The 72,089-nt window shown below is 33.4% G+C and overlaps 1 pseudogene; it reads left to right on the top strand.

Annotated features, from left to right (window-relative positions):
- The first annotated feature begins 30,167 nt into the window (after positions 1 to 30,167).
- LOC127544224 (centromere protein O-like) lies at positions 30,168 to 68,346 on the top strand (annotated as a pseudogene).
- The last annotated feature ends 3,743 nt before the right edge of the window (positions 68,347 to 72,089 follow it).

Here is a 72,089-nt window from a genome sequence, read left to right as displayed (position 1 = left end):
TTGTTACCAAGACTACAGAAGGCCTCTAAGAAAGCTAACAGGGCCCCAGGAAAAGAGACAAGACTTTGAAAGAAACAATAAAGGATTTGGACTTTAACTCCTGGCTGCATTTGATTACACTGAATTGAAAGGAAGGCTGCCTCCAGAAGCCCCCCAAGAAACCTGCTCCCAGAGAATATTATATTTTAGAGAAGAATATTACATTTTGGCACCTGAACGTGGGACCAAGAACTATGAACTATGACAAGAACTGTGACCCAGAAATCAGGGTGAGTACAACAAGGAAACTTTGTTAAAGGACTAAAAAAGTATTTCAGCTAAAATGGGACAGATGTTTAGAAAACAGCCTTCTTTTCCTCTTCAAGAAATATATGTTGAAAGCTTGGTCAGACTGATAAAAAAAATCAAGGTTTAATTGTGATCTGGGAGCAGATCACTGAACTTTTAAAACTGTACAATACATATCTCCTTGGTTCTCTAAGGAAAAGAAATTGAATCCAGATGAGTGGAAATTAGTAGGAGAGCAATTATGTGAATACTACAATTCCAATCCAAACTAAATTTCCAATAATATACTTTATACAAACAATTTAATACAGCTGGCTTTTAGAAACTATATAAGTGATAGAGTAAGGAAAAAGACAAAAGAGCAGGAGGGGGAGGTGCCAACTAAACTAGGTGAAAAGGATGAAGAATCATTTAAGAATGGAGTTAAGTACAATTTTAAGTTTGGTACTTCACAGCAGGAGCATTTCCCATCCCCTGACCTACTTCCCTCAATTAACCCTTCATGGGTGAAAGAAGAACGAGGAGGGGAGAAGGCAGTGACACAATCAGTATCTCCTATGAAGCAGCCTATGACAAGATTACAAAAGGTATTGGTTAAGGCTAAGAGAGAAGGATAGGATATATATGATTTAAAAATAAATGCATATCCTGTGATTGAAGAGCTTGACTCTTCAGGTCAAAAAAGGAGAAGATACACTCCTTTTGATTTGGAAAAAATTAAGGATTTGAAAAAAGATTGCACTCTTTATGGGGCTACATAGTCTTCTTATGTTAAAATGTTACTCGATAGTTTGGCTAATGAATCCTAACCCTAATGATTGGAAATCCATAGCAAGAACATATTTAGAGCCTGAACAAAACTTGTTGTGGCTTTTGGAGTATCATGAATTATGTAGAATTTGAGTCCAATGTAATAGGCAAACTGGAGTTAATATACAAGTCACCTTTGACCAACTAGCAGGTGAAGGTCAGTATGCAGAGAATTCAGCACAGATTCCCATAACAGTGTATGAGCAAATTGCTACTGTTGCAATAAAAGCTTGGCATTCCCTCCCAGGAAAAGATGAAGGTAAAGCCTTCACAAAAATAGAACAAGATCTCAATGAACCCTTTGCAGATTTTGTGGAACATTTGCAAACAGCTGTCACAAGAATTATTGGAGAAAATGCAGCTACAAGAATTATGATAATATAACCGGCTATGGAAAATGCCAAAGAGGTTTGCAAAAGAATTATATGGGGACTACACAAAGATGCTCCTTTAGAGGAGATCATAAGGTGCTGTGCCACAGTGGGCAAAAATGCTTATTATACCCAGACTATGATGAACATGGGAAGACAGAGTCCCTCTTGGCAAGGAACTTCTAGAGAAACTTGTCAATGTTTTCAGTGTAGAAAAATAGGACATCTGAGAGCCCATTGTAGATATCGAAATAGAGTGAGAAGATAGGGTAAGAAAAGACCTAAAACCCTATGTCCAAAATGCCACAAGAGCTTCCACTGGGCCTCAGAATGTAGATTGACCTAGAGAAATGAGAGGCAGGGTCCAGATCCAAGATATCATACAAAAGACAGGTGGGGCATGATGATAGCTGAGTTTAAATCCAGAGAGTCTTAGTAGGTCTGGTAGGTCAGTAGATCAATCAGCTGAAAAGCACTCACATGGCAGAAAGGGATTACATGATCTATCCGACAGAAAAGCAATCAGATAGCAGAAATGGATTACAATTGTGGAGAATATAGGGTTTTTAACCCAACAGAAGGGCAGTGTCCAGTGAGAGCAGCTCCAATATAAAGAGCAGCTCCAATGTAATTGCCAGATGATGAGGAGAGACCTAGAAAGTGGTAAATAGAAGGAAATTATATAGATTAACTGCTTGGGAGAAAGGTTTACTTGTATTCCTACAGATAGAGAAGGAAACAGATGGAGAAGGAAACAGATGGATGGCAATGAGCACCTGGAGAGAAACAGAAAAATAGAAAAACCTTGTAATAAAGGAGAAGACCTAAGAACAAAATCTGCAAAAATCATTGGATTCCCAAACACAAGAGAGACTATTGCAGGACTTGAAAACCAGCAGGAATCGTTGGATTCCTTGAGATAAAAAATTGTTGATGAGACTATTGCAGGACTTCAAAACTTGCTGGAATTATTGGATTCCTGGCACATGAACTAGTGGACAATAGATTCCTTTTGGACTATTTCTAGGACTTATGGACGTGTACAATTACTCATGTTGATTCATGTTATTTGTTACATCACTACTAGCCTGTGTTACTATGTGCTTATGTAATTTATGTAATTATGTATAATACCTCCCATACTGATGGATTTATGTATACCTATTTTAAGAGTGAGCCCCTTCAGAAACACACTAATATGATTTTTCCCATTTCTTTTGGTGTTTTCATCTCCCTTCCTGAGCAATCAGGAGGGTGTGATCACCTCCTTTTTTGGGGTTCTCACCTCCTTGAGAAATCAGGGAAGTCATGACCACCTATGTTCTAAATCAAAAGAAAGCAGGAGATGTTAGGATTCTTACAAGGTGCTAAGTAAGTGGAATTGAGGAGATAGTGATTAAATTTAGTTTAGCATTGATTTAATCCTACAACAAATAATGATTTCCTAGTGATATAACGATTGATGTATACTCAGTATACAGCATATAAGCAAGAAGCTCTCAGGGCCAGGCACAGAAGCCCACTGGAAGCTCTCGGAGCTTCAGCCAGGATTCAGTCAAAGAGATTCATAAACCAGAGAAAGCAACTTAAGCTCTCGGAACCAAGACTACAGAAGGCCTCTAAGAAAGCTAACCGGGCCCCACAAAAAGAGACAAAACTTTGAAGGAAACAATAAAGGATTTGGACTTTAACTCCTGGCTGCATTTGGGGTGATTACACTGAACTGAAAGGAAGGCTGCCTCCAGAAGCCCCCGAAGAAAGCTGCTCCCAGAGAACATTATATTTTAGAGAAGAATATTACGTATACTATATAATATATATAGTAGTATATAATAGTGAAAATTTCATTAATATTTCAAGCAATTAGTCAACTGTGCCTCATAATTGGCCAAAAGCAGTAATAAACACAGGAATCCTTATTTGGTTCTTCTTCCCATTTCTTTTGGTGTTTTCATCTCCCTTCCTGAGCAATCAGGAGGGTGTGATCACCTCCTTTTTGGGGGTTCTCACCTCCTTGAGAAATCAGGGATGTCATGACCACCTATGTTCTAAATCAAAAGAAAGCAGGAGATGTTAGGATTCTTACAAGGTGCTAAGTAAGTGGAATTGAGGAGATAGTGATTAAATTTAGTTTAGCATTGATTTAATCCTACAACAAATAATGATTTCCTAGTGATATAACGATTGATGTATACTCAGTATACAGCATATAATCAAGAAGCTCTCAGGGCCAGGCACAGAAGCCCACTGGAAGCTCTCGGAGCTTCAGCCAGGATTCAGTCAAGGAGATTCATAAACCAGAGAAAGCAACTTAAGCTCTCGGAACCAAGACTACAGAAGGCCTCTAAGAAAGCTAACCGGGCCCCACAAAAAGAGACAAAACTTTGAAGGAAACAATAAAGGATTTGGACTTTAACTCCTGGCTGCATTTGGGGTGATTACACTGAACTGAAAGGAAGGCTGCCTCCAGAAGCCCCCGAAGAAAGCTGCTCCCAGAGAACATTATATTTTAGAGAAGAATATTACGTATACTATATAATATATATAGTAGTATATAATAGTGAAAATTTCATTAATATTTCAAGCAATTAGTCAACTGTGCCTCATAATTGGCCAAAAGCAGTAATAAACGCAGGAATCCTTATTTGGTTCTTCTTCCCATTTCTTTTGGTGTTTTCATCTCCCTTCCTGAGCAATCAGGAGGGTGTGATCACCTCCTTTTTGGGGGTTCTCACCTCCTTGAGAAATCAGGGATGTCATGACCACCTATGTTCTAAATCAAAAGAAAGCAGGAGATGTTAGGATTCTTACAAGGTGCTAAGTAAGTGGAATTGAGGAGATAGTGATTAAATTTAGTTTAGCATTGATTTAATCCTACAACAAATAATGATTTCCTAGTGATATAACGATTGATGTATACTCAGTATACAGCATATAAGCAAGAAGCTCTCAGGGCCAGGCACAGAAGCCCACTGGAAGCTCTCGGAGCTTCAGCCAGGATTCAGTCAAGGAGATTCATAAACCAGAGAAAGCAACTTAAGCTCTCGGAACCAAGACTACAGAAGGCCTCTAAGAAAGCTAACCGGGCCCCACAAAAAGAGACAAAACTTTGAAGGAAACAATAAAGGATTTGGACTTTAACTCCTGGCTGCATTTGGGGTGATTAGACTGAACTGAAAGGAAGGCTGCCTCCAGAAGCCCCCGAAGAAAGCTGCTCCCAGAGAACATTATATTTTAGAGAAGAATATTACGTATACTATATAGTATATATAGTAGTATATAATAGTGAAAATTTCATTAATATTTCAAGCAATTAGTCAACTGTGCCTCATAATTGGCCAAAAGCAGTAATAAACACAGGAATCCTTATTTGGTTCTTCTTCCCATTTCTTTTGGTGTTTTCATCTCCCTTCCTGAGCAATCAGGAGGTGCTCACACCTCCTTTTTGGGGGTTCTCACCTCCTTGAGAAATCAGGGATGTCATGACCACCTATGTTCTAAATCAAAAGAAAGCAGGAGATGTTAGGATTCTTACAAGGTGCTAAGTAAGTGGAATTGAGGAGATAGTGATTAAATTTAGTTTAGCATTGATTTAATCCTACAACAAATAATGATTTCCTAGTGATATAACGATTGATGTATACTCAGTATACAGCATATAAGCAAGAAGCTCTCAGGGCCAGGCACAGAAGCCCACTGGAAGCTCTCGGAGCTTCAGCCAGGATTCAGTCAAGGAGATTCATAAACCAGAGAAAGCAACTTAAGCTCTCAGAACCAAGACTATAGAAGGCCTCTAAGAAAGCTAACCGGGCCCCACAAAAAGAGACAAGACTTTGAAGGAAACAATAAAGGATTTGGACTTTAACTCCTGGCTGCATTTGGGGTGATTACACTGAACTGAAAGGAAGGCTGCCTCCAGAAGCCCCCGAAGAAAGCTGCTCCCAGAGAACATTATATTTTAGAGAAGAATATTATATATACTATATAGTATATATAGTAGTATATAATAGTGAAAATTTCATTAATATTTCAAGCAATTAGTCAACTGTGCCTCATAATTGGCCAAAAGCAGTAATAAACATAGGAATCCTTATTTGGTTCTTCTATTGTTTTGCATCTTCTTTTCTCTTAGTACCCCCTTCTTTCTTAGTAAAAATGAAACTATGTTCTTAATGAGTCAGACAGCTATACTAATTATCCATTCTGTATTTGAAGACACTCAATTTTTATGCTCAGTGAGATATTACTACAGTGAGACTTATTAACCCAGTAAGCAATGGTAATATTTCATGGGAGAGGATATAATACTGTGGAAAGAAAAATGGATTTAGAGTTAGAAGTCATGGATCTAAGTCAACCATCTGTTACTTTCTTCTTTGGATTATCTTGGCAAGTCATTCAATCTCTCTAGATCTCAGTTTGTTTCTTCATCTGAAAAATGAGAGGATTAGAATAGATTGCCAGTGTGGTGCCTTCCAAATATAAATCTAAGATCTTCAATGTTTACTATGTTAAACTCTGCTAGGTGTTATGTATGTAAAGATACTAACTAAAGATCCACTATATTCAAGTTACTACCACTAGTAAACAACATGAACAGAAATAAATTGATATAAAATACAAAGTCGTCTGGGGACATCAGAAACGATCTTTTGTAGGGAAGAGAATTTAGGCTGAGGTTTCTAGGAAACTTTTCTGAGGAAGAGGTTTCTAGCAAATATAGATGAAGTAGACAATTACAGTTACAGGAAATGTGCTCTCCTTTCTCATCTATGCCTCCTACCGTATTTGACTTCCTTCAGTTAATTCTCATCTCAATAGATGAGAAAAAAATATGTGAAATCCTTCTGGAAAAATTGTGACAGATTGTGAAAGTTTTTAAATGTCAAAGAGAAATGTTTGAAAAAGGTTTACATTTTATCCTCGAAACTATAGATAGCAAGTAAAGGATCTTTAGCAGAACAAATATGCTCTCATTTGTAAATGCTTTAGGACAATTAATTTAGAAACGTTGGAGAAGATGGATGAAGAAAAGAGAGAAACACATATATATATAGAGAGAGAGGGAGAGAGAGAGAGAGAGAGAGAGAGAGAGAGAGAGAGAGAGAGAAAGCACAAGAGCGCCCAGGAGGAGTCTATTGTAAGGATTTAGGCAAGAAAAAAGATGATGAAGGTCCTACTTAGATGGTAAGCCTATGAGTATAAATGATAAAATTAAATGGAAGATGTAAGTAAGAAGTTGTATATAGGGAGATGAGAGAAAAAATTGGCAACTGATGGGATAGGTGGAATTAAGGAAGGTTATGGTTTCAGGATAACTCCAGGCTTATGAACTTGTAAGTAGAAGAGTGATGATGTTTTTAACAAAAATAGGGAGGTTAGGATGAAGGATGGATTCAATGATTAAAGATGAGTTCCAAAACATTTATGGCTATGTTAAGTTAGAGATATCTTTGAGACACCTAATCTTAAATCATTGGAGTTTTACATTTATACTTCAGACAAATGTTTGTGTCTCAGCAGGTCTTTTAAAATAGAAATATTCAGCTTCCAAGCATTACTTAGCTTTTTTCACTACTCTACATAATTTCATGAACCAAATTCTACCAAGATTAATCTACTTTTCAGGCATAACTGACTTTCTATTTGAGAAATGAACTTCAACAATCTCTGATCTGACATTCTCAATTTTATGCTTTTTTTATTAAATAGGAACACACTAGCATTTTTTAAGGAACAAGGAGCTTTTTCAAATGGTAAGATTCAGTCAAGGAACCATGAAACCATAAAATTCTGTTTCCTAAGTATTTTGATTTTTCAGTGAAAAGATTACTAAAAGTTGGGCCTATCTTTACACCTTGATTAAAAGTTATGTTTAGCCTACTTATCTGTGCTGTGTGTGTATGTATGTGTGTGTGTATACCTTTGTTTGTAATTATTTCTGTGTCTTTCTCTGGTTCCCTGTCTCCCTCTCTGTCTGTCTCTATATATCAATACATATATATACCCATTTTCAACATAAACTTATATTATTTTTAAACCCAGGTCTTCATGACTTCAAGAATGATATCTATATACATATATACAAAAAATGCATATACACTTGCATAGTCTCCTAGATTCATGAACACAGACACATATATATGCCATGTTTAGCATATGAAATATGCATGCACACATACATAGAGAGTTAGTCTTAAAGCCATGAAGAATGGCTTCAAGACTCACCTTTCATATGGTAGTTGCATGACTTTGAAGCAAGTGCCTTAAGGTCACAGTGAATGCTCTTGGCAAAATAGGCAAGTGCCTGCCTGAATCGATAAAGGAATTTTCTGCAACAGGAGTTCCCTATCCTAATAACTTTCTATCTCTATTCCAATTGTTTATACATATAAATATATGTGTAAGTGTATGTATATTCAATAAATCGATGTTGCAGTTTGTGATACATAAATTTAAATATAAGTGTCAATTCTTTTCCACATTCCTTGATCCCACATTCATCCTATTTAGCTCTGCCCCTTCCCATGGCTATTTACTCTGGCTAAAAGTGGGCCCTACTGGCTAAAAGAATTCTTTGTTAAAATCTAAGACTGCCCTAACTTGGTAAGTCCAATTTAATACAATTTAGATCACTGGAATTTTATAGGAAGAGTAAAAGTGAAAATTTTCTTTCAGTTATTTTTTAAAATTATTTTTAAACAGGAATGGCTCATCTCATGACTGAACTTTCAAAACCAACATAGATGATTAACTTAATTGGAAGGAAGCCATTTTATCCAAAGACAATGTTTAGATGAAAGGAAAAGACCCATTGGTTTGGGCAAAGTAAAGTATATTAAATGCTATATAATTTACATGATAACTTGAATCTCTTTTGTCTTCAAGGCTATTATTGATGTTAACTTCACTATGTCTTCAGGAAGAATCTATCATCTTTAATTTATATATGGGGAAATTGAAAGGTCAAACTATGTTTCCAAAAGCAATCTGAGCTAGGTCTGTATTCTAAAGAGGTTATTATAAAGAGGAAAGGGCTCATATGTGCAAAAAAAATGCTTTAGAGCAATTCTTTTTTGTTGTGACAAAGAATTTGAAATTGAGAGTGTCCAACAATTGGGGAATGGCTGAACAAATTGTGGTGAATAAATTTAATGTAATTCTATTGTTCTATAAAAATCATTAGCAAGCAGATTTCAAAAAAATATGGAAAAAATTACATGAATTGATTCTGAGTAAAATGAACCGAACTAAGATAGCACTGTACACAATAACAACATTGTACAATAATAAACCTTGATAGACACAACTCTTCAGTACAATGTAATCATCTAACTCATGATGGGAAATACTATAAAGAAAAAGGAGTCTGGGTGCTGATCAAAGCATAGTATTTTTCTTTTTGTTGTTGTTTATTCTTTCTTGTGGTTTTTCCCTTTTGTTCCAATTCTTCTTTTCAACGTGACTATAGTGGAAACATGTTTATGTTTGTACATTTGTACCTATATCAGATTGCTTGCTATTTTAGAGATGAAGAGATGCTATAAAGGGAGGGAAGAAGAAAAAATTGGAACTCAAATCTCATAAAAATGAATGTTGAAAACTGTCTTTATATTTAATTGAAAAAATAAAATTCTATTAAATTAAAAAATTAAATAGATCTGGCTTTAAGAAGCCCAGGGTAGTAGGAGAAAAAAGCAAAATGAGTCAGTGAAAACTCAATTTTATCAGTTTTCAAAAATGTCTTACTTTGTGGGACTATTCTCGTTAGCACTCAAAGGACACTTATTCTATAGGGGATTAATATTTCTTCATTAGACTAACACAAAAGCTTCCTAAATTGTCTTGATATTTCCATAATTTTCCTCTCCTCATTTATCAACAACTGTACAGCTACCAAAATTATATATATTATATATATATAATATATATATACATATACACACACATACACATATATACATATACACACACACATATATATATATATTTGCTGAAGCATTTGGGGTTAAGTGATTTTATCCAGGGTCATACAGCTAGGAAATGTTAAGTATCTGAGGTCAGATTTGAACTCAGGTCCTCCTGACTTCAGGGTTGGTGCTCTATCCATTGCCTCACTTAGCTACCCCAAAATGATATTCTTAAATCACAAACCAGATTATGTCAATCTCCAAATGAAAAATCTTCAAACCCTGATTTTATTGTTTAAAGATTTCCACAACCTGGTTTCCACCTATCTTTTCAATCCATTTCTTATAATTTTCCTTCCTGCTTCCTTCGGTCCAGTCAAAATGACTTTTCTCCATAGCAACATTCCATCTTGTATCTCAGCAAGGTTTTGTTTGTTCAGGTGGTCATCTATGTAGAGGATCTGATGTTTGTTCCTTGTTTACCACTTTCTCGCTGAATACTGAACTTCAAAGAAAAACTCAGCATTGACTTCTAGACAAAGCTTCTTTCCCGTGCCCTCATCTCCACATACATCATTGCCAATGTTTCTAGTGTTGAAAATTACTTTGTATTACTTCTTATATTTTTTCTATTTAGTTATCTAGGTATTTTTTGGTCACCCCTCTTCCCCCAGTGTAAGCCCTTGAGGACAGGACTCTGCCTTTCTGTTCCTAGTACTTATCATAAGGTTGTTTTTATTGTATATTAGTGTCTTATATGTAATAGGCATTTAATAAAACTTTTTAGTTGAATTAAATGTTATTTTTAAAATAGCACATTCAAGATAAAAGTACTTTTAACCAAGAGATCGTTATTTACTTCAACAATGATACAGTATGAGAATGTATTCTGATGGAAGTGGATTTCTTCGACAAAGAGAAGATCTAATTCAGTTCCAGTTGATCAATGATGGACAGAAGCAGCTACACCCAAAGAAAGAATACTGGGAAATGAGTGTAAACTGCTTGCATTTTTGTTTTTCTTCCCAGATTATTTTTACCTTCTGAATCCAATTCTTCCAGTGCAACAAGAAAACTGTTTGGTTCGATACACATAAATTGTATCTAGGATATACTATAACATATTTAAGACGTATAAGACTGCTTGCCATCTAGGGGAGAGGGTGGAGGGAGGAAAGGGAAAAGTCGGAATAGAAGTGAGTGCAAGGGATAATGTTGTAAAAAAAAAATTACCCATGCATATGTTCTGTCAATAAAAAGTTACAATTAAAAATAAAAAAGATAAAAGTACTTTTGTTTATTATTCAATATCTAATATATTAGATACATAATATATAGTAAAATTAAAACACTTTATTTTCAATACATTCTAAATCTGCAAATGACTCCTAAAATCTGAATTCTAACACATGTAAGTGGAAACTTTGATATTTACATTTATTTATCTTTATCTATCTATAGAATTATAAATGAATAGATATTGATCAACAAGTACATATCTATCTACCTATCTATCTGACTGAGACCTATATGTGGTTGACAACTTGCATGTTGTCTTCCTCATTATACTGTAAACTCCTTGAGAATGGGAATAGCTTTTTATCTTTCTCTTTATCTCCAGTATTTAACACAATGTCTGTCATATAGTAGATATTTCATAAATACTTGTTGACTGATTATAATATTTGTATTAAAATCAGCTTTTTCCCCCCTTTTCTCTTAAATAATTCCACTTAAATGAAGCTGTATCATAATAACTTTTATTTACTTACCTCACCTTTCTCCTAGAGGAGGTTAAATCTCTTAATCATTTCATTATACTAATCCCTCTTAATCCTCACTGGGAAAAGACTTAATAAATTTTTGTATTTGCATTTTAGTGATGAAGATATTGGATTAGACAAAAGTAAAATGAAGTTTTGGTGTGTTTTTTTTTTAAAGCTTCATTGTAGTGTCCCGGAGTGTATCATTTATCCTCCCTCCAAAAAAATGATTTGCCAGATTTAGGGAGACAGTAAAATAATAGGAAATAGAAACTAATTTCCATGGTAATCAATTTAGTGCTACAGATATGCTCTTTCTACTCTCTTTACAAAAATTATATGACTTTGAAAGCTCCTTGAAAGCAGGGGACATTTCTTGTATTTTGTTGTTGTTTTAGTGCATCTCTCTCAGTACCAGAATTTTGCAGTTTGTTGCTAGTACTCCTTATATCCATAGAGATCTCAATCTCTTACATTCTATAGTAGATGGGTTTTATGAAATATTGTGGAAGGAAGACTAGGGGATATCTCACCTTTTTGGCCAGCCTTCTAATAATGAATCTCTTCAAACTAAACTAGACTAGTCTGACAAACACATATTCCATCCCCAATCTATTCTCTTGAGCATTGACTTCATTTATATAGCTTGTTAAAAAAAAAATAAGGATGGCTTTAAGTGAAAAATCTTAAGACATATTCAATCTATGGTGAAACTTCTCCCACCTCATTGAAAAGTGAGAAGGGAAAAGTGAAAAAGGAAGGAATAAGCTAAGTGGAAGGGAATACGGAAATTGGGAGGGAAAGGGGTAAGATAGGGGGAGGAACTCTAAGGAGGCGGGGAGGGATACTATAAAGGGAGGGCTGTGAGAAGCAAGTGGTGCTCACAAGCTTAATACTGGGAAGGGGGGGAAGGGAGTAAGAAGGGAGAAAAGCATAAACCGGGGTTAACAAGATGGCAAGTAATACAGAATTGGTCATTCTAACCATAAATGTGAACGGGGTAAACTCCCCCATAAAGAGGAAGCGGTTAGCAGAATGGATTAAAAGCCAGAATCCTACAATATGTTGTTTACAGGAAACACACCTGAAGTGGGGAGATACATGCAGGTTAAAGGTAAAAGGTTGGAGCAAAATTTACTATGCTTCAGGTGAAGTCAAAAAAGCAGGGGTAGCCATCCTGATCTCAGATCAAGCTAAAGCAAAAATTGATCTAATTAAAAGAGATAAGGAAAGGCACTATATCTTGCTAAAGGGTAGCATGGATAATGAAGCACTATCTATATTAAACATATATGCACCAAGTGGTGTAGCATCAAAATTCTTAAAAGAGAAATTAAGAGAGCTGCAAGAAGAAATAGACATTTCTATTTCTATACTATATTTCCTATAGTATAGAAAACTATAATAGTGGGAGATCTTAACCTTGCACTCTCAGAATTACATAAATCAAACCACAAAATAAATAAGAAAGAAGTCAAAGAGGTAAATAAAATACTAGAAAAGTTAGATATGATAGATCTCTGGAGAAAATGTAATGGAGACAGAAAGGAATACGCTTTCTTTTCAGCAGTTCATGGAACCTATACAAAAATTGACCATATATTAGAACATAAAAACCTCAAACTCAAATGCAGTAAGGCAGAAATAGTAAATGCATCCTTTTCAGACCATGATGCAATGAAAATTACATTCAACAAAAAACCAGAGGGAAGTAGACCAAAAAATAATTGGAAACTAAATAATCTCATACTAAAGAATGATTGGGTGAAACAGCAAATCATAGACATAATTAATAACTTCACCCAAGAAAACGATAATAATGAGACATCATACCAAAATGTATGGGATGCAGCCAAAGCGGTAATAAGGGGAAATTTCATATCTCTAGAGGCCTATTTGTATAAAATAGAGAAAGAGAAGGTCATTGAATTGGGTTTGCAACTAAAAATGCTAGAAAAGGAACAAATTAAAAACCCTCAGTCAAACACTAAACTTGAAATTCTAAAAATAAAAAGAGAGATCAATAAAATTGAAAGTAAAAAAACTATTGAATTAATTAATAAAACTAAGAGTTGGTTCTATGAAAAAACCAACAAAATAGACAAACCCTTAGTAAATCTGATTAAAAAAAGGAAAGAGGAAAATCAAATTGCTAGTCTTAAAAATGAAAAGGGAGAACTCGCCACTAACGAAGAGGAAATTAGAGCAATAATTAGGAGTTACTTTGCCCAACTTTCTGCCAATAAATTTGACAACTTAAAGGAAATAGAAAAATACCTCCAAAAATATAGCTTGCCCAAACTAACAGAGGAAGAAGTAAATATTCTAAACAGTCCCATCTCAGAAAAAGAAATAGAACAAACTATCAATCAACTCCCTAAGAAAAAATCCCCAGGACCAGATGGATTTACATGTGAATTCTACCAAACATTTAAAGAACAATTAACTCCAATGCTAAATAAACTATTTGAAAAAATAGAGATTGAAGAGTCCTACCAAACTCCTTTTATGACACAGACATGGTACTGATACCTAAACCAGGCAAGCTGAAAACAGAGAAAGAAAATTATAGACCAATCTTCCTAATGAATATTGATGCTAAAATCTTAAATAAAATATTAGCAAAAAGATTACAGAAAATCGTCACCAGGATAATACACTATGACCAAGTAGGATTTATACCAGGAATGCAGGGCTGGTTCAATATTAGGAAAACTATTAGCATAATTGACTATATCAATAACCAAACAAACAAAAACCATATGATCATCTCAATAGATGCAGAAAAAGCATTTGATAAAATCCAACATCCATTCCTAATAAAAACACTGAGAGCATAGGAATAAATGGACTTTTCCTTAAAATAGTCAGGAGCATATATTTAAAACCATCAGTAAGCATCATATGCAATGGGGAAAAACTGGAACCTTTCCCAGTAAGATCTGGAGTGAAGCAAGGTTGCCCACTATCACCATTATTATTTAATATCGTATTAGAAACACTAGCCTCGGCAATAAGAGTCGAGAAAGATATTAAAGGAATTAGAGTAGGCAATGAGGAAACCAAACTATCACTCTTTGCAGATGATATGATGGTATACCTAGAGAACCCCAGAGATTCTACTAAAAAGCTATTAGAAATAATTCATAATTTTAGCAATGTAGCTGGCTACAAAATAAATCCCCATAAATCCTCAGCGTTTTTATACATCACCAACAAAACCCAAGAGCAAGAGATACAAAGAGAAATTCCATTCAGAATAACTGTTGATACCATAAAATATTTGGGAATCTGTCTACCAAAGGAAAGTCAGGAATTATATGAGCAAAATTATAAAAAAGTCTCCACACAAATAAAGTCAGACTTAAATAATTGGAAAAATATTAAGTGCTCTTGGATTGGCCGAGCGAACATAATAAAGATGACAATACTCCCTAAACTAATCTATTTATTTAGTGCTATACCAATCAGACTTCCAAGAAAATATTTTAATGATCTAGAAAAAATAACAACAAAATTCATATGGAACAATAAAAAGTTGAGAATCTCAAGGGAATTAATGAAAAAAAAATCAAATGAAGGTGGCCTAGCTGTACCTGATCTAAAATTATATTATAAAGCAGCAGTCACCAAAACCATTTGGTATTGGCTAAGAAATAGATTAGTGGATCAGTGGAAAAGGTTAGGTTCACAAGACAGAATAGTCAACTATAGCAATCTAGTGTTTGACAAACCCAAAGCTCCTAACTTCTGGGAAAAGAATTCATTATTTGATAAAAAACTGCTGGGATAATTGGAAATTAGTATGGCAGAAATTAGGCATGGACCCACACTTAACACCATAAACCAAGATAAAATCAAAATGGGTCCATGACCTAGGCATAAAGAACGAGATTATAAATAAATTAGAGGAACATAGAATAGATTATCTCTCAGATTTGTGGAGGAGAAAGAAATTTGTGACCAAAGATGAACTAGAGACCATTACTGATCACAAAATAGAAAATTTTGATTACATCAAATTAAAAAGCCTTTGTACAAACAAAACTAATGCAAACAAGATTAGAAGGGAAGCAACAAACTGGGAAAACATCTTCACAGTTAAAGGTTCTGATAAAGGCCTCATTTCCAAAATATATAGAGAACTGACTCAAATTTATAAGAAATCAAGCCATTCTCCAATTGATAAATGGTCAAAGGATATGAACAGACAATTTTCAGAGGATGAAATTGAAACTATTACCATCATATGAAAGTGTTCCAAATCATTCTTGATCAGAGAAATGCAAATTAAGACAACTCTGAGATACCACTACACACCTGTCAGATTGGCTAAGATGACAGGAAAAAATAATGATGAATATTGGAGGGGATGTGGGAAAACTGGGACACTAATGCATTGTTGGTGGAGTTGTGAACGAATCCAACCATTCTGGAGAGCAATCTGGAATTATGCCCAAAAAATTATCAAATTGTGCATACCCTTTGATCCAGCAGTGTTCCTATTGGGCTTATATCCCAAAGAAATACTAAAGAAGGGAAAGGGACCTGTATATGCCAAAATGTTTGTAGCAGCCCTATTTGTAGTGGCTAGAAACTGGAAAATGAATGGATGCCCATCAATTGGAGAATGGCTGGGTAAATTGTGGTATATGAATGTTATGGAATATTATTGTTCTGTAAGAAATGACCAGCAGGATGAATACAGAGAGGACTGGCGAGACTTACATGAACTGATGCTAAGTGAAATGAGCAGAACCAGGAGATCATTATACACTTCGACAATGATATTGTATGAGGACATATTTTGATGGAAGTGGATTTCTTTGACAAAGAGACCTAACTGAGTTTCAATTGATAAATGATGGACAAAAGCAGCTATACCCAAAGAAAGAACACTGGGAAACGAATGTGAACTATCTGCATTTTTGTTTTTCTTCCCGGGTTATTTATACCTTCTGAATCCAATTCTCCCTGTGCAACAAGAAAACTGTTCGGTTCTGCAAACATATATTGTATCTAGGATATACTGCAACATATCCAACATATAAAGGACTGCTTGCCATCTAGGGGAGGGGGTGGAGGAAGGGAGGGGGAAAAAAATCGGAACAGAAATGAGTGCAAGGGACAATGTTGTAAAAAAAATAATAATAATAAGGATAATTCCATAACTGAATGAGATACCAAATGGAGATCTTATCATGTGGACTTCTCATATCATAAGTGATTAATAAAGAATTGTTGAATTAACTTATCCCTATTGATTTCACAATTCTGGAGAGTCAGTTCTCACTTTGAGGAAAGAGGGTATACAATAGCTAGGGATTTCCCTTCTTGTATATCTCATTCCTGTCAATATTTTAAAAATTTATGAGTAAGATTAAATGATTGAAATAAAATTTCCAAGCCTAAGTCTTCATTTCTTCCATACTTAGAATGTTCCTGAAATACACACACAAATAACATACACACATATACATATGTGTGTGTGTAAAATGTATATGCATACATTTTAGTCTGGCTTTCTGCAAAATGAAACTTCATAAATCAGCCAGTAATGTTTTTGGCACAAGATAAGCAATATTTTGCTAACAATTAGAAGGTTTTTTTTTTAATGTGAGTCTTTGCCTTATGAGTCAATGAACCTTCCATTATTCAGTGTGTCCTAATAAATATGCATTGGGATCTCAAAGATATTAATCAGTCAGGGATGTTCTAGAAGAGGGTTCTATATTAGATGGGATATTGTGGAATATGATCTATAAAATTCCATTTTATAGATGGAATTTTAAAATTCCTTAAAATTATTTGTTTCTGATTCTTTTATAGTTATACATATGTATCCACATATACATGTCTATTTCATTACCTAAACACATTATTAAAATAGAAATATTACAGACTGATCAATGATATTCACAGTGTAATGAATGTCAAATAATAGCTAGACTATACCCTGACCAGATAGCCACTGTCTAAGCTCTTATCTCAGTTTTCTTTGATTTTCTTATCACACAGAACCCACAGCTTTATCAAAAGCAAAAAATCTCTGACGTAAAGCAAATGAGTAAGTACAAGTCACAAACAAACATGTCTACATATTTACATAAATTAAAGAAAGATCAAATCTGTAGGCAGTTTATTTGCATAACTTTGATGCTAAAGGATTATGATAGCACTGATTGCTTGAAAGATTTTTTATAGATTCTTAAAATTTCAAAGTTCAGAGCTTCCTAAAAAATTACTTGATCCAAATAATACCTAAGTAGCAATCCCTTCTGTAATAGCTCTGACAAATGGTAGGTAAGAATGAGGAAGAAGGGAGGAGAAGAAAGAAACCAAAAGGGAGGAGATGATATAGGAGGAGAACTTGTGGGTCTTAGTCAGTAGACCTGTTGAAGTATGTCCATGCACTAACATAATTAGTTCAAAGTTCAGACATTTCTTCAGTTGGTGTATTTCATGTTGGGCTTCTAGGAGCTCAAATTGATTCTGTAAGAGCTGCAGGGTATGAAAAGTAGAGAATAGTTATAAAAATCTCACAGGAACCTTTTATCAATTATTTATCCTAACATATACACATACATAAAGCAATATAATTGTTAATAAAACATTTATTGAAAAATTAATTAATTCCATCTAAGATTTTTCAATGTCTCCATCCTTTAGGCTTACCACACTACAGATTTTTTTAAACTATACTTCTTGGACCTTATCAGGGTATATCTCCACACTCAGCTACCATAAGAGAGGAGAATCAGGTCTTACTGAAGAGTTCTTGGCTCTACTTTGAAATAGTTGCAGAGGCATGACATTCTATCAGGGAACCATTTAATTATAAACAGGGACTGAGTCAGTTCTTAATTCAAATCTTCTTTTTCATGAGAAATCTTAAGTTGCTATCAGCAAAGCAGGAACATGATTTTGGGAGTCCTGGTAACGATGATTAAACAACAATGACTAATGATAGATCTGGCTTCTGGTCTATAGTAATTTGGCATTAGAGAATTCTCCATACATAGGCAAATAAATGACAGATAGGAATCAATTTTTAAAATGTCTTTTGATAAGATAACTAATTATAGATTATACTGCTTTTAGTGATGGTGTCTCTGCTGTTGGTTAAGGTAAAAAAAAATAGTTGGATAAATTAAGGAATTTAATTTTATTCGAACCTCAAATTGATCTTTTTCATTCCCCTCAACTCTAACTTTATCATTTGGAAAATACATAGTTTATTTTTTTAAATGATCATTTCAATCATATTCTCTTATGATTAAAAATAGAATATGTCTATAAATAGACTGATGAGCAAAATGACATATAACTATAAAGTGATAAAGATTTATACTTTGGTACTTGCAAAGGGAAAAACAAAGATCTTAAAAGTTATTTACTCAAGTCTATGCAACTTTGTGTAGTAATAGGAGAATTGTTGACCATTGATCAATATAAAGAAAAAATAAAGGAGAAAAGACTTGGTAAAGATGGGGCAAAAAATGGCCTCCAGGGGGAAAAAAAGAGGTCTAGCGAGAGGGAAACAGTAAAAGCTACAATGCTCTATCTTCAGACACTCATCTGTTCTCTCACCCTCATTCCCATACACCAAGTACCTATATAATCTACATGTGCAATGTGACTTTTTTTCCAAAATTTGAAAAACTAATTTGATATAGGTGCATTATGGTTTTCATAGTGTCTCACCTTCCTAAGTGTTCTGTTTCAGTAACTTAATGTCATATGTAATAAAGTGAGCTAAACCATAGTCTTTAGATGTGAAATCTTCTTATACATTATTTCCCTCTACTTATTCTATGATCTAGTAATCCTGACTCTTTGCTATTCCCTAAAGATGACACTGTTTTCTGGATCATCATTATTATTGACCATCCTCCATGCCTCGAAGTTTCTGCCTCCTCATCTCTATCTTTAGCCTTTCCTGGATTTTTTCAGGTCTCAGATAAAATCCCATAAGAAGCCTTTTTTTAGTTTATTTATTTTTAATACACATTGTTTTATGAATTGTTTTGGAACAGAAAAATCATATCAAAAGGGAAAAAAACATGGGAGAGGCAAAAAAAAGTGAACATAGTATGTGTTGATTTACATTCATTCTCCTTACTTCTTTTTCTGCATGCAGATGGCATTTTCTGTCCAAAGCCTATTGGGATTGCTTTGGATCGCAAATCCAAATTTTCAAGAAGACTCAAGCCATTCAGAGTTGATCATTGAACATTCTTGCTGTTTTCTATACAATGTATTCTGGTTCTGTTTGTTTTACTCACCATCAATTCATGTAACTCTTTCCAGGTCTTTCTATAATCAGCTTGTTCATCATTTTTATAGAACAATAATATTCCATTACCTTCAAGTACCACAATTTGTTCATCTATTCTCTTATTAATGGACATCTAGTCCTTTTCCAATTCTTTGCTACCACAAAAAGAGCTACTGCAAATGTTTTTTGCAAATATGGTCATTTTCCCTTCTTTATGATTTCCTTGGGATACAAATCCAGTAATGGCACTGCGAGGTCAAAGGGTATACACAGTTTCATTGCCCTTTGGGCATAGTTCCTGACTGTCCTCCAGAATGGGTGGGTCATCTCACAAATCTACCAACAATGCATTATGTCCCAGTTTTCCCACATAACCTCCAACATTTATCATTATCTTTTTCTGTCATCTTAGCCAATCTAAGAGATGTGAGGTGGTACCTCAGAGATGTTTTAATTTAAATTTCTTTAATCAATAGATTTAGAGCATTTTTTCATATAACTATATCTGGCTTTAATTTCATCATCTGAAACTGTCTGCTCATATTCTTTGACCATTTGTCAATTGGTGAATGATGTGTATTCTTATAAATTTGACAGTTTTATATATTTTAGAAATGAGACTTTTATCAGAAATACTGGCAGTAAAGATTTTTTTCCCAGTTTTGTACTTCCTTTTTAATTTTCTTTCTGTTATTCTTGTTTTTGCAAAAACTTTTTAATTTGAGGTAATCAAAGTTGTTCATTTTCATTTTCAGAATGTTCTCTAGTTCTTTAGTTATAAATTCCTCCCTTCTCCAAAGATCTGATAGGTAAATTATCCCTTGTTCTCCTCCTTTGTTTATGGTATCATCCTTTATGCATGCACAAATCATGCATCTATTTTGACCTTACTTTGATATGGAGTGTGAGATGTAGGTCTATGCTGAATTTTGTGTTTTCCCAGCACTTTTTGTCAAATAGTGAATTCTTATTGTAGAAGTTGGAGTTTGGGAGTTTATCAAATACTAGATTACCATAGGTTTTGCTTATTGTGTTGTGTGTATCTAATCTATTCCACCACTCTATTTCTTAGCCAATACCAAAAGGTTTGATTACTGCTGGTTTATAATAGAGTTTTAGGTTTGGTGATGCTAAGTCATCATCCTTTGCATTATTTTTCATTAATTCCCTTGATATTCTTGACCATTTTTTTCTCCAGATGAATTTTGTTATTATTTTTTATAATTCTACAAAATAATGTTTTGGAAGTTTGATTGGTATGGCACTGAACAAATAGACAAATTTAGGCAGAATTGTAATTTTTACCAACATTCAGCCTCACCAATAACAACTTACATTTTTTTCCAATTGTTTAGATCTGATTTTATTTGTGTGAGAAGTATTTTGTAATTTTGTTCATATAGTTCTTTAGTTTCTCTTAGTAGGAAGACCCCTACATATTTTATTTTGTCTACAGCAAATTTTAAATTTCTCTTTCTATCTCTTGCTGATGAGCTTTGTCAGGAATATATAGAAATGCTCTTGATTGGTGTGGTTTATTTTATATCCTGCAACTTTGCTAAAGCTGTGAATTGTTTCCACAAGATTTTTGGATGATTTTCTAGGCTTCTCTAAGTATATTAACATATCATCTATAAAGAGTGATAGTTTTATTTCTTCATTGTCTATTCCAATTCTTTTAATTTCTTTTTTCTTTTCTTATTGTTAAAGCAAGCATTTCTATTACAATATTGAATAATAGTGGTAATAATGGACATACTTGTTTTTACCCCTGATCTTATTGGGAATGTATCCAGCTTCTCTCCATTACAAATAATACTTGCTGTAGATTTTTAATAGATACTGTTCATTATTTTAAAGAAAGCTCCCTTTTCCCCTATGCTCTCTAGGGTATTTAATATGAATGGGTACTGTATTTTGTCAAAAGTCTTTTCCTGCATCTATTGAGATTATAATGTGATTTCTGTTGGTTTTATTATTGACATAGTAGATTATGGTAATACTGTTCTTGATATAGGCAGGCAAACTTATGCTATGCTGGTATAAATCCAAACCAATCATATTGTATTAATCTGCTGATAAATTGTTGTAATCTCTTTGCTAATAATTTATTTAAATTTTTTTGCATCACTATTCATTAGGGATATTGGTCTGTAATTTTCTTTCTCCATTTTGGTCCTTCCTGGTTTAAGTATCAGTGCTATATTGTTATCATAGAAGGATTTTGATAGTACTACTTCTTTAGCCATTTTCCCAAATACTTTACATAGTATTGGAGTTAATTGTTCTTTAAATGTTTGGTAGAATTCACTTGTGAATCTCTCTGGCCTTAGAGATTTTTTCTTAGGGTGTTCATTGATGAATTGTTCAATTTCTTTTTTCTAAAAGGGTATTATTTATTTTATTTCCTCTTCTGTTTACCTGGACAACTTATATTTTTGTAAGTATTCCTCCATTTCAATTAGATCATCAAACTTGCTGTCATAGAGTCTGGCAAAACAGCTCCTAGTTATTGTTTTAATTTCTTTTTCATTAGTGATGAGTTCACATCTTTCATTTTTGATCTAGTGATTTGGTTTATATTCTTTTGTTCTGATCAAATTAACCAAAGGTTTATCTATTTTGTTAGATTTTTATAAAACCAATTCTTAGTATTGTTTATTAGTTTAATAGTTTTCTTAGTTTCTGTTTCATTAATCTCTACTTTGAGTTTCAGAATTTCTAATTTGATATTTAATGGGGGAGGTAATTTGTTCCTTTTCTAACTGTTTTACTTACATGTCTAATTCATTGATTTCCTCTTTTCTTTATTTTACTTATTCCTCTATTTTACTTATATAGCTATTTAGAAATATAAAATTTCCTCTAAGAATTGTTTTGGCTGTATCCCATACATTTTGGTAGATTGTCTCATTATTGTCATTTTCTTGGATGATGTTACAGATTGTTCAATGATTTGTTGTTTGACCCACTTATTCTTTAGAATTAGATTATTTAATTTCCAATTGGTTTTTAGTCTATTTTTCACTATCCCTTTATTGAATATAACTTTTATTGTATCGTGGTCTGAAAAGGAAGCATTTACTATTTTTGTCTTTTTGCATTTGATTGTGGGGTTTTATGCCTTAATACATGGTCAGTTCTTGTGAAAGTGATATATAGTGGGGTGGCGGAGCCAAGATGTTGGAGAGGATACATGCTTCTTTCTGAGCTCTCCTTCTACCCTCACACTAAATGAAATTCAGCCTCTGAAATAGTGCTAGACTGACAGAATTCACAAATATTGGGAGTGTAGCAAATTCCCAGCAGAAGATAATTTCGAAGATTGTCAGAAAAGGTCTGTTTTGATCAGGTATGGGCATGGGCATGGGAGGATGCCAGGCACAGACATGGAGGCCAGCACACACTGAGCAGATCAGGGACAGGGTGTGATCTCCATGGGACAAAGAATCTACTGGGAGGACTCTAACACAGTGTTGGCTACTCTGCCCAGGTTACAAGCCAATAGATTAGCAGAGAAGTTATAAAACATCTGACACAAATGCAAAAGGTTAAAAATTGTACCCCAAAGTGCCAGAGTCTCCTTTAACTTGACAATGCTCACCCAGTGTCAGGAGTGACTCAGCAAAATCCCAGTGCAACCACTCTTGATTCCTGGTCTATAGAGAAGCTTGGAACCCCTTTCCCTAAAAGCAGATCCCAATTTTTTTTTAATGAGTAAAAAGGCAAAGCAAGCTCTAACTATAGACAGCTTCTATAGTGAAAGAGAACAGATTTCAAACCTCAAGGAGGCCAAAAAGCAGAATTTCTCCATGTGAAGCCCCAAAGGATGATATAACCTGCTCCCTACCACATAAGACTCTCCTAGAAGAAATTTAAAAGTATCTTGAAAGAGAGCTAAATGAAAAATGGGCTAAGGAAAGAAAACTTCTGAAAGAAGGTCTGGAAAAGGCATATAACTCATTAAAAGAAAGATTTGATAAAGTGGAAAAAGAAAACAACTCCCTGAAATGTGAAATGGAAAAGGTAAAGAACTCCCAGGAAAACAGAATTTGTTCACTAGAAAAAGAAAATAACTTCTTAAAAAATTGTGAAATGGGAAAAAAATCCATAGAACAAAATAACTCATTTAAAAATTCAATTGGACAATTATAGAAAGAAGTTAAAAAAAAAAAGTAATTGAAGAAAACAATTCATTAAAAATCAGAAATGAACAAATGAAAATGAGCATCTAAATAAGACATCAAGAATCAGTCAAACAAAACCAAAAAAAGAAAAGAAAAGAAAAGAAAAAAGAAAGAAAGAAAGAAAAGAAAAGAAAAGAAAAGAAAAAATAGGAAAAAATGCTAAATATCTGCTTGGGAAAACAACAGACCTGAAAACAGATCTAGGAGAGGTAATCTAAGAATGATTGGACTCTCTAAAAACCATAATGAAAAAAAGAGCCTAGAAACTATTTTTCAGGAAATCATCAAAGAGAACTGCCCAGATATCATAGAATCAGAAGATAAAATAGCCATTGAAAGAATTCATTGAACACCTACTAAAAAAGACCCCAAAATTAATGCTCCAAGGAATATTGTGGCTAAATTTCAGAACTATGGGACCAAGGAAAAAATATTACAAACTGCCAAGTAAAAAACAATTCAAATACCAAGGATCCACAATAGGGGTCACTCAGATCTAGCAGCCTCCACATTAAAGGATCAAAGGCCCTGGAATCTGATATTCTGAAAGGTAATGAAACTTAGAATACAGCCAAGAATAAGCTATCTAGCTAAACTGAACATTTTCTTCCAGGGAAAAAGGTGAGCATTTAATGAAATAAGTGAATTTCATTTATTTCTGATGAAAAAAAAAAAAAACACACAGCTAAACATAAAATTTGATGTCCAAATGCAGGACTCAAGAGAAGCATAAAAAGGTAAAAAGAACTCTTGAGAACTGTATTTCTGGTATGGGCATACATAGAGAGTGCATGTATAATTTGATTTTACTGTTACAATATAAAAAAGGAACTAGAGGTGGAGGGGGGGGTACCAGAAATAGGGAAAAGTGGAAATAAAAAAAGGGAAATTACATCTCATGAAGAGGCAAAGGAAACCTATCATAGCTGAGTGAAAGAAGGGAGGGGGATGAACATTGTGTGAATCTTACTCTCATCACATTTGGCTCAAAGAGAGAATATTATACATATTTGATTTACAGAGTAACTTTCTCACCTCATTGAAAAGTGGTAAGGGAAAAGTGGAAAGGAAAGGGGTAGGCTAAATATAAGGGAATACAAAAATAGCAGGGGAAAGGTATATTGAAGGGGGAGGGACTTAAGGAGGAGGGATTCTATAGAGGCAGGGCTGCTTGAAGCAAGTGGTGCCCATAAGTTTAATTCCGGTGGGGGGTAAAGGGGAAAGGAAAGAGAAGAAGTATAATCTGGGAATAATAAAATGGCAGGAAATACAAAATTAGTAGTTTTAACCATAAATGTAAATGGGATGAACTCTTCTATAAAGCAAAGGCAGATAGCAGACTGGAATAAAAGCCAGACTACTACAATATATTGTTTACAAAAAACACATTTAAAGCAGGGTGATACATACAGACTAAAGATAAAAGGCTGGAGCAGAATCTATTATACTTCAGGTGAAGTGAAAAAGCAGGGATAGCTATCCTGACCTGAGTTCTCAGGTCAAGAAAAAGCAAAATTTGATCTAATTAAAAGAGATAAGGAAGGAAACTATATTTTTCTAAAGGCTACCATAGATAATGAAGTACTATCAATATTAAACATATATGTACCAAGTGGATTAGCATCTAAATAACTAAAGGAGAAGTTAAGAGAACTGCAAGAAGTAATAGACAACAAAATTATAATCTCAACCTTGCAGTCTCAGAACTAGATAAATCAAACCACAAAATAAATAAGAAGTTAAGGAGGTAAAAAGAATACTAGAAAAATTAGGAATGATAGATCTTTGGAGAAACTGAATGGACACAGAAAAGAGTACACTTGCTTCTCAGCAATTGATGGAACCTATACAAAAAATTGACCATATATTAGGACATAAGAACCTCAAAATGAAATGCAGAAAGGCAGGAGTAGTAAATGCATTCTTTTCAGATCACAATGCATTAAAAACTACATTCAATAAAAAGCCAGGAGAAAATAGACCAAAACGTCATTGGAAACAAAATAATTTCATCCTAAAGAATGAATGGGTGAAACAGCTAATCATAGTCACAATTAATAATTTCATCCAAGAGAATGACAATAATGAGACAACATACCAAAATCTGTGGGATGCAGCCTAAGTGGTAATAAGGGGAAATTTTGTATCTCTAGAGGCTTACTTGCATAGATCAATGAATTGTACTTGAAAATAAAAAAGCTAGAAAAAAGAACAAATTAAAAAAAAAACAATCAAATAGGGAACTTGAAATTCTAAAAATAAAAGGGGAGATTAATAAAATTGAAAGTAAAAAAAATTAATAAATAAAACTAAGATTTGGTTTTATAAAAAAACAACAAAATAGATAAATCTTTGATATATTTGATTTAAAAAAGGAAAGAGGAAAATCAAATGCTTAGTCTTAAAAATAAAAAGGGAGAACTTTCCACTAATGAAGAGGAAATTAGAACAATAATTAGTAGTTACTTTGCCCAACTTTATGACAATAAATTCTATAACCTTAGTAAATTGGATGAATACCCACAAAAATATAGGTTTTCCAAATTGACAGAGGAGGAAATAAATTGCTTAAATAGTTCCATCTTAGAAAAAGAAATAGAACAAACTATTAATCAACTCCCTAAGAAAAAATCCCCAGGACCAGATGGATTTACATGTGAATCCTACCAAACATTTAAAGAGCAATCAGCCACAATACTATATAAATTATTTGAAAACATAGGGAATAAAGAAGTCCTACCAAATTTCTTTTATGACACAAACATGGTACTGATGTCTAAACCAGGTAGAACAAAAATAGAGAAGGAAAATTATAGAGCAATCTCCCTAATGAATATTGATGCAGAAATCTTAAATAAAATATTAGCAAAGAGATTACAGAAAATCATCCCCAGGATAATACACGATGACCAAGTAGGATTTATACCAGGAGTGCAGGGCTGATTCAGTATTAGGAAAACTATTAGCATAATTGACTATATCAATAACCAAATTAATAAAAATTATATGATCATCTCAATAGATGCAGAAAAAGCATTTGATAAAATCCAACACTTATTACTATTAAAAAATTACAGAGTATAGGAATAAATTGAATTTTTCCTCAAAATAGTCAGTACCATCTATTCAAAACATTAGTAAGCATCATATATAATGGGAATGAACTGGAACCATTCCCAATAAGATCAGGAGCAAAACACGGTTGCCCCTTATCACCATTACTATTCAGTTTTGTATTAGAAATACTAGCTTTGGCAATAAAAGATGAAAAAGATATTAAAGGCATTAATAGAGTAGATAATGAGGAAACAAAATTATCACTCTTTGCAGATGATAGGATGGTATACTTAAAAAACTTCAGAGAATTTACCAAAAAGTTGTGAGAAATAATTCACAACTTTAGCAAAGTTGCTGGATACAAAATAAATCCCCATAAATCATTAGTATTTTTATAAATCACTAACAAAATCCAACAGCAAGAGATACAAAGAGAAATTCCATTTAAAATAACTGTCAGTAATATAAAATATTTGGGAATCTATCTGCCAAGGGAAAGTCAGGAAGTATATGAGCAAAACTACAAAACACTTTCCACACAAATAAAGACAGCTCTAAACAATTGGAAAAATATTAAGTGCTCTTGGATAGATTGAGTGAATAGAATAAAGATGGAAATACTACTTAAATTAATCTATTTATTTAGTGCTATACAAATCTAATTCCCAAGAAACTATCTTACTAACCTAGAAAGAATAACAACAACATTGATCTGGAAGAACAAAAGGTCAAGATTTTCAAGGGAACCAATGGAAAAAAAAAAATCAAATGAAGGGTGCCTAGCTGTACCTGATTAAAAAACTATATTAAAAAGCAATGGTCCTACACACCTGTCAGATTGGCTAGAATGACAGGGAAAGATAATGTGGAATGTTGGAGAGGATGTGGGAAAACTGGAACACTGATACATTGTTGGTGGAATTGTGAATACATCCAGCCATTCTGGAGAGCAATTTGGAATTATGCTCAAAATGTTATCAAATTGTGCATACCCTTTGATCCAGCAGTGTTACTACTGGACTTATATCCCAAAGAGATTTTAAAGAAGGGAAAGGGATCTATATGTGCAAGATTGTTTGTGATAGCCCTCTTTGTAGTGGCCAGAAACTGGAAACTAAGTGGATGCCCATCAATTGGAGAATGGCTGAATAAATTGTGCTTTATGAATATTATGGAATATTATTTTTCTGTAAAAAATGACCAGCAGGATGATTTCAGAAAGGCCTAGAGAGATTTACATGAATTAATGCTGAGTGAAATGACAAGGACCAGAAGATCATTACATACTTCAACACCAATACTATATGATGATATATTCTGATGGCCCTATTCAATAATGAGATGAACCAAATCAGTTCCAATAGAGCAGTAATGAACTGAATCAGCTACACCCAGCATATGGGAGTTGACTATGAACTACTATATAAAATTCCCAATTCCTCTATTTTTGTCCACTTGCATTTTTTATTTCCTTCACAGGCTAATTGTACACTATTTCAAAGTCTGATTCTTTTTGTACAGCAAAATAACTGTTTGGACATGTATACATATATTGTATTTAACTTAAGAAAAAAAGCAGTAGTCATCAAAACTATTTGGTACTGGCTAAGAAATAGACTAGTTAATCAGTGGAGTAGGTTAGGTTCATAGGACAAAATAGTCAATAACTATAGCAATCTAATGTTCAACAAACCCAAAGACCCCAGCTTTTGGGATAAGAATTCTCTATTTGACAAAAACTATTGGGAAAATTGGAAACCAATATGGCAGAAATTAATCATTGACCCACACTTAATATCATATACTAAGATATGGTCAAAATGGGTTCATTTTCTAGGTATAAAGAATGAGATTATAAATAAATTAGAAGAACATAGGATAGTTTGCCTCTCAGACCTGTGGAGGATATAGGAATTTGTGATCAAAGAAGAATTAGAGATAGTTATTGATCACAAAATAGAAAATTTCAATTATACTATATTAAAAACCTTTTGTACAAACAAAATGAAGGCAGACAAGATTAGAAGGGAAGCAATAAGTAGGGAAAACATTTTTACATTCAAAGGTTCTGATATAGGCCTCATTTCCAAAAAATATTGAGAATTGACTCAAATTTATAAGAAATCAAGCCATTCTCCAATTGATAAAGGTCAAAGGATACAAACAGACAATTTTCAGATGAAGAAATTGAAACTATTTCTAGTTATATGAAAAGGTACTCCAAATTATTATTGATCAAAGAAGTACAAAAGAGATGACCATTCTTTTCATCCCAGTGAAGCTGACCCTTTTTTTTTTCTCAGTCTATCTTGTGCTGGAGAGTGATCTCCTTTCATCAGATTCTTTGTTTTTGGTTTTATGTGATTTTATAGGGAAACTGGGAGAGCTCAAACAGCTTCCTGACTTTACTTCAACATCTTCGTTCCACCCCGGGAACTCTCCTACTACCTTTTTTATTAAAAATTATTATTAAAAGTTTTTATTAATTGGTAGGCTTCCCTCAAATACATCAGTGAATTAAGGACATTTCTATTCCAAGCACTTGATAACTTCTCTAAGCAGAATGGGTAAATGAGAAAAATTTGTTGCATCAGCCATAAAGGGGGCTGAAGCAAGTGCTGTGGAGTACTTGGAACTTGGTCAAACACTGACAATGACGGGCTTATCCATTGTATCCCCAGCCATTTATCTTCTCACTGGAGTTAAGTGATTCTGGAAGAGAATGATAACTATACAACACTGCCTCACAATAAAAATCACACATAAATCAAGACTATTCATTATGTCATTGGTTCTTTTCAAAATGAAAGACAGACAACAATGTGAATGATCTATAAACAGACAAAAAGTTTGAATAATGATGGAAGCTTAATACCGATAAAAAACCCAAATGAATATAGTACTCCAAGTGTCATCTGGTTAGAGGTACCTCTGAGTTTCAGTTGAACAGTGACTCACAATTGGGAAATGGCTATGGAAAATAAAGCTTTATTCAAAAGCAATAAAGTACATAGAAGTATGAGAAGAATAACATGTTATTTTTTTAAATTAAGAAATAAACAGAAAGTAGAGAGCAAATAAGCAAAGTAGATTGTGTCTGGCCCAAAGTTCAGTGATGAAGAAATGAAGAAATACTATCATGAAGATTCATTACAGATTACCTGTAGAGAACATGTAAAGAAATAAATAGCGAAATACATGAAAAACCTTTCATGGCAGTATACTTTTGGACATCTATTGGAAATTTAAATTTTTTTCTAAAAGTAAGCAGATTATAAATTAAAGTCTTTATAGATAAAAATTTCAAAAAGACAAATTCCGTTCATGTATATATTATATATGAATATATGTACATATATTTGAATATATAATACATATATGTCTATCATTGGCACTGATGTCCTCCCGGGTTCTTTCCAATTAAAAGACTGTTGGATTTTGCTGTACAGAACAAATACATAGATATAGAACAAAATGCATGTTTTAAATCATCTTTGACACACATGGCGTATGCTGACATTTGAATGCTAGAAAAATTTTAAAGTTTGGAACCATCATATAAATACAATCATATATATATATGTATACATACATATATATATATGTTTGTGTGTGTATGTATATATCACAGTTTTCATATTATAGAGCTTTCATTATCTGTGCAGGGTGAAATAGTGGTATATTCTGTCATTTATTCAAACAAAATAAAATAGAATTTCATAGTAATGGAGAAGTGATATAGTTTCCAAGAGAAAATGAGAAGGAGAAATAATTTTTAATATGTGAAACTTGGAAATCTTTCATAGGAGATGTGAAATTTGATCTAGATGGTCTTGAAAGAAGAACAAGATTTCCACAGGCAGAATTAAAGAAGAGCATTCCAGACATTTATTTTTATATCAGCTCAATGTTTGTGTCAAGTATTTTCTCATTTTGTTAAAGATATAATTGAGACATAGGGACTTGCCCAAGTTCACTTGGTTAACCAGCCACAAAGAACAAGGCTCAAAATCCCCTTATAAACATTGATTTACATGAGGTGTGTCTGACATTAAATGCTCACAAGCAGTATTGTCATGTTCACTTTGGCTCACCTACTTGCAAGGTCTAGAAATTTGCTTGGATGAAGGTATCACTTTTGTGTTTGTTGAAATGTACTCTATAAGGTTGTTCAAATTGTGAGAAACAGACTCCACTGAAAACACAAACCCGTTACACCATTTTAAAAAAAAAAAAAAAGCTAATCCATGGACTCATATACAGCTAGAGGTGATAGATCGGGATATTTCAATGGGATGAAACAGCTCTGTGTGGATTGCCTGGACTTGCCAAATCCTGGTGGGTTTGGATTTAAATCAAGGAGAGATTTGCCTGATTCTCAATCATTGTCAGCAAATATTACCAAAAAAAAATCATCAGTTGGGGAAGCCAAGCATCTTGGAAGCAATGAAAATAAAGCCATGGATGTTGAATAAATCTGGGCACTAGAGAAATTTTATTATCTCTGAAGCTGTAATATTGGATCAAATAAGTGATTCACTTCATAAGATGGAAAGCTTCAACAATACTTCTGCACACTCCCCTCTGACAAATAGAATAATCTTAGGTTGGCCTCTGACACTCACCTTCAAATATTTGTGGAAAGGGAAAACCCTGATGTGTCACTAGAACTGACTCAGATTTTGCAATCCGCAGTATCTGATAATTTGATCAATGTCCATTTGCTTCAAATTAGTTTGTTATTCAATACAAACAGCAGGCAATGAGCCCTCTGCTCATTTTTAAAGACAAATAACATTTCTGTATCAAGATGACTCATGAAGCAAAGGAAAATGAGCAAGCAATATTGTCCTAGGATTAGAAGGAACCTAATCTTAATCAAAGTAACAAAAAAGAGCTAAAAAATTAATAAAATTAGTCCTGAAGAACAAAAGATTGAGTATATCAATGGAATCAATGGGGGGAAATGTGAAAGAAGATGGTCTACTAGAGTCGTGGGGTTCATTGACTCAATTTCTCTCTTTAGACCCATGCCTTAAACCCAAATCACTCTGGCTCTCATTGATTGGCCAGTAATAATAGGTCCTGGCCCAAGACTTATTTAGTCATAAGTGTAAATAGCAATTGTTCCTGTTTTGACCACAAACCTGTTTTGAGTTTCCCTTTCCTAGACTAGGTAAAATAGACCATTTCCCCCTTCATTCCTTACATATCCTTATTTAATGAATGTATGTTGTCTCAGTCAAATGGAGATCTGAGAAGGACTTTAACTTTAAATTGCCAAATTTTCCCATTGAATTCAGATCCATCTCTAGAAGAGATGGCTCCAGAGGAGAGAGAAAGCCTAAGGCTGGTAACTTCACACAGCCTCCATCACTTAAATTCACTTCACTTGAATGTTATGGCTTCATCTTTCTGAGCTATGGTCCGTTGAGAAGGAAAGACAGATAGCAACAAGACGACTCTGGCCTCCAGATCTCAAACTGTATTACAAAATGGTAATCAACAAAACTATTTGGCACTGACCAAGATAGTGGTAGATCAGCAATATAGATTAGGTACACAATGCATGATAATAAATGATAGCTGGGCCTGATGTTTGTTATCAGCTGAGGTTTCCTCAGTCTTCCAGGACTCAGATCCTTGACTTTCCATGTTCTCAAAGAATTAAAAATTCTTGTGCTTGGGGCTGAGGCTACCTCCCAACTCAGCTAGTCACATGGCTCCATTCTTGTTGTTTCTGTGGAGCTAGCCTGGAGGTGTTTACACATCATAAGAGTTAAACTTCTATCAAGAATCTTCTGGTTTTCTTAGGTTATCCTAATACCTCTGCTCTGCCCCATTTCTTATTTGTTTTTTAAGTGCTCTCTGTTTACCTTGAGGCACAATTTTTTTGGGGGGAGGGAGAATATGGAAAACTCAGAATTTTGCTGATGTATTCTACCATCTTCCCAGAATCTTCCCTTGTGTGATTATGATGAAAAACTTTTGTACTGTAAGAAATAATGAATAGGATGCTTTCAGAAAAATCCTGGAAATACTTGTATAAATTAATGCAAAGTGAAGTGAACAGAACCAGGAAAATGCAGCATACAATAACATCAATATTGTACAATGACTTAGCTATTCTCATCAATACAAAGATATAAGACAATTTTGAAAGACTATGGATGAAAAATGCTATATAACCCCAGACAAAGAATGGATAAAGCTGAAAGAAATTTGAAGCATATTTTTCAATTTTATGACTTTTTTATAGTTTTTTACAATATAGCTAATATGTATAACCAACATCTACAATCTATATCAAATTGCCTTCTCAAGGAAGAGGGAGTGAGAGGAAAAATTTATAACTCAAAAATTTTAAGTAAATGTTAAAAATTGTTTTTGTATGTATTAGGGAAAATGATAAGATTTTATAAAATTAATAAAAAAGAAGCCCATTCTTAAAAAAAAAAAAAAAGGATAATGTTCTACATAATTACTCACTGGAATCTAGTAACAAAATTATCTTAAACTCTGATTTCTGAAGTGATTCATTCTTATTATTTAAAAAAATAATAGATAAATGTACTAAGCATGTGAGTTACTATATACCTATACACAGAAGTGATAATATTTAATATATGTGTTACTAGGTAACTCAGTGGACACAGGGCAAGATCCCTGTGAGACTTATTTTTGAGTTCAAATTTGGTCTCAAATACTTACTAGTTATGTGAATATGAGAAAGTCACTTAACTATGTTTGCCTCAATTTCTTCATCTGTAAAAGGAGCTGCAGAATGAAATGACAAACCTCTCCAGCACTTTTGCCAAGAAAACCCCAAAGGGGACACAAGAGTCAGACACAACTGAACAATAACAATCACAAACATTCCTGTCAGTTATGCCAGCTCTGAATATTTGCAAAAAACATACTTGAAGGTGCTTATGAGGTTCTTAGATAAGACTTTTTGGAAAACCATAGTATACCACTTACATATAATTAATAATATTTGGCTAATTCTTTCTAGATACATTATCTCATTTCAGCCTCACTGGAATCCTGTGAGGCAAATTTTAAATGATTAGTATTCTATTTATAAATGAGGAAAATCTATAAGAATAAATCCCTTTAAACTTTAGTTGGGAATCAAATCTTTTGGTAATGCATTACAATTATGGTAGTAATATTATCTTGAACTTGGGTAATTATTTTAAAATAGGAGATTAAAGGGGGGGCAGCTAGATGGCATAGTGGATAGAGCACCAGCCCTAAAATCAGGAGGACCTGAGTTCAAATCTGGTCTCAGACATTTAACACTTCCTAGGTTGTGACCCTGGACAAGTTACTTAACCCCCCAATTGCCTCAGCAAAAATAAAATAAAATAAAAAAGGAAATGAAAAACAAAATGCAGACATCAATATAAGTCTTCATGCAGCTGGTGAATATACCAAATTTTCTCAATATCAGTCAGTTGATTGCAATCTGGTTTTCTGTACTCTGTTCTTGACTTAAATTTCTTTCTCTAAGGTTGCCAACAACTTCATAACTGCTATATCTTATAGTCTTTTCTGAATCTTAATTAATTCTATGTAACTTCTCTGTACCTTATAATAATACAGAATTCCTACTCCCAACCTTTTTCACCTGTGTACTATCTTTTCATTTTCATGCTATTGTTCTCTGTTCACTCTCATTCTACTTTTTCTGACCAGTCCTTTGCAATCCCTTTTACTAACCTCTCATTTTCCGCCATTAAATGTGGATCCAATATTTATGTTTCTCAGTCTAATATTCCCATTCTGTCTTCCAATTTATTTCTTATTACTTCCTTGTTCACATTTTATTGTTCTAGAAAGCTAACCTACTAGTTTTACATAAATGATTTACCATTTTTCAACTTTGAACATACCTTAAAGTAAAATTTTTCTTATGCCTGGAATGAAAGTCCAACTCAATTTTTCCTGATATGATCCCTAGCTTTCTTCAAATTATATCTCAGGAACTGACTTTTCCAGGATGCCTTTTCTAGTCCACCAATTAATTATTGTGATTATTTTGCATTAATAAAATATATTTTTGTATTTGCTTTGGCTTTATATGTTTATCTTTCTGTAAGAATATAAGCTTCTTGATTTTAGGGACTGTTTCATTTTTGTATTTGTGTGTAGTATGGTGTCTTTCTTGCATTAGGTATTAATAATTATATATCAAAATAAAATGAATTAAGCAGTATAGAACTGAAGTGAACTCCCTCGGGGGTTACTAGGATATATAATGTCTTCTTTGTATACAAGTTATTATACATATTACATGCTGCAACATATTACAGACTGCTTTTGTTCACCAAGTTTCTTCTTACTGTTCTCTTGGTTATTTATAAGTGCTGTGAGACTGGAGTAAGGAATATCTGGGTTCAAACCTGACCTCAGACACTAGCTGTATAATCTTGGGCAAATTATTTACCTTCTGTCTCAGTTTTCCCACTATATAATAACACTTATCTTCTTGAGTTTTTGTGAGGAACAAATGAGATGTTGTTTGTAAAAAAAAAAAAAAAAAAAGTATTATATCTGGCACATAGTAGGTGATATATTAGTGCTAGTTATTATTTTTGTTTTAATTTTTCTGAGTTCTATGTTCTATATTACATGGCCTTATAGCACCACCTGGGAGAAAACTGATATTGAAAATGTTTTTCTTCAGCAATAAACAGTGCTGATGTTTACTGATGTTCTACTCAATTTCAAACCCATTATTGATTTATCCTACTTGCATAAACAATACAAATCAATGGGGCTTTGTCAATAACTGCCTAATTGCATTTAATAGTTTGAGGAATTATCATTGATAATACATTTTATTTTTCCAGTGTGAATGTTTAGAACAATTACTTTTTAATTCCTTTGGATTTCATTTATGAAGTCTTGATGGTATTCTGAGCCTCAACAAGTCATCTGGAAGTAAGAAAGTTTGAAAAAGCTAATTCTCAATAAGTAATCCTTATTGTATTGAAGCCAGAAGAAATATCTCATGTCTTCAGACTGAAGAAAATGTGTGAAAAAGGTTTAGCTCTTTTAAAATACTTCATTTCATGTCAGCATTAAACAGATAGCTGAACTGTAGTTCTGTCTTTCATAAAGTCTTGTATAATTTCAGCATCTAAGTGAGAGTCTTTTGAGTAGTGCTTTCAAGGCTGTATTTTGAGTTATGGAATCAAATATTTTATAAATCTACAAAAAACAGTAGCACGATCTTTTATTTTTCCATAACTCTCATTAATTGTTTGGCTGTGAAAATGTGATTTGCTTTGAAATAACAAAGGTCTGCTATTTTCTTACCATGTTTGCATTTGAAACATAGTATTTGTATAGAGAGTTCCCATGAAGATTTACTAAAGATGGGAAAGCAGGTAAGCATGTCACAGTAGAGTTTTATGTTTCTTTAACCCTTCATTTTTGTTTTTGATAAAAAAAAAAATTCTCTTTATATTATTCTATTTTTAGAATCCTCAGCCATTGATATATTTCTTTGATCTTTAATTGCTTTTAAAATGATATTTCCATACATAAAAAGTTTTCCCGTAAGTATGCACTTGAACTATTCTTTCTGTCATTATCACTGTGTTATTGACACTTTATCATGAATAAATACTGAGATGACTGTTTAAACATGGTGGTTCCATTATTGATGATAAGAATAGATTAACATTATTTTAAAAAGCTGACCTAGTGCATTTCATTCCTTTTTGTCTTCTTCCTTTTGATTTTCTTTCTCAATGGTCTTAGAGTAATATGGTTTATTTGGGTAACATGCCAAGCTTTCTGAAACTCATTTTCTTTTCAAATGCTTTTCATTGTTCTGCTAGGTAACACTGTGATCTTCTGTCATCCTTCTTCGTAATATTTTGCAAATCAACTTGTACTCTAAACTGCTGTTGCCCTTGGCTGCCATTTCTTTGGGCTTGGCAAGGAGACTAAACATTTGTTAGCTGAGACAGTTGCTGGTATTTTTCCATCTTTTCATTGTGGTGACTATTTCCCATCTGTTAAAATTACCTAAGCTATAGTGATAGTTAATATGTTTACCTTTTCCATTTCCCAATTTTCAGAATCAACAACTTGTTTAAACAGGTTGGAGTTGGGATTATTGTGATTCCATGAAATGTCCTCCAGTAGTCTTTTTTTTTTCTTTTTGGAGATTTTGGATTAAACATTAGTCAACAGTGTGACTTAATAATCATCAAAGCTAATGCAATCTTAGTTTTCGTTGAGAGACAGATGGTGATCAAAATGAAGGAAGTAAAAGTCCAATTATATGTTGATCTGATTGGTCCAAATACATAGAGAATATTGTGTATAGTTTTGAAACCACAGGTTAAAAGAATAGAAAAAGGTAACCTAGATTTTGAAAATTAGGAAAACCATGTCACACAAAATTTAGTATAAGAAAGTGAAGTTGTTTAATTTGAAGAAGAAAATTTGAAATTTTGATATGTAGAAATATAATTGTGTTTTCTACTATGTAGAAAGTCATCTATACTTTGCTTGAAGACTTCCACTGAAGAACACATTTCCTCTTATGGTATTCAATACATATTTTGATAATTCTAATTATTAGGAAGTTTATCCTTACATTAAACCTAAAATTACTTTGCAATTTTACTCATTCTTCTTACATATTCCCTCTATATCCAAGAAAATGTGTAATCTGTCTTGCCCATTGAAGCCCATATTTGAAAATAGCTATAAAACTCCCATTTTCCCGCAAACCTTTTCTTCTCTATGCTAAATATTCCTAATGCCTTCTGCATATCCTCATCTCTCTTCTCTATATATTTTCCAGTGTGTACAAAACAAACTATCAATAAAAATCAAATCATGCCACCTAGGACTAGACACAATATCTCAATTTTGTTCTAATAAAAGTAAAGGACAATGGTCCTATCTACTTATTCTTAGTTACTATGCCTCTCAATATTGCCTAAAATCAGATTAATTTCCTTAGTTTTCATATGACATTGTTGACTCACATTACGCATGAAGTTCCTGAGATATATAATTGAATTTCTATCTGAATAAGAGAGGTGGTTTTGGCTCAAAATAAAGGAATTAGAAACAATAAATATAACAAGAAAACTTCCTATTATTTAGAGCTACTGGAAAATATCTTAGATTGCTAGAGCAGATAGGGAATTGTACATCACAAGCTACCTTCTAGTACAGTTCTAGGGTGATCTATGTGCCTTGTGCTATTTACCTTTCTTTTTTTTAACAGTGATCTAGATAAAAGCATATATGGTATGCTCATCAAATTTGTAGATGAAACTAGGAAGGATAGTTAACATAATGGATGAGTTAGCTAGGATTAAAAAAGAAACACAATTTGACATGCTTGAACACTGGACGGAATCTATTAAGATGACAAAAGGCAACAAACATTTACTAAGTGTTTATTATGGCTCAGATACTGTGTTATATTCCAGTAGTACAATAAAAGGGAAAAAATTGTTTTAACCCGAAGGGAGATTATATTCAAATGGGGGAAATACCATATAAATGAAAAATGAAAAAAAGGAGTTGGGAGATATTTTATCCTTTTTTTTACCTTTTAAGGGTGGGCTTTATAGAGGAAGTCCCAAGTCAGAAATGAAGTCTCCTGAGTCACAAAGAAAATCTTCCATTTGTCTTTTAATGTCCTTTTTAATCTGTCCCTCCCCTTTCTGCCTTTCTAATCTTGAATTTTCCTCTACTTATTCTATGGTCCAATGGTTTTGTCCTCTTTGTTATTATTATTCATAAAAGACACTCCAGCACCTACTTGCCATCTCTGTCTTTGTCTGTCTGTCTATCTGTCTCTCCCTCTTTTTCTCTTTCCCTCTCTTTTTCTCTGTCTCTGTCTGTCTGTCTGTCTGTCTGTCTCTTTCTCTCTCTCTATTTCTCTTTCTGTGTATATAGAATTCTGTGTATGAATGAATATCTATATAAATAAAAGGAAAAGAGAGAATTCTAATTCTCAGAGAGGTCCCAATCTATTGGAGGAGACATGTCCTCCTTTCAGATATTCCAGCTTATCTATACCCTTCAAAAGTGTGTGATGTCAAAGACAAGTGCCTAGATGTGATCTGTCCAGGGCAAAACAAAATAAATTTACCTCTTTCTTCATTCTCAATATTATCAGGATGTAACATCACATTAGATTTTCTGGCTACCCTGCACACTCAAAGCGTGTTTAACTTGCTGTTCACTAAAACTCATGGATCTATTTCACAAAAACTTTGTCTAGCCATGCCTCTCCTATCCTTCAGCTTATTTTTTTTTCAACCCAAGTATAGGACTTGGCATTTATACCTATTAAATTTCATATTGTTAGATTTAGTTCATATTTTAGCCTGCTAAGTTTTCTTTTTTATTGCTACCAGTTCTAATATCTAGTATATTATCCATTATCCATCCTTTCCTGCTAGATACAACCTGCAAATTTGATAATTGGGTCATGTTTGCATCTATCTTAATCATTCATAAAGAATCTCTTTAAAGATCTCATATATTACAACAGAAGGTTATAGTGATCCCAAGTATGAATAGTTTAATAAATTACACACTCCTTGAATGAGTCAAATTTAAAAAAAAAAAAAAAGAAAGAAAGAAAGAAACCTAGGTCTTTGATAGATTAGAGTTATGACCTTCTTACCAATAATTGTTTTGTTTTCCTACTAAAGATTCGTGGATAGAGGATTAGAGCAAAGGAGTTTCTAGCATGTTGTTATCTGATTTCTTAATCAGATAATGACTATGGTTTTAATTTGGCAACAACAAATCCATTCTTCAGATTATGAAATGGATATTTAAGTCAATGATAAGACAAGTTCACCCTCTAAAGATACCAGGCTTCAAACGGAATTGATGACATCAGAGATTCAATCTCATATTACAAGCCTGTGGGTAAGAGAAACAGCCTTCCAAGTGTCTCTTTCTGCTGATTTCATCTTCAAGAGTGAGTAGTACCTGGAATAGGAAACTGTGTACCGCATGTTATTTCAAGGCAGTTTGCATCCTGAACATGTCCAAAGACTAAATACTAGATTATGATTTGGGCCCTTAGAAACCACATATCTTTTTAAAAATACTTTGGTCAGTTTAACTGAATTAAATGACTCCTTTAAGAAATTGAAGCATCTGAGCCTGTTCTCAAAACTCTCTGTAGATTGGTCAGAAATCAGTTGTCATATTTGAAAGAAAAGGGGTGAACTACATGATCTCGTTTCCCTCCCTCCAGGCAAACAGAACAGGTTGTCACAGGTTCTCTTTTTCCTTTTAGGATTGAGGAGAAGATAGTCTTTAAAAAATAGCCTTAGTTGTAGTGACAATCAAAAAAATTGTAAAGCAGATTAAGTGTGTCCTTAATTATTCTACCCTCACCTTTTTGGCTACTAGATTATGAGGGAAGGAACAATGTTTTATTCAATGAGTCTACATGCCCATAATATATATAATGATTTAATCTTTTCAATGATGATAACTGAATTACCTGTAGGCTCTAGGACTTCAGTATCTGACATGTTCATTATGGTGGTATAAAGAGGAATGAATAAGATTTAGTTGAGGAGATTAACTGGTACTGACCAGAATCAGACTCTTATAGGTAGAATGGACTTTAGTGGTCATTTACTTCAAATACAAATTGGAACAGAAATTCCCTATACAAAATTCTTGAGAACTAGTCATTTTCATTTTGCTTGAAGACTCTCCTCCTGGCTACTTCTAAAATCAACTCATTCAATTTTTTTTAAAAAATTATATTTGTTGTTATTGTTTTTTATAATCTTCCATCTTATACACATGAAATCAGTATGTTTTAACCCAAGCATGAGAGTTTACATTTATCTTTATTGAATTCCCTGATAATAGGTCTATCCTTTCTTCTGCAGTTTCTGAATTCTGCTGCTTTTGGAAAAAAAATTAATCATGCTTCATGGTGACATCTATTCAAATATTAGAAGAGACCGTTATATTCCTTCTTTAGATTAAGCATTCCAAAATTCCTTTAACCAATCTTCATATGACATGATATCAAGGCTCATTATTTACTTGGTTTCCCTTCTCAGGATATTCCCAAATTTAGCCTTATATGCCAGAAGTAGTCTAAATAAGACCCCAAACAGAATTACAGTATGGAGATACTTTTGGATACTATATTTGTCTTAATGTAACCAATAATTGGGGTACTGACATGGCACAGTGAATAGAGCACCATACCTGGAGTCAGGAAGATTGAACTTCTTGAGGTTAAATTTGGCTCCGAATACCAGGTTTGAGACTCTGGATAAGTTAATTAACCCTGTTTGCCTCGGTTTTATCATCTATAAAACTCACTAAAGAAAAGATTGGCAAACCACTCCAATACATTTGCCAAGAAGACACCAAATAGAATCCTAAAGACATAATGAAATGTGATTGAATAATAGCCCATGATTGCATTATCTTATTCGGCTGCCATATTATTCATATGTAGTTTGATGCCAACTATGACCTATAGATGATTCTTCATCTTACTGCTGTCTTGTCATCTTTTTCCAACTGTATTTGTGAAGTTGATTTTTTGAATCCAACTATAACACTTTGTTTTATCTCTATCAAAATTCAGCTTATCAGAATTAGTCCAAATATTAGACTGCACGTGTACTTCTGAATTCCATCACCCAGTTATCCCCATCCCAGACTCGTGTCATCTTCAAGTATAATAAACATAACATTTATGTCTTTTAAAATGTTAAATGGCACAGAACCAAGTAAAGAATGAACATATTTTTGACAGGCCCTGCAGGTGGACAATTAGCTAGGTCTCATAACTTAATAGGAGAGTGAGAGTGCTTGAATCACATTTGGGAGACAATGCTTTCACTGATCTTAGACCAGGCCCAGTTGACAAAAACCTATATTTTTAAAAATAATATTCTCTTACTGATTCTACATAGATGTGTATCATGGAACCCTTTGGTCTTAAAAAAGAAAAAGAAAAATTATATGTGAATAAAATAGCCATGATTGAAATGAGATGTGTGGTGGTATAAGTAGACAATCACATATTATCATTCATATAAAGGTCATCAATAGAGATATCCATAATCAAATAAGTAGTTAAACTGGCCAAATATCAAAAGTGAAGTATCAAGGGTGAAGAACTTGAGTGATGCAATAACATTATCAAAAGAGTCCCAAAGAATTCCATCCATATTATTTTAAATTAACCAATATTTATTCAATATATATTATAGCAAGCAGTGAGATAGACAAACTGCATGTATATTCCTTTGGTATTTAGAAGTATTTGGAAATATAAAATTTGGAATTTTATATAAAGAATTCTTTATATGAAGATTCTTTATATAAAATTTATAGAAATACATTAAAAATAATAGAAAATGAGAAGGCATTTATGGGTAGTGGTCTGCTTTGGTCAGGGAATCATTTGCAATCATGAAAGCCCATTCTAGTTTATCAATTATTATATTTTTACTATCTAGAATAGCTATTTGCATATAGTAGCATATTTAATATATAGTGATGATAGTATATTGGTTATATATTTCCTTAGTTATATTCAAGAAACTTTTTACTTTATCTGACAAGGACCAGCTTCCAGCATAGTCCTGGTAATAACAATACATATTTCTATTGTACTTTGTAGTTTACAAAGTACTTTCCCCTAACAATCTTTTGAAAGAAGGGCATCTAGATATGAACTTTTACCTGGCATTTGAAGAAAAGGCAGCAGAAATTGATTGATTTGGGGAAAAACAGAATTTTTTTTAAGGAATAGCATCCTTAATTCCTTTAAACAAACTCAACCACCTCCTCTTCTTATACTGAATTCCAGTAATGCTCAGTTGGTTGATGATGATAGACTAAGCAACTTCTTATTTACTCTGCCTTTAAAGTTCTGAGAAAGACTAAAACTAAAGAAATGTAAGTTGCCAAGAGGATTCATAGTTTTCATAGTTCCACATTCTAATTTTTCACATAGGAACTGAGGAATAGTTACTTGCCAAATATAATTGGTGTTCAAGTGAAGATCAGGATTCTCAGTTTTCTTTCTCCTATTTAAGTAAAGGGTAAAAAAAATGCACAGTACCCTGAATTCCTTTAAAAATATTTTTATCATAGAATAAATCTGACCCCAATGATTTATTCTATTTTCTAGGTAGCTAGTTAATTTATCTAATAGGATACAATTTCTTAATCAGGTGTCATGATACACTGATGCATCATGATCAGAAACCTTGCTCTCCTCATTGCTCTTTTATCAGGTGAGTCGAAAGTAGAAGTCAGAAACAATTAATCAGGAAGATAAAAAGGATAGAATGTGTATGTGAGGTTCAAACATCACAGAAGTACAATATTTCAAGAATAATGGAGAATTACAAGGCATCTAGACCAGTGCTTTCATTTCACAGATAAGGAAAGGAACTCTCAGAATGGTTGAGTGACTTGCTGAAAATAATTCATGTGAGAAAAAACAAAGCCATGAATTCAGACTCATTTCCTTGACTCTATATCCAATGGTTTTCCTACTCCAACATATTGTGTGGTATGTGAATATATGAATTGTGTACACTTACACATAAGTATAAATATACTTACATAGAAGTATCGAAGGATTATCATTGCACTGTTCTTTCTGTTCCTGCCCATTACACTGACAGAATGAACATACTACATTATAAATTTGTGTTTCCACTGAGAAAAAAAATAGAAAAGACCATGGCCTTGAAATTTTTGTTGTTTTTTATTTGTTTGTTTGTTGCTCATTTTTCTAAGCTGAGTAAGACTCTAAAATAATAAAAAAACAAAACAAAACAAACAAACAAACAAAAATTACAACAAGCCAGAGCCAGCAGAAAGAGTTAAAACAGATTGAAATGAGAGATGAGAGATAAAAGGACTGAAAACATAGCTGGTATTAGGTTTAAACAAACAAATAAAAAGACTGGGAGGGGAGAAAACAAAAAGGTTTTATCCAGAATCACACTAGAAGGTTTAAATTAAAATGATTATAACTAACAGAGGTTCTTAGTACCTAAAGTTTCCTCAATTTGCTGTTCTCACTTCTTGCTAATACATGAATGTTTTGATTCCTGTTAATGCCTGAAACTGTCTCCACATTCCAACTTTAGCCACTTTCATTATTTTCCAGGAAAAATGGATGTCTATAAGTGGCAAGGAGCACTATATAAGTTTGAGCTAAGGATTATGATAGATTGGGTTGGATAATGAGAGATGAAGTAAAGAAGAATTTTTTTTTCTCTTTCCACTCCCTTCCTTGTATTCACTTGTGGTCTCAGTATCTTGTGAAGGCAAAATAATACAAGAAGCTTTTATTAAGCTTCTTGTGTCAGACGTGTAATAAGTGCTATGTGTCAGACACTGTAATAAGTGCTAGGTTTACCAAAACAAGGGGAAAAAAAGATAGTTTTTGCCTTCTTGGAGTTTATATTTACATGTAGGAATATAGCATTCAAAGGGAGGTGAAAATGTGGGATGAGACTAAATATTGTATAGAACAAGATATTATAGAATTTTTTAAAAGTATTAAAATATAATTTTAGCCACTCTGAGATAAGGGGTCAATTCCTTCATTTCTCAATCTATTTATGTCCATTGTTTGGAAATAAACTGAAATCTTGACTTCAAACAGCTAGCTTATGAATCTGTTTCTTGTTTAGATGACAGTATAAGTTCTACAACTTATTAACAACCAATGTTTAAAAAAATAGTTTCTTGCAAATATTTTGCTGACAGTTGGCACGTAGAAAGGCCAGATCTAGGTAAAATTGCATAGTAAGGGAGTTTCTATTGGATGTAATTTCATTTCCATTTTTGGCTCCTTTCACCTTCTTTTCAATGACTCTGTCCCTCTGATATTTGATACTTTGCTTTTATGGTGTTTTTTGTTTTCCTAAGGATCCTTCTAATCTAATAAGATGGACTTTCCCTCTTACATAATGCCCCACATTCTGTAAATCTTTTTTCCTTATCCTATCTATCAAAATTCATTGGGCTGCTATTTCCAGAGACTGCTGTCTTAAGAATTAGAACATAATCATGAAGCGATCATAGGAAGGAAGATAAGTACACTGATACATTTGTGGTGGTGATATTACTTAATCAAACAACTGAAATGAGATTCTGTTTTATTTTTATTCTTTGCTTCATTTTTTCTAATATTTCTGGTAAAATCCATCATGTTGAGACTTTGGTCCTAATTTTTATGAAGTCAGATTTGCAATAATTTTAGACACTAATTGTTATTTTCTTTGATTTATCCATTTTTCTAGCTTTAAATAAGATTTTATGCCACAATCACTCTCTGTTCTCTGTTGTGCTTTTGGGTGAACTAGTGGATCTTGCTTGGTTTGGCCCTAGGTTCCCTGAATTCTTATGCTGAATTCTACTTCCCAACATTCAACATTCTCTCCATCTATGAATTTCAAACCCTGGATATTCAGTGTTATCTCTGGTATCTCAGGATATTGTATTAGGGACCTCAGAACTCTTGGACTTTAGGCTGCTTAGTTGTCAATGCTGCCTCTATTATATCATGCTAGTTGCTGGTTACTGGTCACTGATAGTTGCTGCTCTCTGGACTTCCAAGGGCCTCAATTTGAGACTTTCTAAAGGAAAGCCTCTACTTCTTCTATCTCAAACACAGAGTCTTACACACTATATATTCATCTCTGGAGCTGATTCTAGTTATGTTTAGAAGCTATCCTTTATTGTCATTGGTTATGTTGGAGGGAAGAGCAAGTTGACTTTTTTGTGTATTTATGAAGTGGAAAGTCACATAATGTATTTTCTCATATAATTACTTAATTATTTGGTCTAGTGCGAAGTTCTGAGTATTACTAAAGTAGGTAAATGGAAAGCACCCAAAACCTAGATTATTAATCCCTGCATTGAACCAAATAAAAGTGCCATTTTTTTGATGTGAAAAGTCAAATTTGCTGAATTAATAAGCTATAATGTAATTGGAACTCAATATTCTTGACTTTAGATTTTTGTTTCATTCACAAAATTCGTGCTTTTTTCATTTGGTCTATTGAGAAATTTTGCAAAAAACAATCATCTTAACAAAATGTAAATGGATATGGAAGAATACAAAAATTAAAGGCTATTTATGAAAAGCAAAATTTTACCACATAGGCAAAAGTTTATCCATAAGCCTATTTTGAGTATATGTGTGTATGTGTCTTCTTGTCAAATTGAACTTTCAAATTTCCATTAGGTTTCAAGTATTCTACTAATCCCAAATTTTATATTTTTTATTTCTGTCCAATTATTTTTCTCATTTATAAAAAGACCTATCTCCTTCCTTTCTTCTTCTGATCTCTAATCAGTCTATTCTTCCTTCCTCCTACACACTTTCCATCAATGATGAATCATGGAACCCACTTAGAACTCATTCTCTGTGACAGCCTAAAAAAAAATTTTTTTTAAGACTTACCCTCCACTTCCACTCCCCACTGTACTTAGAAGATCGTAAAGAGAAAGGTACTTGAGACTTGGTAGAGAGGATGAAGGTGTGCTGGGATCATGACTCATGGTTAAAAGAAATGAGTGAGAGTCAAGGGTGGGTGTGGGAGTGGGGAAGAGAGAAAGAGGGGGAGGATTAATTGAGCCAAGCCAAGCTAAACTTTCAAGATTCTGATTTGTTTCTGAAATAGGGCTGAGTTTTTAGCTGGTTCTTACTTGTTAGCACACAGTTCACCCATCCCTTCCTTTAAGTCACTATTCATTAATCTTCTTAAGGAGAGTAACTAGACTTTGTCATATTTACTGGATGCGTGACAAGAACCTGTTCTTCCATTATGAGTTTCAAGAGACATGCATATTTAACTCCACGCAGTATTTATAAAGAAAATGAGATTTTTTTTTCATTTCCCCTATTGTTGTTTTTTGTCATTGTTGTTGTTGTTAATTTGGTACTATACTGGTAAGGATATCTTCACTTCAAAATCAAAGAGCATTTTTTTAAATTAAAGCTTTTTATTTTCAAAATATATACATAGATAATCTTCAAAATTCACCCTTATAAAATCAGGTTTTCCTAATTTTTTCTCTCTTCCTTCCCCCAACCCACTCCTCAGATGGCAAATAATCCAATATATGTTAAACGTATGTTCTTCTATACACATTTCCACAAATATGTTGCACAAGGAAAATCAGATCAAAAAGGAGAAAAATGAGAAAGAAAACAAAATGCAAACAAACAACAATAACAAAAGTGAAATTCTATGTTGTGATCCATATTCAGTTCCCACAGGCCTCTCTCTAAGCTTTCTTCATCACAAGACCATTTAAACTGGCCTAAATCATCTCATTTTTGAAGAAAGCCACATCCATCAGAATTGATCATTATATAATATTGCTGTAGTCAAAGAATGATCTCCTAGTTCTGCTCATTTCACTTAACATCAGTTCATGTAAGTCTCTCCAGGCCTCGCTGAAATCATCCCGCTGGTCATTTCTTACAGAAGAATAATACTCCATAACATTCATATATCAAAACTTATTCAGCCATTCTCCAACTGATGGGCATCCACTGAGTTTCAGGTTCCTTGCCACTACAAAAAGGGTTGTTACAAACTTTTTTGCACATGTGGGCATCTTTCCCTCCTTTATGATCTCTAAGAGAAATACTTTGTCTTCACTTCTTATTGTTCAAGTGAGAATTTTAAAAGCTCACATTAACTCTGATCTGATGACAATCAGAATTTTCATGGTTGTTACCCATCAGAACAAATGATAAAGATTGGGAAGAGTTTTAATTTTGTCAAGCTTGGTACACACAGCCTCAAAGCATAGTTATTTGACAAACAGTACAAAAGAGTAACAATTTATTTTCTTGTCCTTAGGTCTAAAGGTCAGTTAAAATGCAGGGATTGTTAGAAAATAAGTTTCTTAGTGTTAAAAGAATTGGATGTGTGCTAAGCAGGTACATCTAAATAACAACTCAGTGCTACTTCTAATAGATGCAAGCATGTATCATTGTCTAGATCCAGCTTTTTGATGCTTGCCAACCAAGTTTTAACTTCAATGAGTTCACAAGAGTTTTGCCCTAAGATGAAAAATGTACAAATCACTAATAGTACTTGGGAAAAAAACTGAGTTTAACACCTGGTTAATAAGAATAATTAACAGAAACTAAAAGCTACCAGAAAATGAGCCACACCCAAGGTAAGCTTCTCCCCAATGTACTTGTCCAATCCCTGTCTTTACTTACCTGTCTTGGCAATGTTCAGGGATGAATTTTATACTACATATCCCAGGTGCAAATATTATGATGCTGGTGTCCAAACACACTATTCTCTGGGTAAAATGTTTGGACCCTGTGTATCTCATAATATATTTGATGCTTTTTCCTTCCTACTAACTAGTTGTAGAGCAGAAAGGAAACTAGATTGTTCAATTCAAGCCTATCACTTCACAAATGAGGATACTGAGACTTGTGGAGGGAAAGCAAATTTCCTGAAATCCAGTCACTTGGATAAACTTAGATAAACTCTTCATGTATTTTGAAAAAAACAAGATGAAAAATTTCTGTAGTAAGAATTTAAAAAAATCTTTTTCAAAGTTGAATCATCAGGTACTTTATAATGGAGCCATTTATTTGTTAAGGAAACTTGTCATTTCAAATTAGTGGCACACTGAATTAGAAACTGTTAAAATTGCTCCTTGATAAAATTCTCATGTGTCTAATGATATTTTGTCCCCCCAAATACCAACAAAACTTTAGTACTATGCCATTCTTATAATTTCCTCATCAACATTTTTTTACTTACTTCATCAACTTCATTGGAACAATTATCTTATGTGAAAATTACTTTTGATTTCAGAGAAGTATTTTTAATCTTTGTCTCAAAATCTTTTTGAGACCATTTTCTATTTGATAGTCAACTAAATTTAAGAGAAAAATATAGTTAAGAAATAATTTCTATTTTTCTATTTATATTTATATCCATTTTTTTTTGCTTTTGAGAAATTTTTACTCATGAGATGGAAAAAATCTCCCAGTTATGGGAATGAATGTGTTTGTAATAGCTATTAAAATATGACAATTTGGCCTCCATTCTAATTTTCCTCCAAACCACATGGAAGCTTGAAATTTACCCTGAATTCACAGAATTTAAATGTACTCTATATTAAAACACTCTATGCTAACAGTTAATTTGTAAATTAAACTAAATTCCAAAACCATTTATTAAACCATTAATGCTGAGTTCTGTGCCTAAAAGAACTAGAGAGTTTAGAACAGTGATAGACCCAACCATTATGGAGCTCAACATTGAGTAGAAAGATTAGATATAAATAGCATATGATCATATTCTGCAATTGCATAATTAATAATTAGTGAGATATAAAACAAAGTACAAGGAGAAAGGTTCTTGATGAAATAAATCAGCAAATGTTCCATGAGAGAGGCATTATTTGACATGAATTTCAAATCAAAATTAGAATTTCAAAATGCAAAAAAAATGGGAAAAGTGGAAGCATCCTGAACAGAGTTCAGGGCATTATGAGTAAATTCAAACCCTGGTTCTCACCCTTACTACCTGTATGAATATGGTAAAAACAAAACACTTAACCTTGCTGAGCCTTAGATCAACTCATCTGGAAAATAATGCTAATATGCAATTGAACCACAAATTAGATTTTCTGTTAATTGAAGATTTTTATGAAATATAAGGCAACATATAAATAAAAGTGGTTGTTATTATTGCTATGAAAATTTGAAACAGCATAGGCAAAGACCAGAAAGCACATAGTATTTGGGAGACATCGAGAATAATCTAGTTTGACTCTAACTTAAAGTAAATAAAGGAATTGAATATTAACTTCCTAACAGCTCCTTATATAACAAGCAGATAAGTTTGTATTTAACCAACGAGGTAATAGTAATCTACTTTTAAACAGAGAAATATGAGGGAACAGAATTATGTTCAGTGAACATTACTTTTTTGATGACAATATTAAAGGGTTAGGAAATGGTAATGGTTTAATAGGTAATGGGTATATCTGTTAAAATGTTGCTGTAATGGTCCAGACAGATGGAAATGAAGGCTAGTATTAGGACTATACCAGAGAGAAGAAAGATAGGAAGCACAAGTGATAAAACATACTAACTATATGATTGTAAGAAGTAGGAGAGAAGAAAGATCTATTCAGAACATTAGAAGTAGGATGGGTTTCACCATCAAAAATAATTCTTAAAAGTCAGAATGACAAGCAGTTTTGAACAAAAGTTGAAGAGCTGGGTTTTTGACAGGTTAAATTTGAGGTGCTAGAGAGATATCTGTGTAGAGATGGCATGGGGCCAACTGAACAAGTTATCCTGGAGCTCGGAGAATTGACAAAATTGTTGATGAAGATTTGGAAAGACAGCATAGCATAATGGATAGATACCATCAAGCTCTGTCATTCTAGTTAAGTCTTTTAACTTCTGCAAATTGCAAAGTGGGTATTGACAGAGTGATTTCCCTATTAGATTTCTTTATAAAAATGAAATCACCCATTTGATTTAAGCAACAAAAGATCATTATTGTTTTTGAAGATCAGAACATATTTTCCCATAAACAACAACAACAAAACATGTTTTACATAGTGTCTAAGTTTTTAGGCCAGGTCACAGAAACTGATTTAAACATCATAAATTTATGTTCATTTAGACTTCCTGTTGAGTTTACTCCTATATGATCTTAGGCCTAGGGTGGTTTGTTTTTCCTTTTTTGTTCTGCTACTTATGATATATCAGCTATATTAGGAGTTAATTAGGGGGAATGGTAAATCCTAACCACATTGTTTTCTATAGGAAAATTAAATTCTTAATTTAAGGAAAAATGGGTACATGGATAGCCAGGAGTTCAGTGAGAAGGAAGTGCAATAATTAGGAAATCAGGGTACATTTCTTCTCTGGGACTGTGAGAAGTTAATTCCTCTTTCCCCTTACAAACACAAAAAAAGATTGTATTTGTGAGTCAGGAAAGGTTAGAATTTTGGTTCTTTATCATTGATCCTCCTAAAAAATCAAATTATCTTTCACTTTTTTGTTTTACATCAAAACATTCCAATGTAATATAAAGGAATGGATCTCGTCATCTCTGTTTTTCTGTTTTTTTATACATGGTAATATTAAAGCCAAGAGAAATTAAGCAATCTGTTAAAGATCAAATAGGCCAAAAACTAGTTCTACAGACCTAAATGTCTATTAGATTATCTTTTTAAAAAGAATATGCTATTTTTTTTTTAGTTTTGGTTGTCACATTTGAAAAAAAAATTGAAAACCCAACAGGGGTCCTCAAACTACGACCCAAGGGCCAGATGCCACAGCTGAGGACGATTATCCCCTCACCCAGGGCTATGAAGTTTCTTTATTTAAAGGCCCACAAAACAAAGTTTTTGTTTTTATTATAGTCTGGCCCTCCAACAGTTTAAGGGACAGTGAACTGGCCCCCTATTTAAAAAGTTTCAGGACCCCTGATGAGTGTCCAGAAGTCAACCACAATGACAAAAGATCTCAAGTTCAGAGATCTTTGCTTTACAGCTAGAAGGGACCTTGGAAATAACCTAACACAACTCTTTCACTTTTCAAAGGAGGAAACAGTCACAGACATATAAAGTGATTTGCTTAGGACCACTCAATTAACTATCAGAGGCAAGATTCAAACCCATTTCTTTTGTATATGTATATACATCCAGTTCTTTCCATTGCACCATGTTACCATCTTATGCTACTTAAAGGGATTAAGGATGTAAAGCATAGGAAAGAGTAGGTAGTGCGGACCAAATGATCAATGTCTTCAAGCTTTTTGAATTGACATAGAAGAAAAGAAAGAATTGCTGTGCTTGTATATATTGGGCAAAACTGGAAATAATGTGGGGATGCTGCTAGGAGGTACAAATTTGGAGTTAATGTCTAAAAAGAAAAAAACTTCCTAACAATTATCATTATCCAGATGTGGAATAGGATATTTTAGAATTAGTGTGTTCCTCCTCATAAGAGATCTTTAAGTAAGAGATGAATGATTACTAATCTAACTAAAACTGGTAAGTATGCCTTCCTAGCAGGAAAGGCATAGTAATATTCGTTTTTCAGATACATATTGTACTAAATAGTCCCTTAAGTCTTTTTTGCCTCAGAAATGATATGTGATACTATGACAATTTCTGCTGAAATAGTTGAAATCCCAAAAAATCATTAGAGTAATATGTGGGTTCGACTTTTCATAGTGGATTGAAACACTAAAAGCATTCATAATTCTCCCCAAATTCTCTAGGTGATCATCAAAACTCTTCTGAAATTCTATGATATTATAATGATAATAATTATAATAATAATAATGGTGATGATAGTTAACATTTATGTAGTATTTTAAAGTATGTGAAACATTTCACAAATAATATCTCATTTTGGTCTCACAAAACTCCAAAAAAGCAAGTCCTAGTAATATCATCATTTAAAAGATGAGGAAACTAAGTTATAGAATGGTTAAGTAATTGCCCAGTTCTCAGCTAGTACAGATTTATACCCAGTTTTTCCTGACTCTAGTAGCAATAATCCTTACTGTCCTATCTAGTTTTTCTGATCATCAGAATCAAATGGAAACAAAAACTAGTAAAACTAGTTGAAAAGCTCATTGAAGAAATAATTGTTTAGCCATGTTTATGCCTATTAGTTGCCAAAAGTTAAGCCTATAGACTTTTAGAAGTGTTCTATTACAATATTATATGCATTGCCAAAATGAGTCTTTTAAGTGGAATAGTATTAAATTCTAAGTACTGAAAGAGAGGGAGAAAATTACATATAATAGATAGGTACTCTCAGAGTAAAGATACTAGGAGTGTATATATATATATATATATATATGGATTTGATTAACTTGGAAAAAGGCCTCTTTTAGAAGATGGGATTTGAAGGAAGCCAGGAAACATAAGAAGGAGAGGTAATGTGGGGCGTAGAGACAATAGATGATAGCAAGTGAAATGACATGAAGTTAAGAGGTTCAAGAATTTTATTTCTCATCAATTTCTCTACAGATGAAATCATAGAATGTTTAAGTTTGAAGTGACCTGGGTCATTATTAAAAATAGGATCTAGAAACAGGAAGGATACTCAATGATCAGCCCCAATGTTTTATTGGGAAGGAAGTGTCCCTAGAGAGGGAAGTCATTTGCCCAAGTTCTTAGTTTATAAGAGGGCCAGGACCAGAACCAAGTTTTCCTAACTACTTGATAGTGATAGTGATAGCTTTGCCTTAGCTGACATACTACCTATTTGAAGCATAGTTTTTCCCATACCTAGTGTAGTAATTTCCTTGTATTCAAAGCAAGTACAAAAGCAGTGATACTTAGATATATAAACTGATACAAATTCTTATTTTTGACCTAGAAAGGGGAATAGGGCCTGCTCTAGGTTACTGAGACTTCTGCTTTGCTCTGAAACTGTGTCCTAAAATCTTTCCCTGGGCTGAACTAGTTTCTCTGCAGATATAGGGGATCTGCTTCTATAAAATGTATTGCTACCTCAAGAAGGGAGATGGAATATCAAACCTTGAAGTCATTCCCTTCAACAACTAGGTACCTTCAATTGCTTTGACCTTTCCTCCTTTGGTGAGGCTCCTAAGCCTTCTGGGAAACATTTGAGTAGCAGACACATACTTGTGTTCCCCATAAAAAAAACAAGTATACCTATCTCTAACTCCCAGCTGTCAAACCAAAGTATATATTAGGTTTCTTAAACTGCCTCCTAATTTAATCCTTTTCTTTTTCATTCAAATCAAATGAGTATCTTTATAGCACTCTTGTCCTAATACCTGTATTAATAAGTGGTGCTTTTGATCAATTCACTGTGCAATTAAACATTTTCATTTCCATTATAAGAGGCATCAAGACTACCTTAAAGCAGGAATTACCTTGTGTAATGCTTTCAGAATAAATCCCTGCAATAGACAAGTGTAGAATAATAAATAATATTAAGCATATTACTATTATAAAGTCCCACATAAAAATGGGACAGCTGCAGAAAACAGAAGGATGATTTCATACTAGAACATGAAGATGTTTTTAATATCCTGAAAATCTAAAAAAAAAACCCAATATCTGGAAAATATCACTGTTTTACCTATTGTAGGGATCTGCATTGTATCTCTTGCAATCCTGATATTATGCTTAGAGCTGTTCCCTTCATTTCCTGTTTCTCACTCTCCCTGGCCTTTGTAGGCCTTTGGGAGAACATCCTATTTTAAAATCATGAGTGAATAACTTTATTTACTTGGAAGTGCAATTGAAGCTGCCCTCTGAGCTCCACTAATGGTCTCTTGTTGCAATGAGTAATGGTGAAATTCATTGGGTTGCTCTATTTGTTTTAGGTCAGTGTTTGATTCGACAGAGATGTTCAAGCACATTCTGAACATCAATAAAAATGACTAGGTAAATGTTTAAGAGGAAACAAGTTTGGAGATGTAGGAAATTTGTATTCAATGATCATGTGCCTATTTTCACATTTAATTTGTTGAGTGGATGAAACTTGGTCAAGGATTGGTTGAAGGAGCTGAAGATTTTTAAGTCTGGAAAAGATGAAGTCTAGCATTTTAAACTCAACAGAGGAGTTTTTATTTTATCCTAGAGGCAATAGGGAGACATGGGCTTATTGAATAGGAGGGTGACATGACTAGATAGGAAAAAAAAACTATGATATATTCTCCTTGATCTCAAAGAATAAAACTAGTAACATTACATAGATTTTTTAAGGGGCACAGGCTTTTTGTCGATACAGATAACATATTTGACAATAGTATTTTTTTTACTTAGAAATTGAAATTTACTAACTTAATTTGCTTCATATATTTAAAAATAAAGATCATGACTTTTACAATTCAGGTGCCCAGCTAGTTAGGGCATTCTTAATTTATATTCCTCAACTGTGAAGGGTGCCAGAACCAGCTTTATTTGTTTCATAGTGCATAGTGATTTATGATCCCAAAGTGACCTATGGCTATTAAATCATTAACTAGGAAACAATTAAGTCATAAACCAGTTAAAGAAAGAATTTTCCCCTGATGAGCTATTTCTAGTTCTAGTTGAAGTCCTAGCTAAAACTTTCTCTGTCTCTCCCCCCATACATACATACACACACACACACACATCCTACAGAATCCAGGCTTTTGATATTTTCTAGCATACAACCTTCCTGATATGACTCAGTGTATGTATGTTTTACCTATTGATATTGATGACCAATCCTTCACAAAGAAACAGATAGCTAAAATAAGACACAGTATTGTTCAGGCTAAAAAAATAAGGAAGTAAAAGAAAGCACTTAAGTAAAAAAAAAAATTATCTTAATGAATTAGTTCATATTTATACAATGCCTTATACTACTACTTATGAGGTAGATTGTGTTAGAATTAGTATTCCCTCTTTATGAATGAGGAAACTAAGTAATAGAGAGGTTGAATGGCTTATCTATACGTCATGGAGATTGTCAGTAACAGAATAGGGACAAAAATCCAGGTTTTCTGGCTTCCAATATAACATTTTTTTCCATTGTAGTCTCATTATAGACTACTTTGTAGTCTCATTGACAAAATATTCTAAACAAAATCAAAGACATAAAAATAATAGAAAATAGTCTTCTTTTGTTATAAGTTTTGGTAGTGCCTACACAGAGTAGTACTGAAAAACATCTAAAAGACATTTGTGAAATGATAACATGTTTTCAGTATTTCAGGTCAGACCAAATAGTTATCTGATTGCTGTGTTTCAGGCTACTCCATCCTTGCTGTTGACTGGTGAGGGAAAAAAAAGAGAAAAAAAATTAATTAGAGCCAAGGCAAAGTCACACAAAGCTTGAAATGAATTGAGAATAAAATATGTTTTGTACCCATAGCCACTGGTATTTTCATTAAAAGAAATACTAAATATCTATCGGATATACAATGTTGTTAGTGGTTAGATTTTAGTGGAAATGCAAAATTTAGTGAAGGTTCGTTCCCTGTTCACAAAGTTATAAATTAGTAAGAGAATACAGTAATATAGATATCTATGACATACGCATGATAATTGTATTATAAAGTTACAAAATAAAATGTTGTGTGAGGTCTGAGGAGAAAGGTCACTAAAATGGGGGAGGGAGGAAATTAAGAGAGGAAGAATTTGAACTAGGTTTAAAGGATGAACTACTAAGTACTTATTAAATACCTGCTATAACTGAGCTAAAGCAAAAGGGTGGAAGAATGAAGAACATGATCAAGGACTAAGAATAACACTGCTGTCCAAAGCTTAAAGCGACTAGAGGAGGTGCAGAAAGATAAAATAATACCAACTTTTGGATATCTGTGAGTGACAAAAAAAATTAAACTTTATTTAATAGCAAAATGAGAGATTGAAAAATAAACCAAGCAACTTTTTAGAAGGCATCTATTAATAGAAAATGAAACAATGATAAGTCACAAGATGAATCAAAAAGTGTGGCATTGTACGATGAGTGATCTCAAAAGTAGTAAAACTCAGAATGGAATAAGACTGGGGAAGATAGCTAAGACTAACCCAAAGATTTCCTTGTTTCCTTCTTTTCTTCATCCTCCCTTTCCCTTCTTCCTTCCTTCCTTCCTTCCTCCCTCTCTCCCTCCTTCCCTTCCTTTCTTCCTTCTTTGTTTCCTTCCTTCCTTCCTTCCCTCCTTCTTTCCTTCCTATCTTCTTTCCTTCCTTTCTCTTTCTTCATTTTTTTCTTTTCTTTCTTTCTTCCTTTCTTCAAAGAAAATAAAGATTTCATTGCAAAGTAAGTAACTAATGACTAATAGGATAATACTAAATTAGGATATAGTAAGAGAGCACACTGTTCTTTTTGATGAATTGAAGATAATAAGGCCAGAAAAATAGTATTCTTGTAAATTGAAAAAATTGGTAGATGTGATCATAGAGTACATAAACATAAAGTAACATCTTTGGAATGTTATGAGAACGAGAAAGGTACTAGAGGATTGGAGAGAGACAACATACCTATTTTCCACAAAAGGAAGAAAAGAAGATCTGCAAACTATTGGCCAGCAAACTTGACTTTTAGTCTTAGAAAAATTAGACTCAATGAAGACTTGATTAGAGTACACCTGGTTAAGGAAACAGGTGTGAGATGATGCCTGAATGGCTTAATCAAGAACAGGTCATATCAGAGTAGTCACTCTGGGGAGAGCCATGTTACTAAACTGGTAGAGGGAAGGAACGTCATAAATATAGTTCTCTAGATTTTAGGGATACATTTTACAAAGTTTTTCGTGCTATTTGTTAAAATATGATGAGGTGGAAGCTAACCCACACTATAAGTATGAGAATTTAAGACTGTTTAAATGATCACCAGTAGACTACATGAAGTGATTGCCCTTCAGTTTACTACTTGACTCATTATCATGCTGAGTTCTAAGATAAAATCAAAGGAGCATATTTATACCCTTATTAATTTTTAAAGTTGCAATCTCATTTATCAATAAATATTATTTTAAAAACTAGAATTACAATTTTTCCTATATGCATTTCCTATATGCATTCCTAATATATCTCTATCTCTCTGTCTCTCTTTCTGTCTCTCTGTCTCTGTTTCTTTTTCTCTCTCTGTGTCTCTTTTATGTTTTTTTACAATAAGAAATTTTTCAGAATTCTACTTATTCTCTTCTTCTCTGTTCTTTATCCATAAAAATAATCTGTCTCATATCATAAAAATAAAATACTTTTCCCCTCATAGATGACAATTCCAACTTAATCTGTATTTAAAAAAAGTTTGTGCTCTTCTAAACTCTCCATAGAACAAAGTGAAAAATCACATTTTCCCTCACTATATCTTCAGTAAATGGCAATTAAACATTCACTCTTCGAGGTTAAAAGTGTCTTAAAGATGTTCTAGAAGCATATATAGTTTCTTCAAGGGAAGCTATTAAAAATGACATTTTTATTAATGGTGTGACATCAGTGTGGGAGGAAGTCTCTAGTAGAATTTGACAGTGAATTATGCTTAATTCTGTATTTTTTTTAAAAAAAACCAATGACTTGGGTAAAGGCTTTGGATGCAATGCAAAACTATGAGAAATCACTAATGCACTGGTTTAGATGATAGTCGAGATACAAAATAATCTTAACCTAAAACATTTGATGAAACTAAATAGGAAGAACTTTAATATCAATCAATCTAAAATCTAACTCATTTTCAAATATAATTTTCATGACTAGAAGATGGGGAGAGATTGCTAAAAAAAAGATTAAAAGATCATCTGACATGGATTTGAAAGATTTTATTGCACTACACATTCATTGAATAAACAATGTGATATAGTAACCAAGAAAAAAATAATGCAATCTTAGGCTGAATAAGAGACAGTAGAGTCCAGACTTTAAGTCTAGCCACATCTGTGGATAATTTTAGGTTCTGGACACTAATTTTAGGAATAACATGGGTAAGCTGGAAGTAACCTAAAGAAAGATATTTATGTTGGTGAAGAACCATGAATTTATGTCCTATGAGGATTGATTGAAGGAATTCAGAAAGTTTAACCTGAATAAGGACAGTTGACACATTAGGTGGATAAAATAGCTTTCTTCAAACTTTGAAGGGTTGTGATTTAAAATGCAATGAGGATCTGTACTAGGATGGGGTCAGTGTCAGAGGATGGAAGGGGTTATATAGGGAAAACATTATGAAGGGAAAATTTGAAAGATCTTTGGTAATAGTTGAATATGAGAATTGAGAGAAGAGGAGAGGATGGGAAAAAAAGAAAAGGGGGAAAAGAAAAAGAAGGGAAAAGAGCGAAGAAGATAATTGAGAAGGAAAAGTAAAGGAGGGGAAGAGTGGGAAGGAGAAGGAAAGAGATGGGAAGAAGGGAAGGAGAGAACTCTTTTGCTAATGAAAATCTGCTATGTCTAGGAACCCAATTCTGAATGTCAGATATTTAGAGGACCACTTCAACTTATTAGGCATATTAGGAATAATTCAATTTGTTAGTTGGCTAATGCTTTTATCACCTAGAATTTAGCAACATTAATATGATTTCTTATCTATCCTAAGTTTTTGAACAAAGATTGTGCTTTTCCATCAGGCAATTACAAATTATGTATTTTTTTTAAGATAGAGAGAAGTCATAAGAGAGTGCACTTGAAAGGAAAGGTAGACAATTCAGTACTTTTTAAAAAAAAATCTCATTTACAATCACATCTAAAAGTTTAAGAGGAAACTTAGATAATAAAAATAAGTGCTATATAAAATATTTCAGGATAAAATGTAACAGTGTCATTAAAGAAAGCAAAGGGAAGTGATGTTCTCTTGATCTTGCAGGTTATAATGCTTAGGCAAAACATTTAATTCTGATTCTCTGGCAAGTAAGGCAGCAAAGAAAACAAATTGAAATACATAGTTTTGTTGTGTTTTGTTTTGTTTTTCCAGGCACTAAGCTCAAGTAGGATTTTCTAAAGCACATTGAGTTTCAGAGAGAACAATAAGTTCAACAATATTTACAAAAATAAAGAAATAAGTGCTTCTATTCTCAGTCTCTCTATGGACAAAGGGTGTAGCATTGAATCATAGCTCAAAATCAAATACATTTCTTCTGTTGGCTTAGATAATATGGTTCAAGTACTTTGTTTTCTGTCTTAACATAGGAATAGAAATTGGAACCTCCAAATGAATGAATTATTAATATGTCTCAAATCTTTAGCCAACTTGGAAAGCCATTGTATTCTATTTATTTTGTAATCAAATTCTTTTAGAAGATACTTATAGCAAAGAGATTATGAATTAGCAAAGAATTCATGAAAGTTTGATTTAAAGAAGTTGAAATTTTGAACTTTAAGAAGTGGCTTTGTGTTCTGGCCTAAATGAACATACCATGAATATTGCAATAAAATTGCCTTAGTAAGAGCTAATATTTGGGGGAATGGAAGGAGAAGTTGAATCTTCCTATACAGTCATCAGTGGTTGTAATCATGATTGACTGAGAGCTCAAAATTCAATGTCATATGATATGGAGATGGTTTTGACCTAAAATATTTTAGGTCAGATACTATCAGCTATTCCTTCCCCCTCTCATTTGGAAGAAGTTAAGCTTGACCACTTCAATTCTGGTATTTACCAAACTCAATGACTTTGTATGGGTGTAATTAACTCTAATTACTGATTAATAACTGACCCTTCTGGAAATAGCTTAGGAGAAAAGATAGCTGTATTTAAAACAAACAAACAAACAAACAAAATAGTCTAACTCAGTGGGGCCATGACATCAACATAAAGACTGGTATGTTATCTCCTGTTTGTGATGTCCCGAAACTGTCCATTCAAGTCTTTGAAAATTATATGACAAAGTTATTTAGATAATGCTAAAAGATTAGTTACTAGTATAATGTGGATCTGAAACATTCACAAATCCTTATCGGGGTTAGTATCTAGGTATCTAGGTAGGTAAATGGATATAGCACTGTGCCTGAAATCAGGAATACTCTAAATTCAAATCCAGCCTCAGACACTTTGCAAAGTTTTATGCCTCTATGCAAGTCACCTAAACTCCATTTACTTCCATTTCCTCAACTGTAAAATGAAGATAATAATAGCAATTATCTCTCAGGGTTGCTGTGAGAATCAAATGATATAATATTTTTAAAGAACTTTGAAATTTATATATATATATGTGTGTGTTAGCTTTAAAAAATAACATGAATTCATCTCCTAGTGCGTCTCCCTGTCTCATGTGCCTTTCACTATTTTAATCCATCCTCCCCACATCCATCAAAATGACTTTGCTAATGTCTAGGTCCAACCATGTCATCCCTCTACTAGTGATCGGCAGAGTACAGCCTAGGGGGCAAATCCAGCTGACAACCTGTTTTTGTACAGGAGGACACAGCATTTTAAAATGTAAAAAAACAAAACAAAACAAAACAAAACAAAACAAAAAAAAACTATTCTGTGTTCACAGACTATGTAAAAACAATCAATGGGCAGGATTTAACCTTCCATTGTAGTTTGTCAATCTTTGCTCTATTCAGTGAATTACAGTTGCTCCTTATTAATTTGATGGTCAAATAAAAAATCCTCTCTTTGGCAATTAAAGTTCTTAATGCCTTGCTGTTTTTTAAGGCTTCTCAGAAATTATTCCCTTCCATATACTCCACAGAATCATTAAGCTGGGCTACTTGTCCCTGAAATATAAACATTCTCTGAGCTGCTAGTGCCTACTCCTTTAGCCCACTCTTCTACTCTGTACATTTTTTGATATAAAACTTTTGATGTAGATATTGACTCCTTTATTAGAATTCATGTTCTTTGAAACTGGGGGGAGGAGGGCAATTTCTTCTTTTTGCTTATCACCTCTATATTTAACAAAGTGTCCATCACATAAGACTGACCAAGTCAGATTCTGAGATTCTGAGACTTGCTTCCTATTCACAATACTATGTTCCCTCTCAGCGGTTAACAAAATCCTGAAAATAAACATGGATTGCAATTCCTTGACTCCTTTCCCCATGAGAAGCAATAAGATTTAGCTGGGATCATTAATGGTATCATTCATAGAATGTTTTAGAACATAAAGAAACCTCAGAGATTATCTCCTCCAAACTCTGACTTTAGCTGTGTAGGACATTTAAATCTCCATTTTTAAGATTAACCAACTAAGACTCAGAGAAGTTAGATTACTCTCTCTAGATTATTGTTATTATTTTTTCAAATTGTTATTATTTATTTATTCAGAATATAATTAATCAATTATTATATTATTTCAGTTGTGTCTCATATCTCATAACTTCATTTGGGTTTTTTTGGAAAGATACTGTAATGGTTTGCCATTTCCTTCTTTATCTCATTTCACAGATGAGAAAACTGAGGCAAGAGAGAAATCAATTTGACCTCAGGTCTTCATGACTTCAGATCCCTTGCTCTATCCTCTGAACCATCTTTTCTCTAAATCACATAGGTAATAAATAACATAGAGGAAACTAGAACCCAGGTATTTTGCCTTTTCATGTATTGTTCTTTTCTCTACATCTTATTGCATTTCAAACTGTCTTTTAAAAAAAATAAATACCAGCAAAGTGATGTGTAAAAGTCTTCCTAGGTGAAGAAAAGTATTAGCAAGACACTCCTAAGATTGCTCTTAGCAAAACATGTGACCCCTATAACAAAGGAAATGCAGAAATCTATTTCTTTGAAAATTCTTCAGCCTAATAAAGCCTGATGCTGCTAAACTGTTCCTGGCATCATATGGAATCCTCTGCCTTTTAAGCACTAAATAAAGCATAATGAAATAAGCTATAGGCATTTGGGGATTATTGAACTCTGTGAAGTGTTTGGGGATGTAATTTGTATGCAAGATGTTACGGAATAAAAAAAAAGTTGGCCTGCACTGAGCTGTAGCCCATCAAGCTGTTCATGTGCTCTGCACTATGTTAGGTGTGCATATGGCATGCACATTTTTTGAAAACATACCCTTAGGTGTCAGGACTTGTGAGTTAGAACATTTCAACTAAATGTAGAAAGACGGGTGTGCTGAGGAAATGAGAAATAAAAACCACAGATGATCTTAAAGACTTCAGAATTGGAAGCCTTGGCTTAACCCACAGCAGGCTCTCCCCTTGTCCCACAAATCCATCTGACACTGGGCACGATCAGGGAACATTCAAAACAATGAAAATGACATGAACAGAATAAGGGGGAAATTGATTCTGTGATTCTCTCCCCTTCACTCTCTCCCCACAAAATATATATAGATATAAAGTGTTGTGATATGTTTTAATAAAGTCATGTGGTCAATTAAGTCATAGAAGTATAGAACTATAAAGATCTGTTAAAAATCACATGGTCAAACCCCTCATTTTATGGATTTGGAAACTGGGGCTAAAAAGAGGGAAGTAATTTGCTCCAAAATCTTAAAAGTGGTATGAGGGAGAACTGAGAGAGGGGCCTATATCTCCTTACTCTGACTAGTACCCTATATACTACTACATACTACCCACATATAACATCACCCAATGAAGAATAGTGCCCATATTATGGTCAGAGAATAGAAAAGTAGCCCACAATTACATAGAATCCCTTATGAATTCTTAATTTGTTATTTAGCTGAAGGCTGGAGATGATGATAGTGAATTCATCCATCTATCTGTCTGTCTGTCTGTCTCTGTCTATATTTTAAGGAAGAAAGCTGACAGTAATGCTAATAATTCTAATTTTTCTTTCTAATTGAATTTCAGGGTAATGGGTAGTCTGGGTAAAAAGATAAGGACTTGTAACTATCTTGTGGGGCAAGGTCTCTAGAATAGGAAATCATGAGATAGAATGAGAAGAAAAAAGCTCTGGAATCTCACATCCCAATTTAGATCTTCTCTTTCCTACTCTTCCCTTTAATAGAATTCCCATACAGTGGAGCAGAAAACAGATGGAATTAGATTGAGGGACCTGTCATGTGGGCATGATTTTAGAGTTCAATAACTTAGGAATGTAGACAATATGAAAAAGGCAAGCATATATACAAACTATTTAAAAAATAAATAGAAAGTAATTTCCAGAAGATGGACACAATATGATTGCAAAAGACTTCAAGAGATGAAGTGAATGAAGCTATCATCTGAGGAGCAGCAAAATTAAGTTTGGAGAAGGTCATCACCACATGGAAGGCAACTAGGGGATGAATATTGTCTTCACAAATACTCATGGAAACCTTGCACAAAATCAGTCTTTTCGTGGTGGTGGAGAAAAAGAGGACGGATGACCTATGGTAGCTGACTCTTTATAACGATAAAACAACCAATCTGTGAAATATTCAAGTAATTAAAATCTATTTTAAAAATAATGACATCTTTAAATATCTGTACATACAACACATAGTTATATATTTGCAAAGCATTTACTATGATAAATCCATGAAAAAGATTAATAAAAGAAGACTTCTCATTTATAGTAGACACGGGTGGATTATAAGGGGAAATCCTTGAAATGTGGGCTTAGTGAGTCCTTATGACTTTGATTGTATGTCATCAATTGGGGATAAATTGGAACTGTTATATATTGGAGGAAGAGGGAGGAGGGGGAAAATCATTTATTAAGTGCCTACTATATGCCAGTCACTGTGCAAAGGATTTTAAAGATATTATCTTATTTGATCTTCAATGACAACCCTATGAGATAGGTACTATACTATGATTGCCATTTTAAACTCAAGGAAACTGAGACACTCAGAGATTAAATGATTTGATCAGCACAGTGACACAGTTAATAGATATTTGAGACTGCATTTGAATTCAGGTCTTCCTGACTCTAGGCCCAGTACTCTAGCCACTATGTCAGCTAGCTGTTTAGAAGCCACTGTTTTTGCTGGATAATAAAAGGGGATAAGTTAAACAGTTAGATACTTTTAACCATTTTCTCCTTTTTCCTATTTCAGAGGACAATGTAAAGGATACAGCATATATAACAGCAAAACTGAGTCTCCAGGAGAAGTATAAAATTTTTTCACTCACACAGTCTCTTCCACTCTGGAGAACCATTAATGGCTGCCTTGGAACAGAAACACATAGTACACAAATATGATTTTATTCTTGTAGAGTTTGTGGGATCTTGAGTTTCTGAACTGTACCCCCTGCATAAATGGGGGGGGGGATTTCCTACATAATGGCAAATTTGAGAATTCTTGAATTCATTATTTTATTAAGGTAAAAGGGTATGCTCTGGGCAGCACCAATCCTAGAATGTTTTTCTTGCAATTCCAAGTTTGAGAGATGTAAGATCTTATCTTTGTGTATGTGTGTGTGCTCATGCACATGTGTGTATGTTCTGTGTCTGTGTGTGTCTGTGTGTGTGTATCTGTGTCTAGGAACCCAATAAATCTTAACCTAGAATTGGGGAAAGAAAAGGAGTCATTTGAATATCAAGGTTGGGAATGATAGCAAATAGAAACTGGGCCCCTTTGTGATTCCCTAGTCTTCAGTTATTCTTCTACACCATCTTCAACTTCTTTGTCTATCAAATTTCTGCTTCCCTTAGTCCATCTGCTCTTCAGCCTCATTCTCCAGAATCCTTAGACTTACAATTTTCTTGCTTACTGTTCATCCTTCTCATTCCACTTAAACCTTTAGTTCATTTAACAATATCAAAGTTTGTATTTTACTTAGAGGAGAAAGGTGAAACCTAGTTAAATATTTCCCCAAGGCCTCCATATTTTCTTTCCATTGCTACTAAAAATGCTGATATTGTAAATTATAACCAGTACTCATACACTCCAATAAAACTATGGAACTTGTCACATTTTTCTCCAAAAAATCTATAGCACATCAGGTATACAATAAGTTAAGTATACTTGTTAGCCATCTAGTGCAATCCCTCACTCTTACCACATGCTTAACATTATTTTTTTTTTGCAAAATATTGTATGCTTTTTGAAGAAGCTCAATTCTGCAATGTAGCATTTCAGTAAAACAGTTTAGCAAGGCATGATTGAATTTAATTTAAAGAACCAAGTATTCATTGAGTACATGTAAGACCTATAATTCAGTACTTGGGATAAAATAGATAAAAATAAAATAATCTCTCTCTCAGGAACTTATTTTCCATTTGGTCATTTAAGAGTGCATATAAAGAAAAGTAAATGCAAAATATTTACAAAGTAAAACAAAGAAAGAAAGAAATCAAGCTTGGGTTGTATACTTGAACAGTTATGGGAGGAAGAATAGAGAGAGTACTCTTGTTGGACTTCATACTTGAGCTGACACTTGAAGAGAACTAAAGATTTCAAGAGGATATAATAAAGAAAAGATCATTCCATGACTTTCAGTACAAAGACATGGAAGAAACAGTTGGAAATCTGTGTAAAGTGAACAATAAACAGGTCAGTTTGGCTGTAACATTATATATAGGAGGGGAGAATAATGTGATATTTGTCTGGGAAAATGGACTGGATCCAGACTGTGAAGCTCTTTAAAGCCTGAATATGTAATGGCAGAATTATATACCCTTCACTAAGAATTTAAATGGAAAGATTTTTGTGGTAGTTCAATTATTTTAGTCTTATTCAATATTCACAATTCTATCGAAGGTTTTATTCATAAAGATACTGGAGTGGTTTGCCATTTGCTTTTTCAGCCCATTTTACAATTGAGGAAACTGAGATAAACATGGATACATCTATCATCTATAGTCGTCAAAGAAGGATCTAAGGCCAGATAAAGGCCAGCTCTTAGACTCCATCCACTATACCACCTAGCTGACCCAAATAGAAAGAAAGTCCTTGCTTTTAAGAAGCTCGCATTCTAATAAGGAAAAATACCAGAGAGAGGAGTTTTAGCAGCAGGGTAAATGGAATAGCCTCTTGGTTCACAGGAAGCAATATTAAAGTAAATGTATTCTCTTTAGTGTCATTTCCATTAATAAACCATATTAAAAGTGGGGAGATTGCCGCTATTCTCAATATTCTTGGGTTATCTGGTTATTGGCAGCAATTGGTTTGTATTTGGTATTGTTGAGAGAGTAATGAGCTGCACTTTCAATTTCCATCATGACTGAAAAGAGTTAGATGATGTTTGAGGATAAAGGGTCTATTCCTTGGAGTCTTGGGCTCAAGATCCTGAGCTGCCTCTACCAGACTCTGAGGGAAGGTGTTGGTCAGGGGATTTTTATCTGCCTAACACATCTGGGCATGACAGATCCCTTTTCCGTAAGGGTTGTTTCTCTTGATGAAGACTGCTGGAGTTATTCTGAAATCAGGGATTGTGCTCCCAAAGTATCAGGAGAAAGATGTTTGCTCTCCTCATTAACTTCCTATAGTATATATAGAAATAACTATAATAACGTAGTAAGTAACACGAGATAAAAAATATAGGAAAAAATATATTCAGTCTTCTGAAACTTAGCCTGACACAGACAATGGTAAAAAGATCAGCTGTATTTTGGATCTTCACTCACTTCCTTAGCAAGCAGGACCAGGACAGTTAATGGCAGGAATATGCCAGCGAGAGGATAATGGCTACTCAGGCCAATAACTAACATTTTTCAATAGCAAGACCTGTAGACTCTCATGTTCCAGCTCTGTTCAAATACAAAGTTAGCAGCTCAGCATTTATGTCAAAATGTTTCAAAATAGAAAACCAATCTTTCCTCCACAGCTGTATAGTGTCTATTTATATTATCATTATATTTTGCATTGGATGTTTTATATTGACATGATTATCTATAGGCATAGAGGTAGAGGAAAAAATACCTAGTGGATAGAATGCTGGGCTTGGAGTTAGTAAGAAAGAGATTTAAAATCTCGTTCCTGATATTAACTATGTAAGCCTAAGCAAATCAAAGTTGTCCCAGGCAACTCCCTCTGATTTATCTGTTAAATCACAGAAGCTTTGCATTAGCAGGGGGAATTCCCCATGCTATGGAAATCACTTATTCTTTGTTTTTCCATAACTTAGCATTAATAGTTATGCATATTAAAATGAAGCAGAAAAACTAAAAGGATGTCTTCTGCGATTTGTGGAGAAGCAACATCATTCTATGGAAAGACATGAGATCTGTAGTCAAAAAAGCTAATGTTGAATTTTGGATTTGACACTTATTACCTCTCCCTCTGTAACCACAGGAAAGAAAATTATCTTCTTTTTATTTTATTTTCTTCTTCTATAAACTTATGGTAATATTTACAGGTCAGTTTAGTAGTGCAGTGGTTAGAACACCAGATCTGGAGTCAGGAAAACCTGAGTTCATATTGGTCACCCTGATTATGTTTACTTCACCCTGTTTGCATCAGTTTCCTCATCTGTAAAATATGACTATGAAGTTACAAGGGATTCTAATAGAAAAAACTGATTCTGATTCTAATGGAACTTGAAGGCAGATGTTATTTTGTTTCTGCATTTCTTTCTCAATTACTTGGCCCAGCAGTAGGTTCTTGCACCTTTTATGTATACCTGATATTTGTTAAATATCAACGGTATCCTTGACCAGAATATCCATCACCAACCTTGAATTCTACCCATCACTAAAAAACATTGAGGAAAATTTGGAAACGAAGTTGGAAAAAGCTTTCTTTCAGGCATCCCATTCAATAGGGTATAGAAACAAACTGACCACCAGTTAGGTCTGTGTCAGCTCTGACACTGCTTTTGAGGAGAATATTTTAGATTCACATTATGTTCCTCCTATCATCAAGAAACCAGTTTTTAAAAATTCCCAATCAGCTCCAGTCTTCATGTCTTTGGAATAGATAGCTATGAAGTACTTGCTGACTAATTTCCAATACTTTGTGTGCAATCTCAGTGAATAACTAAACGCATATTCTAGAGGAAAGTACCAGGCAGATCAATTTCAGTGTGACTTTTCAACTTTCCTAAGCAGGTTCTTGTAGAGAAATTTACCATGCACTTTGCTTTCATTCATATACACTGTGCACTTCAATAGAGGGTCTTTCACTTTTTGTACCAGTCTTGTTCAACAGAATTTCACAACAACTCTTTTTACCAATGTCACAATCATGTACCAAGAGATAGGAGCAGCTCCTGCCTCTTTGGAGGATCAATGAGCAATCTTTGAGACTTTATTCTTCAAAAATGTCCTTTTTGGTGCTTGAGTCCTTTTTAAGAATTAAAGAAAACTTATATTTTATGTCCAGTGTACCCAGAAGTAGATGAATATGTTCTATAGAAAACATATAAGGAATGAACAGCCACAATATTATATACAGCCATACTGTTTGATGGATTCAGGCTCAAACTCCATCCTTTCCCCATCCTACATTTTCTTGTGCATGTAAATATTGCTGAAGATGACATCTTTAAAACAATTATCTGAATATCTAAAGAACATAAGATTCCATTGTGTTTATTGTATGTTAGTTATAAGCAATTTTTATTTGAGAAACAAATTCATTTTTAAAATCTTACTTCCAAAAGGTGTCTCCTATAAGTCTTAATTTCACACACCATTATGAGATCCTGTGACCCTGTGATCCTCTTAAGAAATTAAACTGAGACTGAGACTTTTTGCCCAAAGAATACACAGGACTCTCTCTTAGGTCACTAAGTGTTAATGATTTTTCTGGTTGGCCTTCAATGCAAATGTCACAATATAATGATTCATAATGAATTTGATTGGCAGAAAGACTTGAAGTGATATAGTATACAGAGCAAGAGAATGGGAGTTCAAAGAGCTCAACTTCAGTTTTAGATCTGATACTTAGAAAGTTATTTTGGGGAAAGTTGCTTCTTTCTATTTTGATTCCTTCACCTACAGAGTGAGGGATTTGGAATAAAATACCAAAGGCTACATTCAACTCAACTATTCTATACTTTAAATGTGCTTTAATTAAAGAGCATATAAAGAGGCTACAAAACCTGAAAAGTATGGAAATTGGATAATAGCAATTTTGATAATTACTGAAGTAACTTTATACTAATACACATTTCTCTACTAAGAGCCAAAGAAAGGTATGACGAGTGTGCCCATGTCCTGATGTGTATTTATTTCATCTAGGCCAAAAAATCTGTGCCAACAAACAATAACCAAATAAAACCCTAAAAAACTGTGCCAACAAACAATGACCAAATGAAATCCTATCTCTAGAAAAGTGGGGTGTAATGATTAGGAATGTTTTAGAACTGCACTTTCTCCTGGGTTTCATTGGCTTATCAAAATATCCACCTGCACCACCCTCCCACACAGGGTGTGAAAGAGCTCCTTGCGTGCAAGGTCCCAAAGTAAACAGATGTTGGCAACGTCACTGATGAGGATTTCCCTTGCACCGCTGTCAGTCTCCGTGGCAACTGTCAACTACAACCTGCAAACAGTTACCTAAATTATATTACACATACCAGCAGAACTCCCACAGAGGGAATCCTTGTTTATATTTCAGTTTCCATGGTATCATTTCCGCTGTGATCCTTCGACTTGTGTTCAGTGTGTGCTTGTGCGTGTATGTGTATGCTTGAGTATAATGCGTGCCCTCTGCTCTTGTTGGAAGCCAAAACATGTTTGAAGAATGACGACTCTAATCTTCTTGGTGAAAATGATGTATGCAGTTCTTTGCCTAGTGAAAGTTTTGCGGTTGCTTTTGGGATCAGCAAAAGAATTCCTTCAGACTTACTGATGTGAATACAGTAAGACCATCTTTCCCTAGAGAAGATTGTGTTTTTAAACAATTAAATGAATTTTGACTTTGGGATGTTAGAGATACTCACTCACAAATGGATAAATCACTTTTGCTCAGATTTTCCAAAAACAATCACCTTTGGACCGAACAATAAGTAAATAGTATTTCAATTCCAAATGAAATTTGAGAAACATGTTTGAAGTGATTAAAAAGAGGAATTTAACTAGTATACAATTGTAGCCATAACATCACCACTGTGGTTGTAGATCATAAAGAATGCAGGATAATAGTTGTAGAACAGGTCTCACGAATTGAATTATTTCTGTATATGTTCTCAAAAAAACACCACTTCTTAATCCCTCACACCAATCAATGCCATCCCTTTGATGGACCTATTCATTATTTCCTATTATTCCATCATGATTTCCAAAACCTCTGTTCTATAATCAATAAACAAATCTTTCCATTACACTTGAGACTTATTATTTGCCTTTTTAGAGAAAGCATTTAAATTTTTTTTCTGAATTGAAGTCACTGTATTATTTGATATGATTTAAGAACATTTAAATCAGAATAATTCTTAAATATCTATTACATAAAGAACATGAAAACATATTTGAAGAGAGGAAGAGATAAGAATGGAAGATAATAACCATTGCATTAAATAGTATTTTCAAATATGTGAAATACAAATATATGGTTATATATATGTATGATACATATGTGTGTGCATATTCATGTTACATGTGTACATGGATGTATATATTGCTTAGACTTATATCTTCTTTAAGTTAGATAATCTAACTATTATCATCCCCAATTTACAGATAAGGAAACTGAAGATTAGAAAGTCTAAAGCACTTATTCATGACCGATAGCTAGTAGATGTTAAAGTGAAGATTTGAACTTAAGAATTCCTTACTTCAAATTCAGCATTTCATGTTATGACACACTATATCAATAGAAGTCCTGGGTATATCTTCTGCTTTCAGGGACTTACAATTACAATGTGATACACTGAAATTTATGTCAACTATAATTCACAAATTAATAGATAAATATATTTACAATACAATTATTTTGATAGTTATAACTTTAGAATATTTTAATACATATACACATTCAGTGTGGAAGAGTATATGTATGTATTCAAATGTATATATTTCATATGCATATTGTATTGCACATTTATAAACCTACATACATTTGATATAAGCACTATATATATACATATATATGTAGCGTTTATAGTATACACAAGCACACACAGACATACATAGTACTGCATTATCTTGCTTCTTCCCTACTCTAGCAATGGGATATGTTGTTGATGTTGAATTGTAAACAATTTAGACATCTACACATATATAATTAATATGTTTCTACTTAAAGGCATTTGGATCTACTGTTGTCTACTTATCAATTTAATTCAATAAACATTTTAAAATGTGGTCATCCCTAGTATTTTAAATTATATTGCTTCTCAGGAATGTCTGCCTTCCAATTATCAACTACCACTAATATGATAATTTAAGTTTGTATCCATAGATACAATTCCTACAGGCATAGTGCCCAGGATAATGGGTAGAATGCTATGTAGTTATTGTTTTCAATTTGTCTTTTTGAATAAATGCCTTTATTAAGAACTAATTGAGTTTGCTAGTTGATTTGTCAATGAAAACTACAGTAATGGGGGCTCAGGAGCTCTAATATTAGTAGTAGAAGTTACCCATAAGTTACCTTAGAACTCTGAGGGGATCTTAGAGGTACCAACCTACAATAGTAGGAAAATATTTAGGGAATGAGTCTAGGGTAGGGGTAAGAGATATATAAACATATAGCACACACATATTTATATATACACATATATAGTATCTATATCATATATATGTATGTCATATGTAAATACTTTATACTAATTTCATTGTAGTATACACGAGCATTTTTTTATATAAAAGTTATTTTATGGCTCTTATTTCTTCCTGACTTCTTTTTTTTTTACTTCATATTATATCTGCCTTTCTATTCTTGCTTCTTTCTCTTCTCTTTTCAAAACTGATGGTAAATGCTGTTCAGAATCAGAGCCAGAGCTAGAGATAGAGATGATCAGGATTTTTTTTTAAAGGAAAGACAATAAAGACAATATTATTTGCCAAATAAGCATCTCAACCCTCTTTCTATCCTATATCAAGCATTAATCATAATAATTGTTTTAAAATAATTGAAAAATCAATAGGGTGTTTATATTGATTAGAAGAAATGAGACATTTAATTCAGAAGGCAATT

This window comes from Antechinus flavipes, chromosome 1 (genome assembly GCF_016432865.1).
Source record: "Antechinus flavipes isolate AdamAnt ecotype Samford, QLD, Australia chromosome 1, AdamAnt_v2, whole genome shotgun sequence".
In the NCBI taxonomy this organism is placed as follows: Eukaryota; Metazoa; Chordata; class Mammalia; order Dasyuromorphia; family Dasyuridae; genus Antechinus; species Antechinus flavipes.
The sequence above is the reverse complement of the archived record's forward strand: the minus strand, read 5'-3'. Positions and strand labels throughout refer to the sequence as shown.